Below are 72,089 nucleotides of genomic sequence, written 5' to 3' on the forward strand. Positions count from 1 at the left end.
ACCTGTGGCCGCTGCGGGGCGATCATAATGGAAAATACTAAGCAACTCGTCAGAGCGTTTTTCACGCCTTTGTGCTTTGTTGCGTCGCGCACGCACTCGGTCAGTAAATGCTTCGTGGAACTAGAATGGGACCAGAAAACATCTTTCGTGTCTGTCAGTCACCTAAAGATCAAGAATAATGAAATCAGTCATCCAAATCCACTTTATTTCCAACCTACAAGTTGCAGATCTCCCAAGGAAAAAACTGTGCAGATAGCTTGACTGGACAATGGGAGCCTACAGGCAGCATCTCGCAGTGGATTTCACAGCACAATCAAAAATCGATATGGACATGAGAGCAAAAGCAGTGCTTACACTTCCTAAAGAATTATACACATATTAGATATCAGAAATGAATATGAACATCGCAGTAATATTTATTGCCTCATCATAAAATTATAATTAAGATTTATTTAGTCATAGTCATAGCTGGGCAGTCATAGTTAGTCTATGATCATGACTATCACTGAATAACCATTATGATGAGCAATCTATGACAATGATTATGACTAACCATGGCTACAACTACCCTGAGTATAAAAACCCATGCTATGACTATGCCTAACCACGATGCAACCAACGAGTACTAAGACTATAACTCTGATGACGACTAATTATTACTATGACTAGCTTCGAGTATGACAACGACTATCCGTGACTATGACTATGGCGACCTATGATTATTAATAGCTTTGACTATGAATGACAGTGGTGTCATAATTATGTTTAGTCATGGTTATATAGTCTTAGTTCGTCACTGTCGTAGACATGGTTAGTCATAATTTGCTCATGACCATGACTACGACTGATTAATCATTACTATTACTGTGACTAATTATGACCACGACTGTGGATAATCACAATTACCTATAAATAGAACTACCTATAACTATTCATGGCTATGATCATGAATAATCATGACTTTGGCTAACCTTGACAGTGACTGGTTGTGACTATGTCACGAATATAACTAACCATGCCACGATTATAAATACGACTGTTAATATGACTGTGACTAGCCATTATCATAGTCATATTCATCGCTAATCACATTTATGGTTAGTCATATTCATAATCATAGCACGGTTAATCAAGTCAAAGTTCGTGATAGTCATTGCGATTCAGTCTTAGTTGGTCAGTCATGGTTAGTCATAGCCATGATTAGACACATCCATAGCATGGTTGGTCATTATCATTGTTATGATTAGTCATACACATAGTAATGGCTTGTTGGTCACAGTCGGGATCAGAGGCTAATTTTGACGATGACTACTCATGACTATGACGTACCATGACAATCGATAACTAAACTAATTATTCTATAATCATTATTATTTATTATATGTCATTGATTTCCACTGACTGATCTCATTATCGATGTCTGGATGAATGACAGGTCCGAAGGATGTTTTCTGGAAACACATTCGGATAGCGCTTTCTTGTCACACAAAGCATGAGGCAGTAAATGCCATCGCTATAAAAGATAGAAGTATTGACCTTGTGTGAACGCGATGCAATAACCTATGACACTCTACTGCAGCAGCAGTAGAATGTCACTGGTTTAGAGCAGAAAGTGGATCAGATGTCTTCTCCATCACCTCTGTAACCGGAAAATTTTATCAGAGGAATCGATAATGGCAGAAATATCTTTTGAAAACATTCGTCCTCTCCATATCAGCGAGCAGGATGCAGTTTATAAGTACTGTTCGACTTTCGAATTTTAGATAATCTACCTCCACAAGGCAAGCACAGGGATGGAGAGCACCGTAGAAGACAATTCAATGCTGACCCCCCCCCCCCCTTTTGAAGTCACTGTGCATGTACTTGGTGTTTCCAATCTGATTGTTTATACAAAGGGGCTATCTGTGGAGCGCTGCGACGATGTGGCGGGGCGTTCCCTATAACACTGCACCTTACTGATAATAGACAGCATGTCTGAAAGCGACCGGTTGGAGTGCTCATAAGGTCATTCGTTTAGGGATGGTCGGCCATCATTACATTTTCAGCGGGTAGAGCATGAATGGGCGTCGTGAACAAGTTTAGAAAGGAAGCAGCGGCCTCGATTTGTTAGCAGTTGACGTGGTTCGCCATGAGGAAGAACTTAATGAAGGAAGTGGCGTCGAAAGTGCAGTTGGTAGAAGGGATTGCTCGAGTAATAGCATATCGCGTAATTTGCTGTGACAGCAATCCACCTGTTCCAGGAAGTTCGTGCAACGAAAGCCCCAAGCAGGTTAAGAACAAAGCGGAAACGCTCGTCATTTGGAATTTAGATGCGTTGAAAGTGACCAGGTGGTAGACTTTTTCTTCATGGGGTTTGTCTATTGTCCCAGGAATATAAAGGAATGCTTTCAGGAAGAAAGGAGGACGAAGCAGTTAATAAATGGTAGAAAAACGATCAACCGTTCTAATGAAGTCAACAAGGGAGCAATGATGTCGCCTTTCGCCCACGATGCATATGAGGACTGGATGTTCGGCAGCAGACCCGCCGCTGTCACATACCAAATTTTCGTTGATCAAGCGCCCGGCAAACTCCCAATAACTGGTGATTATCTGCCTCAGTGCTCTATGCTTTGCAGACAGTACACCCCGTTCGAGGAATAAATGTTGGAAATGAGATGGGGGCTTCTTCCATCTCTGGCACAGCTCGCATGCCGCAACGTGGCGTCGAACACAGCGATAAAGACAAATAGGCTATAAAAACACCGGACATGCCATCGTGCCATACGTGCGTGGCAATTCGAGTTCCTTCGCCGTTAAGCATCACAAAGTTTGGCAAGAAGAGCGGGCAAGATGTCTGCGAAATCTGGGCTCATATTGTATCGGTATAATGTATCGTGACGTAGCACAAATATACTGACGGAAGGATAGGAATTGTGTTGTGCGGCTGATCGATAATGGGTCCCAGGGAAAGATCAGAAATCTGTTCGGCGCCGATGCGGAGAAAGTCAAAAGATGCATTGCCATATGAATATGAAGTACATCTCGAACTTTTTTTTCTCCACATTTTACCGCTAAGGTTTTGGCAGTGTCTTCAGAAATAGGCACATTTAATTCACGCTGACAGATACTGGACGCAACGACCACTCATTGCTGCAGCAGACGGCGCTCGAAACAGTAGCCGCTTTCCACAAGGGATGTCTAACAGGGCAACATTTTGTTCCAATAACGTGACTGAGCACCGTCTGTTCACATAAGCCTTTCCGTGCCGTTTCATCCACAGCCACGTTGTGTCCTGCTGTCGAACAGATAGCTTTATTGCATATCACTGTTCATTTTTAATTTCCTTTGGCGCAGGAATATTTTTACGGTAAAAGCCTTTCATTTTAGGCTCATGGTGACGTTCATGTCCGTCCGCTGGATGTGCCTCACGGGTACACCCGCTAGAAGAAAGTATCATCACCTATCTCACTCTCCCTCGCATTCCCAACCGAGCGCGCTAACCACTACTCCACGCCGGCCTCGTGAGAAACCGATCGAAGTTCTCCTTGTCTATCGTGAGAATAACAGTAGCAATTAAAATGGCGCTGCAGTTAAAGATATTGATAATGATGGTGGTAGCGATGATAATGATACTTCAGTGATTTATAATGATGATGGTAGTAGCGATGACAATCACGGTGCAGTTATTAAAGGGCGTCCTGCAATATGGCTCTTTCAACATTTCCGCTCTTCAGCATACTTAAGCGCAGTCCTGTGATTAATGCAGATTGATCCACTGATTTATTAATTAACTATTTATATTAATTGAAAAACTATGTATGAAGAAATATGCTATGCAAATAACCTCCAAGGTGTCAACAGAACAGGCAGCGTTGAGAGCACCTCACGGCTATGTAATCGTTTCTGCGTCTTTGAAGCGTCTGATTTTCAGCGAATAACCCACACGTCGGCCCTTTTCGGAGTAACATACAAATTAAAAGAAAGGCAAAACAAAGGCGAACTAACGATACTTCCAGTCGGCCTAGGAATAGAAGTCAGGTGAACGCAGCGACCAGGGAAAGCAATCACGACCGCTGCCACTGCTGGTATGCAAGACTGCGCTCGATGCGGCGCGTGCGACCTTGCGGTCACATCTGCGGTGATCTCAGCGAGCGCAGCGCCAGGCGTCGCGGGAACGAATAGCTGCGACACCGACGGCAAATGACGCGGCACAAATCTGGCCTGACAGCGCAATTTCCGAAACGCCCGTCACGCTTACCGGCGCCGCAAACATGCCTGACACTTTCTCGAGGTCGGCCCTGGCAACGGGTGATTTTAGCGCGTGTCGAGCGCCTCCACCGTCGTTCCATTGTACGCGAAACTCATCGCAGCCCCAATCAATAGAAAATAAAGGGTTGGCTCAGTCGGTGGACTTAAACAAAACATGAAGTGCACACTGTCATGATAACATAAAACGATAGCCAATTTGAGGTAACACTAGACCGGTTCAACCTCACTATATTGGCAATATAGCAACCGTTTAACACATCCGTTCGCAGTGGGACCGACCGACCGACCGACCGACCGACCGACCGACCGACCGACCGACCGACCGACCGACCGACCGACCGACCGACCGACCGACCGACCGACCGACCGACCGACCGACCGACCGACCGACCGACCGACCGACCGACCGACCGACCGACCGACCGACCGACCGACCGACCGACCGACCGACCGACCGACCGACCGACCGACCGACCGACCGACCGACCGACCGACCGACCGACCGACCGACCGACCGACCGACCGACCGACCGACCGACCGACCGACCGACCGACCGACGGACGGACGGACGGACGGACGGACGGACGGACGGACGGACGGACGGACGGACGGACGGACAGACAGACAGACAGACAGACAGACAGACAGACAGACAGACAGACAGACAGACAGACAGACAGACAGACAGACAGACAGACAGACAGACAGACAGACAGACAGACAGGCAGGCAGACAGACAGACAGACAGGCAGACAGACAGACAGACAGACAGACAGACAGGCAGAGAAACATAAGGGCGACAGAGATAGTAATTATTTGTTCATTTGCTGGTAATAATTCATTTGGATCAGCGATGCACCGTTCTAGGAAAGCAAAACATATATGCTTATACTAAACGCACATATCCCTCATAGCGGTAGCTCGTCGTTTCCATTTGGTCCTAATATTACCAAAATAAATCACAGCTCAGAGCATGTAGACCACAAATAATGGAAGCCGTCGGCACAAAGGCACAAGTGGTGCTTCTGAGTGTGTGTACCCATATGTCCCACATGTACATTCATTTTTACGATGCCATTAGGAGGCGGTGAATTGCAAACATCTTACGTTTCCGGAAGGAAACGTGTCACACACATGCATATACATAAAAGTAACTTTCTCGCCTAGAGCAAAACAAATGCGACAAGCTTGTTAGGATGTCGACCCACTCAAGCTCGCAGTGTCAGGCAGGGAAACCTGCCGCTCTGGGTCCAGCCGGGTCATTATTGCAATTGGCATGTTCAACTATTCACAGTAACTTAGATCCGACATCTACGCTCTATGTCCTTCGCTTCTTATTCTTCCTTGCACCTGTATTAGTCACTGAGTAATGCATTAAATTCCAAGCATGACGCTGCTAGTTATCAAATTGTCTTTAGTTTGGAATATGTATGAATTATATCTCATAGCCGCATGCAGTCAACCCTGATAGAATAATACCAAAGCAAATTCGTCACTTCGATGCAACGCCTCACCGGCTAGTGCCAAACTGCTACGAGACAGAAATCCTCTAATGCTCGTAAAATATGCATTTGTATCCCTTCCGCGCACAGTTCCTGGACTATGAGCGCTTAAAGCTTATATAAAGTTCGAGCTTCATGCCCAGTGCATTCCCAAGAAAGTACGGTGAAGGCTAGTATGAGTGTATAGCCTCTGTTCAGTAGTAGTACGTGCTATGGGGTGGTGTGTCCGTGGTTCCAGTCAAACCTACCGCTACCATGTTCCGCTTTGAAATTCCGAGGGGCTCAGCGACAACTAGTTTTTCTATTGCTGCTGACGTGTGAGCGAGAGAGCAAGGCAAGAGTGGAGTGAAATCGACGGGTCACAAGAACACGCACGCACACACAAACACGCGCGACCGCCCTCACCTCCCTGGGCTCCACAGAACAGAGTGAACAGGCTTCCACACTGGCAGCAAGAAGCGGGGTCATGCACCCCCGTCGCGGCGGACCGTACGAGCCCCCTGTTTCCGGCCGCCATTGGGATTCCCCGGGGACAGTGCCTGCGCGTGGCCAACGGAATGGAATTAGCCGCTCTGCAATTAGCCTCGCCTGTGTTCGCGAGCTTGTTTCCTAGACAAGCTCCTCTTTAGTGCAAACTAAAATTTGTAGGCGATTTGTGTGTAATTCGCATGACAACAGCACTTACGGCATGCTTCGCGTGACGCTAATACCGAGCTGTTTCTGGCTTGTTTGGGGCAATTTAAAAAGCGCCTATACGCACATCAGGAAAACAAAAGAGATCACTAATTACGTAAACTCATCCGGCTAATCGAGGTTGCTTTTAAGCAAAACTCCTGGTCACGAACTGAAACGGGTGGCATCCGAATGTCTAGTCAAAATTCCAAAATTATATTGCACTGTTCGAGTGACTAGTGTTTTATTCCTGGGTGAGTGGATGTGCTGTTATGTATACACGAGATTGTTCCAGTCATCGTCCACTGTGTTTAATAAAGCAGGGCGTTGAGAGGAGGTGCCCCGTGCCGCGGGTGTGTTCTTTTTACCTGAAAAGGAGCGAACTGATCACGATCTAATAAGTAGCGAAAATGTGCCACTCATATATATATATATATATATATATATATATATATATATATATATATTGATACGTGGCAAGGTTATTTTCAAGAGACAACAGCTGATGACTTGCATGAATCACCAAACACCGCTACCGTTTCGTCTTCAGTCTCTGCTGTCGATCGTCGTCTTCTGCAATGGCATATATGTGGCACTGTATATATATATATATATATATATATATATATATATATATATATATATATATATATATATATATATATATATATATATATATAGATGGTAGGTGTGACCTATTTGGGGAAAAATAACTCAAGTCAACACGTCTAGATAAGGAGTCCTTCTTTCTTGAAGCGGACATCTAGAGACACTTTAGGGTCTATATCCTTACATCTTGCCACAAGTGCCGACCTGCAGTACCCTGTCGGCTTATTGCTCATCCATCAATGACAGCGGATTTGATTTCAGGAATCATAATGTGCCCAGGCGACAGGCTATCAAGTGTAAATGTCATCCAGAGCCTGCAGTTTGGCTTTTCACATTACCCTTGCGTTTTGAAATCACTGTCGAAGACTTGTTTCTCGAGTGGCCACAACTTTAGAGACACATGTCCCTGAAGCTCAGTCTATAAAAATTCCCACGTGCAGCAGTCTCCTCTTGAGAGCGCGAATGACAATTTACCCATATAGCACAAGGTGAAGCATTTAGCAGCTGTGAACATCAGAGTGTATCAAATAAATGGACGGCAAACTAGACTAATAACAAGGAATGGAAATAAAAGGAAAAGATTTCTTCTCGTTGAGTCCCAGGATTCTACGAGGGAGCTTTGGTGAGCACCTAACTGAGGCGCTCTGCATTATCTTACGCACTTCTGACATTTACGGGAAAATACTCGTAGGGCCAAAATTGACATAAAAAAGCATTTACAACGTCCTCGTAAAATGCACCTCACTCATGAAAGCTCGCAAAGAAAGCATTTACGCAGAGTGACCTCCGGAAAAGCAATCACGTTAAAATACAATCGCCACGTGGAGCTTCATCCACGAATGAAAAACTGAACACGCGTGTCTTGCGGCATGACTGTCGAGGAAGACGTATACACTCGGAAACGCTTAATATAGCTGCAAGGCAGGCACCTCCTCTACGCTGGAGCAAACGTCCTGCGGAATTTTCGAGCATGCCGGTAAGAGGGGCGGACACACGGGCCCCGCTGCGACAGCGGAATTAGCCGAGCGCCTCTCCACGACTCGCTGAAACGCAAACGAAGAACGAGCTTCAGCGCGCGAAGCACGCACGTGCTATTTTCCTCTACGAGCGTAGAGAGAAATGCGGCCGCTGCGAGATGTACGGCTCGACCGTTTTCGTTGACACTGCACTTAGCAAATGATCGCAGACGTCATTCGATTTTCAGTCAAGCTCGGCTCCTTTCGACACTCAGCCGTGCGCCAAGAAGCTCTAAAAGCTTCTTTCCGGACGTTCGGGCTCATCTGAATCATCACGCGTTCATTAGTAAAGAAATAAAAAGTACGCAAAAGAGGAATTATTCAATATTCTGAGTTCTTTGCCTGCGGAACACTGTGACGTTGCTGTGGTCTATTGATGAACCACCCTCGCCTGGCCGCGGTTTGCAGCTATGCTTGTTCAGCTGTGTCAGGTCTTTTTGTTGCTTTTTCGGATATTATATTCGCCACAGTAACGAAGGCGCGTGTATTTGTAGTGATGCAACTTCAATCTTTTTCCAGCGAAGCGGGAAAGTTAAGATTTATACATAGTGGGACCTTCATTACGGAAAGAAAAGTAAATAACGATGTCCAGTAGACAAATAAGACTAAACCTATTTTTGGCATGAATAAATAAATTGCCGTAGGTAAAATGCTCCAAAACGGGGAAAAAGCTCGAAGACATATTGTTCCGTCGACTTTAACTTTCCTCCTATGCTGGCTGCTTAGACCAAGATCACCAAAGCTAGTCCTCTCGTTCGCACTGTCAGCCAAGCCTGTGGCGTTCGTTTTTCCCCTCTGGTCTGAAGCATAGCAATGGAGAAATACTTGATGTTCAGATTATACCTTCTAATTTAAACGATCGAATTTTGTACGCTAATGCTAGCGCCTCTCTTCAATTATTTCGATAAGGTCTATCCCGAGATTGAAGACGTGAAGCCGTCGGCACAAGCTGCTAGCTTCAGCAGCCCATATCAGATTGAAATCGAACTCTCCGGGACCTTTGGATCCAGAGTAAAACATGCTACTCCTAGGTTACGCAGATACGCATGCGTTCGTGAGGCTTGATTAAAGTGGGGCTTTATGTATGTGGGGTGGGCTTTTATATAATGCGGTAGATTACGACTGTATGTTAATGAGTATGTGTGACCCGAGAGGGAAGCGAAAAATGAAATCATAGTGAATGAACTCCGAATTTGCATAACCACGCTCAATCGATGATCATTTTTGCTTAGCTTCTTCGTAAAAGAGGGAAGTTCAGCATCATATGGAATCGCAGTATTGCGGTCACACTTTGTTTTGCAACAGAACGAATTCACTCTGGCGTCGCCATCTTGCGGACTAGTCCAGGGAAGATGGTCCTTTGCTGCTTACAGACGCTAGCCTATTCGCCTTGACGACCCGCCGACCTCGCATCTGCTGCTGAAACGAAGGACGCTATGAAAAAAAAAAAAGAAGGAAGATAATAATAACGTCGTCCTGGCAGGCACCGCGCATTTTGAAATGTTGATGGGATCTAGCAGCATGTTTTCTGTTTCCGTCGCACCATTTCGCAGTGCGCTGTTGGATAACCTCAACTGAAAGGAAGAGTTTGCCACCGCGCCTTGTCTACCGCCGAGCACGCGTGACTTCATCACGGCGACGCATTAGGTGTGCACGGTGAGAGCGACTCCACTGCAGCACCCGCTCGTACAGGTAAGCGCGACCGGCGGGAATGCGCAATTTCTCTTGGTAACGAAACAAGGCTGCTCCTGCCTTCCAACGAATATTACGTGCTATTTCGCGCGTGGTCATAGCTTTTCCTTTCCTGAGTGCTCGTTTCTTTCATCTGGTTCCTTTCCCGTTTTTCCTTTAACTCGTACAGGACTCCCTAGAAGGGCCCCTCCACGAGCACGTAGAATTCTAGTCTGCATCCAGCTTCGCATCCTCGCCTGCACACTTAATAAAATATGCAAATTACCTCCAAACGCGCGTCGTGTCTCTTGTAACTCTTCCTGCTCTTCGAGCTGGAAGGCCTCTTCCGCCCGTGCTCTACGCATTTCTATTCACCGCTGCCCTCCTCCTCCTGTCTGTCTCTCTTTTTGTATATTTTATAGCTTTCTTTCTTTCCGTTTTTCTTGTTTCTTTCTTCTCATTTTATTCTGCTCCGTGTCGGTGGATCGTTGCTCCTCGAAAAGGAGCCACTAAGCAGCAAGCGCAAATTGAGTTCTGCCTCGTCTCGCTGCCGGCGCTTCGCTTCGGCGTGCCGCTCTCGCTCGCAGAGCGCACTGCGCTAGCTCGAAGGGACTATCAGTCTTGTCACTCCTGTTATGCGAATTCCGGACCAAAAGAGAAGCTTACGCCTGGTCTTATAGCTCCGATGTAAACAGGGTGCTGAAGAAGTTTACATCGTTACCTTTTCTCCGCTGCACTGATGCGCTCCGCGACGGCCCACTGAGTGACGTCAACTCTTTGTTATATCTGATGTCCCTCTTGCCGCGCAGCACTCGGTTGATAATGGTGGTGCGCGGCAATTCTAGTTTGTGCTAGCAGGTCTTGACGTAAAGAGTTACTTCAGTGGGCCTTGTCGGGTTTAGCGGCGCGCATCGTTACTTTTGTCTTTACGGAAAACAATATTGATGCGATAGTATTGAAAGATACTGTTACAGGTAAGTGCTGTGTTCAGCTTGAATAATTCTCCAGAACAATTTGTTACGCTTTCCGGGATGATTTCTTGAGATCCGATGAACCAGATAAAACTAAGCTGCTCTTTATTTGCTCCGCCGCCCATAAGGAGTGCAGGTGCTTACAGATGTGTCCGTGACACATACTTTAATAGTGTAAATCAAACCAGTTCGTTACACACTCCTGCCACTCTAAACCAAAAGGCCGACATATCTGTGCCTTCCATTTCCTTCAAGCATGTGCGTTTGTTGTGCGTCTCATCAAATAGCAAAGCACAGTGAATTCATAGCCGTAGCCAAACTTTCGTTTACGCCCTCATTTCTCCCCGTCAGACAGGCTAATCGATTTTATTTATTTTCCTGTCATCTTTCTAAAACAAACTAGCGCGCGCATTTCAAATTCAGGTCACTTGCTAATGCTTTGCATGTTTTTTTTCTAAGCAAATATTACTTCGCGACGTCAGCTTTTCAGATGTGCTATTGACTTCTCACAATCCGATGCTTCAAACGATTCGTTTCCGCTTCCTTTAGTCTACAAGTTGCTTTTCATTCTCAGAAAATACACGCCTTGTAAGTTGTATGCATAAAATGCCCGAACAAATCTCGCTCGCTAACTCGCTGCCAAATTTCTCCCGATTGGCCATTGTCCCGCCCTTCCCTTTGTCCACGATAAAAGCAGCCTAGAAAATATGCCCCCACTGTACGTCTTTCCAATTCCTCTCTTTTATTTAACCAATCATTCTTGAGCACTTGCTCAAAGATTTCTTTTGCATCTAATTTTTCTCCGGCAACCCTGTCGTTCACGCGCTATGTGAACGCACTCCTACCGCTTGCTTGTGCTTTTTTGATAAGCAAAAATAAAAACAAATCGTCGATGTCTCTCTTTACCCGGCACATTTCGTACTGGTACCAGTGTACACCTGACGCGAATAACGCTTTCGCTCACGTTATGATTTTTTTTCTCCCCTTCAGTCCCCGGCCAAAGAAAAGAAGCACTTGGCGGTCCGCAGGTGTCATCTGTGCATGAAATATGCAAATGCAATCGTCTCCTTGGCAACCGCGCGATGGCAACATTGCGCACCGGAACGAGTCTTCCTACACCTGCGCCCTTCGTGTCTTAAAGCAAAACTCATTTTCCGGGATAGTGCTTCTTATTTGCGGTGTTTTTCTACTTTCCTTGTTTTCCTTTCGCCCATTCGCACTGGATGTCTCTGAACAGAAACTTCAGAGGCAAAACAAGAGCTCGGGGTTTATTTCAACAACACTGTTGAAATAAACCCCGGAAGACGGGAAGAGAATGCCTTAAGAAATCAATGAAGTCATCGTGTTTTCTTTCATTTCGTCGTTCCTCACCCTTGATAACTTTACATATACGGCTTAAATTTATGCAGGGACCCCCATTGAGTGAAATTTGTTTTCCTATTTTGCACGTTGAAGTTTATTCAAAAATGTGATGGCATGGTGCTGAAGCTCCTCCTGAGCTTCGGAGGAGTATGAGTCGTCCAGCAAAGGGATCACTTTACGGTGCGTGCTGGTTTCATACGGATCTGAAAGATACGAGAGTAAACAATTAAAATAGTGGTCTGTCTCATTTATTCTTTCATTGAGAGTGTTTTCTGGAAGGTCGTTAATTAAAGCAGGTAAACTTAAAATGAAATGCTCAATTCGATTTAGACGCATTTCATTTAGCAAGGTGTGACAATGCAAGCCACCTGGTTTAGGTGGAAATGAAAAAGTTACGGGAAGAAGTCACGAAAATAACTACTTTGTAAGTGTAAGGGGGTAGGAAGGGAAGAAGCGGAAGGCATACGAATAAGCGCATGCCAGCGGAGGTGAGCGGCTTCAGTGAGGTCACGAAATGTCGCTATTCTTTGAGCATAGAAAATCCAGGCCCAGAATTTACCTCCTAGTAAACCCCCATTCACCCATATCCTCACGTTCGAAATTTCCAGGTACGTTCTTCTGCCACTAGAACACCTGTCTGAAGTTTGTTGATACGTTTTTCCTTCTTTTTTTTTTTTTTTTTTTTGCAAACGATATTACTGCGATCCGGGTTTCTCTCGGCTTACGTGAGGTGCGCTGTATGCTTGCTGTCATTGCCACCATAAGTGCTTTCTTTTTTCCAGCTTCTCTTTTCCGCGTGTATCGCTCTTTTTCTTCCTTCAATTGCATCTGCACCATCTTATAATTATAATGTGCACCATATTAAACTTTCCTTTATATGTACCGTGCTATTTTGTTGTTTAGAATTTTCTAAGTTCTCAAACAGCAATTGTCAAGTAAAATTGAGAACTCAGAACGAACTTATTCCTCTTCTTTGCCTGATTTCGAGAACTGCTCGCGTGAATGAACGTGTGCTCGAGGCTCCTGATCTGGCACTGACTGCAGTAAACGGCAGCGCGGAGCCAGCTTGCTTGCTCCGCTTTTTCTAGTGGGCTGACAAGGAGAACTGGCCACTCAAATGGAAGACACTGGAGTGGCTTTTGGGCGCACCAGCAGGATGACCGGAGGAGGCGCGAGCCGCGTTCTCCTTCGGGCCGCTCGAGATGGATCTCTGGTGCCCGTCCTCTCGGTGGCGCTCATACTGACCATCTTGGTCGCCATGGCCGTCATGTTCCAGGTGGGTGCTTCAACCCGTTCTTAGCGCACTCCTGTCGATCGCTACGAGGCTCATCAGAAGGAAACATTACATAAATATAAGGCAGTAGCGCTAACTCGGGAAACCTGGTGCAAGCCTAATGTCTGTGAGCACAATTATGTGCCCTTTACTCATGAAACAGAAGAAAAAAGTCGTCAGAAGGAAATCCTCCTGTTGCTGTGTTCGTCTCGTCAAAAGCTTCAGGAATGAGTCTATACATTGGAGGGGCTTCACTTAAATTCCGCCTTTAAGGGTGTAAGTCAACAGCGTTGATGGCTACTGCTTGCGGCTTCCTTTGTCAATCCTCGTGCATGTATATGCCCTCTGCTAGTCGCTTAATCCCCGATTCCTTACATTGTACTCCCATTATCTCACACACACTTATCAACATGCATTCGCAAGATACCTTATTATGTGCAGGACGAACAGATACATATATTAGGCCTCACAAGCCTTATGAAAGTTCTTACGTGACCGAAGTACAGCAAAAAGGCTCCAGTTGGTTCTGCTCATATCCCAACCGCTCATGCCATAGACCTACTCGATTTTGCAGCTGCCGCCATCGATCTCATGTGATCTCGTTATGACACACAACGCAACGGCTAACCACTGGCCTGGCATGCGACCTCCCAACTACGGTGTGGCCGACAACGCCGACGTCGTATTGTGTGGGGAAGCGCGAGGCCTTTACCGCAATAGCGTTCAATTTTTCTGCGGGGCTTCTGAAATGAAAGGGGTATGCGTAGTGGATGGAGTCGGCCATGAAATCAATCCAGCGTTCGAAGACGGACCCGAAGTGTGTGGAAGATAGTGGGAGGGAATGGTTTGGCACTCAGCCATGAGCGGGAAGTGTGCCACAGAATGTTCCACTGTGTTTTCAGAAGTCTGAAAGATAAAACTAACTTAATAAGAATAATGTTAGCTGAGAGACTAGCGGCATCTACCGACAAGCGGACGAAATGACAACGAGGATGACGTATCGGCAAGAGGCGAGAAGAGACGGAGGAGAGCGTTCGTGATGGACGGACGTAACGTCGGAAGTTCCATTATGTAACATTCTAATCCAGTTTAATCTTTATTAAATTTCGTTTCTTTGAGAACATCGATCGTGTCATCATGAGCTGCGAAGGCTGACAATAATCAATCTGTAACTTGGATAAGCTACTGTTGAGATAAAACTAGATAGCAAAAGTTGAGAAATAATCTCTTTAGGTGTAAACCACTTCAACGCATGCTGCCTGCAGGTGTACCTCGTCAAGAAAATAACCACGAAGAGCGTTGACGGCAACTGGAAGTTCCTAAAGTGGCGCAGCGCCGAGCAAACCTATGCCGACGGGCGCAATGTGCATGCCAGGGAGCCCATGTCTCACTCGGAGAGCGACCCGCTGGAAGTTGATTTCGAAGACCGGCCGCCAGATTTTCCCGGCAAGCCAAGGTGGGTAGTTCAGACACAAAGCAAATCGCGGTGGTCCGCAACTGAAATTTTCCCATTACTATGATCCCGTGTTCACAATTAATTCTGAAAGATTTCTAGCGCCCCATTACGAGAAAAACCGGCGACATGTACATAAATGCTACGACAATTCACAAGCATGGCTGGAGGTGCTTGGCTGGTGGCATGGATAGCAGTCTCGAATGTTGCATACCTCTGTGCGTCTGCCCGGTCCTCCTTATGACCATGCATGGGGCCAGGGTCATTAGGCAGGTGACGCGACAGAACACCAATTGATCGGCTGTTTTTGTGACGTCACGAGACCGCATGCTGCGGCCTAATTTTACGAAGCTGTTAAGTTAGACAGCATATTTGAAGCCATGCAGGCACGTTAATGCGGCTTCGTTAAAGCGGGGCTTCATAAATGTGACCTCTGCCAACTTGATCGGAATACGTCGCTGTCATCCTCATCAGCATGCGTCTGACAGGCGATAGTTGGCATGTGAATTGGATTGGCCGGGCACTTATTGGTCAGCATTCGAAGGAGGCAGCGTTCATCCGACGTGTTTTGATATCGTCTCTGGCACAGATTTAGGATTACGCCACGACGCCGGTGTACAGTGCCACAACGTATGCACGAGATCATATATAATCTGTAGTGACGAAACGTAATGTTTTCGCATTCTCACACGTCAGCAGTTTTAAGAGTATCTGTGGATTTGTTTTCTTCACAAGCCAGCGTCTACTGATCGATACACAAAAAAGACGGATTCTGACCTCATTTACAGAGGCTACGCTAAATGAGCGAAGAATTATGTATGAGGCATATACGCGCTCTAAATCTCCCATACGTCAGTTTATTTTCAAAACTCAGTTCATATGTTTCAACGATTATAAAAATTTACGGCAAACGCCACATGTTTTGCTATTTACCATTTTGGCACTTCGGACTCCATTTTCCATATATCCACATTTCCATTAGATGCAATAAAAGTAAGAACTGGGCCTATCCTTCTCATAAACCGAAAGAGAAGTAAGCTGGGTCATTTATTGCATCCTAGCACAAAATTAACAGCACAAAACACAGGTCTAGGAAGAGGCTTGAAAAAAAACTTGGGGTGGTCTGCCATTAGTATTTTTTCCCTTGCAAAATAAACTAGAAAGGCCCTGCCAAATGGCGAGCCGAGACAATCCACCACTGAAACAGCGTTAAAAAGACATAAAAAGTGTTTCACGAATGGAAAATAAAAGGTCTGCAAACGACTATTACCTTGTGTATCGTCATACGTAGGGCAGACTAGGCGTTGTTTAAGTGACAGGCTGAGGAAACCGTGCCCAGCGGCTCGAGGAACGGCGTGCGCAACTTTGCGAAGAGGCGAGTGTGCGCGACGGCGCCCGCCATCATCGGTAAGCTTCAAGACCGCGGCGGCACCATCCGCATCAAGTGGTTCCCGGCGCATGCGGACGAATCCTCACAGAATCAGAACGAGACAGCCCATTCGGCGGCGCCAGCGCTTATCTTCCGCGCCCCCGAGAGTGACCGTTCCGAGTAGTGGTTCAAAACAAAGGACCGAATGACCAGTTTCTAGGAAGTTACTAAGTGTTACCGCCTAGCTCGACGTATAACGCCGCCTCCTCACCCGGCACTCAATCGGGAGGAAGCGGGCATCCCGGGGCAAATACAGACCGGGTCACTCCTCGCCCTGGCGGTGCTACACGTCCTTCACCCAGACATTTACACGAGTGATGTGTGCAGTGTATGTGAAGTGGGTCCGGCGGACCAATGGCACATCATGTGGGACTGTTCAAGGTTCGCGCCTGAAGCTACATCCAAGACATTGTCGCCCGAAGTTCAAAGTGCTGTGCAAAGTATAGACAAGGACATCCAACTTTGGGCCGTCCAGCCGGCCCGAAAAGTGGGGGCCTCACGACCCACCACGAACGGGCCGGAATGAGGTAACGCGGAGTAGGGCATAACCCTGGCTCACAATTGGCCAGCGTCAAGACGCAATTAACCATCGCTTGCCGCCATTTCATCAAAGTTACACATACTAATATCATAACCAACTTATCGAAGGCGGCACGAGGAGAAACATACATGATCATGTGGCTACCTGTCAGTGCAATGCAAACTCTGATCAGATCAAGACTTTCAAAGCATACCAACACCAGTCAGTGCGCGAATTACTTTAGGCGCATAGCGTTCACCGCAGAGGAACGAACTACTTAGCTCTCTTTCACTAAATCTGAAAAGAAAATGATTAATTTTTTGACAGCTAGGAAACGAGAAAACAGAGCTGTGTGGCGCTTCCTCGACCTGTGTTTTGCGCTGATAATTGTGTGTGTTGGCATAAAGATAGTAATTTTTGCAATTGTTTATTGTTAGCATCCACTACGAGAGGAAGGCATCTCTTTTTTCCTCAAGTTTCGTCTCTCGCGCAAAAATCATCGCCACGCCATCGCAACATATATTGTAAGCTATTCACTCCTTGTAACCCTCCGCTACGCTCGACGACATCGTTTTCCTTTCTTTATAACTTTTTTCGTCACCCCGAAGTCACCTCCACGACGTGCATATGTCATAGGTAGAGTGTACGGAGACCGCTATCAAGTCGAAGTGCATGTTTATAAGCAAGCGCGCACTTCATGTTCGCAGGCATTCGATGTTGGCCAACGACTTCTACTTGAACGAGCCCAAGAGCTTCTGCGTCTTCAATGCCAAGAACTCGGGCCTGTCACGTCACGGCGTCGTGTACAACCTGAGCAGCTTCCCCTACCACCTGTGCACCCACGCCGTGTACTGGAGTGCCAGCGTCGACGGCGCCAATCGGATTCAGGCCGCAAACTTGGAGGTCGACCTATTGCAGGTGAGTGCGTGGACGTTGCAAGTTTTCATTACAGCACTAATAATTGGCCCAATATTGGTACAATTTTGACAATGTGTGGTCCACCGTAGGGCCAATTATTGCCAGCATTAGGCCAATACAAGGCCAATTGTTTGTGTCGCCTGGGAACAGTTGGGGCAGCGACTAAACTTCAAATGCAGTGCTTTAAAGCTCGACATTTGAAGAAGACATGTTTATTCCCGTTGTTACTGGCCGTACCTCCACAGCAAGGTGGTCTACAATGATTACGATAACGTATACTGCGTGCATACCTGAAAGACGTAGATTGTGAACATGTTACCTAACAGTGTAAAGCCTGCAGCGTCCGCGTAATTAAAATCTTAGCTTGAGGAAACAGCTGAAAGCTCGGCTAGTCGTGCATTTAGACTTCATTACACCATAAACTGGAGAATTCACTCTAGTAGGGAAGACTGAAATAGCTACGAGTGATCTGTGTGTACTCTACGTGCGCCTGGCCTGGTGAAATCCAAAACTTAAGCTACAATACTGAGCTTCCAATACATCATGAGGTGAAAAACTCACTCTTCTACCAGAGAGAAACAGGAGTTACTATTGTCTGCAACTTGTTTCCTGACTGCGGCAAAAAGCCCCTTTAAAATATTTTTTTTTTACTGTACTAACGTCTAACTAATGACGCTATCATCGTTGGTCTGTGTGTAAATTTCATATTTAATTCTAGTTTCTTAGCATTTTACTGTTTTCTACAACCATGCCATCCCATTCCACCCGAGCTTACTTTTAGGAAAAAGTGCAATAATGAACTTAACAAGTGCTTTTAGTCTCCTGAAAGAAGCAGACTATCTAAACAAACTGCACACCTGTTTTCACTTTTCCAACAATAACGTATTTTAACCTTGCTCTTGGCGCATAATAGCCTTAGCTGCTTGTGCTCAATAATAATAATAATAATAATAATAATAATAATAATAATAATAATAATAATAATAATAATAATAATAATAATAATAATAATAATAATAATAATAATAGTAATAATAATAATAATAATAATAATAATAATAATAATAATAATAATAATAATAATAATAATAATAATAATAATAATAATAATAATAATACTTTATTCACTTCAAAAAAACAATACAGGACGCGGACGCGCCAAAGCCGCAATTGGGCTTGTAGGGCGCCGTCCGGCAGCAGCAACAACCTCTGTTACCAAATCACAGAATTAATATTTTTTTTTTGTGGACGAAAACAGCATGAACTAGAGCTGCTCAAGCTCGGCAATAGCATAAAACCCAACACCGCACAAAGCAACACAATACACACTTCTAGCATCTATAAGTTTACAGTTGTTACCTTCCTTACTGTATGCTCCAAACTAAGGTCTGTCTGGCATTTTGAATAAGTAAATAGCATAATAGGTAGCAGCAGGTGGCAGCGGTGGCGTAGACGTATAACATCTGCCCGCATGCAAGAGGACCGCGGTTCGAATCCCGGTGCCTCGCAATTCTCCACCGGATTGCGAAACAAATTCGCGTGTCGATGGAATTGCATAAACAAATTTGGGGTGCGACCTGATGCCTGTGAACACCTCCGGCAACGCACTCCCAGGATTTGGCCACGTTGGTGCAGTAATGGGCCGAAACCTCACATAACTAGTCCTATAAAACCCCGGCCCTCAGTCATCAGCGGCTGCGCAGCAGCTCAATACAGCGGTGGTCAGACCTGTGACGCAGCGATGGATGCTAAGAATTTCAGGCTCCGCTGGACAGGCCACCATAGTAAACTGACCCTGGCAACGTTTAATGCTAGAACCCTAGCTAGTGAGGCTAGTTGAATAGTGCTGTTAGAGGAACTAGAGGGTATGAAATGGGATATCACAGGAATTAGTAAGGTTAGGAGGCCGAATGAGACATACACTGTACTGAAGGGTGGGCACTTGCTGTGTTATCGAGGTTTACTGAAGAGGCGATAACTGGCAGTAGGTTTCCTTTTCATTAAAGATATAGCTGGTAATATGCAGGAATTTTATAGCATTAATGAAAGGGTGGCAGGCATCGTAATATAGCTTAACGAGGGACATAAACTGAAGGTTCTACAGGCCTACGCACCAACATGTAGTCGTGATGACCAGGTAGTTCAAAGCTTCTACGAAGATGTAGAATAGGCAGCGCGGAAAGGGATGACACAGTATGCTGTACTGATGGGCCTTCATTACCAAGGTAGGGAAAAAGCAGGCAGCAGACCAGGCAGTGGGTTACTATGGCATTGGATCTGGGAATAGCAGGGGGGAGTTACTAGTTGATTTTCCAGAGCGCAATAAATTCTGAATCATGAATACCTTGAATGAATGCGCTAAGGAAGAAGGCGGGGAACGTCATCAGAATATGTTCAACATAGTCAACATAATCAAAGTATCCGAGGAGCTCTTTACAGTTCTTTACACTAACCAAAGTAGTGAGGACAATAATTTGATTGGCAATAAGAAAAAACTGTCAGACCAATGACAGTTCTTTACACTAACCAAAGTAGTGAGGACAATAATTTGATTGGCAATAAGAAAAAACTGTCAGACCAATGACGAAGGACAAGGTTAAGAAAATTTTAGAAACTATGAAAAGGAGGAAAGTAGCTGGAGAGGATAAGTAACTGTAAATTTCTTGAAGGGGGAGATATCGTGCTAGGAAAACTGGCCACCCTCTATACGCAATGTCTGGTGTCACCGACGGTACCAGAACCATGGAAGAACTCAAACATGGTTTTAATTCACAAGAAATGGGTGTTAAGAACTTGAAAATTCCAAACCGATCAGCTTATATTCTCTTGCGTGTAAGCTACTTACTAAGATAATCGTTAATAGATTATAAAGAAAGGTGTTAGGCAAGGAGACACGATCTCCCCAGTACTATTCAGAGGAAGTATTCAGAGACTTGAAATGGGAGCAGTTAGGGATAATGGTAGCTGGAGAATACCTCAGTAATCTACGATTCGAAGATGACATTGACTTGCTAAGTAACTCAAGGGAAGAACTGCAAAGAATGGTAGATGACCTGGACAGGAAAATCAGGAAGGGAGGCTTGCAAATCCTTATGTTAAAACAGCGCTAGAAACACGGACAGATAGAAAGACAAACACACATTGCGCTTAACTGTCAACTGAACCGTACTGTTTTAACATAATACCCACCTAACTCGCCCAACAAGCCACTTGAAATTAAATATTTAGAAGACTAAGATAATGTTCAACAGCCTTGGGAAAGAACAGCACTTTACGCTAGCTAGCGAAGCACTGGATGCTGTGGGCGAATAAGTTTACCTAGGATAGGTAGTAACCGCATATACAGATCGTGAAAGGGAAATAACAAGGAGAATACGTTTGGGAATAATCGCATTTGGCAAGGACTCTTAGATTATGAATAACAGCTTACCGGTATCACTCAAGAGCAACCTATACAAAAGTTACATCTTACCTGTACGCACCTATGGTACTGAAATGTGGAGTAACGAAAAGGGTTATACTTAAGTTGAGGGCAACGCAGAGGTCTATGGAACGAAAAAAGGTTGGGGTAACGTTAAGAGATAAGAAGCGTGCGTGCAGAGTGGGTTAGAGAAATAACTCAAGTTAAGGACATTCTAGGAGAAATCATGAAGAAGAAATGGGCATGGGCAGGACACGTAGTGCAAAAAGAGGATAACCAATGGTAGCTCAAGGTAAACTGGATTCCAAGGGAACGAAAGCGTAGCAAGGGGCGGCAGAAAGTAAGGTGGGCGGATTAGGTTAAGAAGTTCGCAGGGGTCAAGTGAATGCGGCTAGCACGGGACCGGATTATTGGGAGGAATATGGGATAGGCATTCCCCTGCAGTGGGTATAGTCCGGCTGATGATGATAATGATAGATACAGTGCACGAGGCACAGATATGCGCAAATTCCGGGTAGGCATCTGCAGCGTTAAAAACTGGCGAATTCCACGCGACAGGCATGCGAGTGTCCTGAAAAGAGATCAAAAAAATTAAAAATAATGCAATACATACCTGATAGTTAGGGATAATTTGTTTTGATAGCTTGCGACCAAACGCTCAACTTTCGAAAAATTAAAGCAATGTGAAACCTTCAAGGAGAAATGGGAAAGCTTGAGTGCTTTTGCTGCTGCAGCTGCGACATTAGGCGCATCCTCAGGTTCTAATTCTTATTTTGTTCTTTCTTATTTTTCATTTTTCTTTATTACTGATTTTGCTTAATGCTCTCATTTGTTTATTTCCCTCAATGCCCTCCAGCGTCCCTACGCTAGACCAGTAGAATTATGGGAAGGTTAGAAAGAATTCGGCGGAGAGTAGTGGTTTACTTCGTTCGGCTGGAAAAAAGAATGATGTACTGGCGTGGAAACGATTTCTTTAACTGTCACGACAAGAGAGCATGCTTTGTCGACAGATAATGATGACCAGCATTGATAACACGCTCTGATGACGTCGCGCATGAGCCAAGAAATGATTTCACATCATGTGCATCATGGGGAGCCTGAGAGACAGCGCTTTCAATTTGCTCGCTGAATTTACTTCAGAGGCTGAAATAAAGTAAAGCCAAGAACTAGCTCATGACTTGCACCAAATTCGTTACAACTAATGTAGAAGCAAAAGCGAAGGAAAAGTCGCTCATGAAAAAATACACTTAAGTTATGTGCGCGCTTTGTTTATTTTGACATTTCGTGGGCAAGATTTAGCGTTTGTAACTTCTTTTTTCTTTTCTTTTTTTCAGTTGTCACTAATATCTGATGATGGCCAGGATCTAAAGTCAATTCCACAGCCACATTTTACCAATTGTGTACTTTTATTCGCACACATAGATATGCACATCCGAATTCAGGAATGCATTTACGTTTATCCAAATACATTTGTGCGTTTCACTTCATCTTCATTTTCCCAAAAAGCGCAGTTCTGTCCAAAACAATGCTATGATATCTACTGACTATTAAAGCACTAAGCGGTAAAGAAGAAATTTGGCATAGGCAAAAACCAGATGTATGCGATAAGGGACAAGGCGGGCAACGTCATCACTAATATGGAAAAGATAGTCAAAGTAGCCGAGGAGTTCTATACAGATCTCTACAGTAGCCAAAATAGTCAGGACAGTAATGAGATTGGCGGTAGGGAAAAACAGTCAGACGTTCCACCAGTGACGAAGGACGAGGTCAAGAAAGCACTAGAAACTATGAAAAGGGGGAAATCAGCTGGAGAGGATCAGATAACTACAGATTTGCTGAAGGACGGGGGGGATATCGTGCTAGAAAAACTGGCCACCCTGTATACGCAGTGCCTGGTGTCATCGACGGTACCGGAACCATGGAAGAATGCAAACATTATCCTCATTCACAAGAAAGGGGACTCTAAGGACCTTAAAAATTACAGACCAATCAGCTTACTGTCTGTTACGTATAAGGTATTTACTAAGGTAATCGCTAATAGAATCAGGACAACCTTAGACTGCAATCAAGCAAAGGATCAAGCAGGGTTTCGGAAACGGTACTCTACTATCGATCATATCCATACCATCAATCAGGTAATAGAAAAATGCTCGGAATATAACCAGCCCTTATACATAGCGTTCATTGATTACGAAAAAGCATTTGACTCAGTTGAAACCTCGGCGGTGATGCAGACATTGCGAAATCAGGGGGTAGACGAGCCGTACGTGAAAGTGCTGGAAGATATATATAGTGGCTGCACAGCAACCATAGTTCTGCATAAAGAAAGTAACAAAATTCCCATAAAGAAAGGTGTTAGGCAAGGAGACACAATCTCTCCAGTACTGTTCACAGCTTGTTTAGAGGAAGTATTCAGAGACTTGGAATGGGAGCAGTTAGGGATAAGGGTAGATGGAGAATACCTCAGTAATCTGCGATTTGCTGATGACATTGCCTTGCTAAGCAACTCGGGGGATGAACTGCAAATAATGATTGATGACCTAGACAGTAAAAGTAGAAAGGTAGGCTTGAAAATCAATATGCAGAAGACTAAGGTAATGTTCAACAGCCTCGGGAAGGAACAGCAGTTTACATTAGGTAGCGAAATACTGGAAGTAGTAGGCGAATATATCTACTTAGGACAGGTAGTAACTGCAGATCCGGACCACGAAAAGGCAATAACAAGAAGAATACGATTGGGATGGAGCGCATTTGGCAAGCACTCGCAGACTATGGCTAGCAGCTTACCAGTATCGCTCAAGAGGAAAGTATACAACATTTGCATCTTCCCTGTACTCACCAATGGGGCTGAAACGTGGAGGCTAACCAAGAGAGTTCTACTTAAGTTGAGGACAACCCAGAGGGCTATGGAACGAAAAACGGTAGGGGTAACATTAAGAGATAGGAAGCGTGCAGTGTGGGTCAGAGAAATAACTCAAGTTACCGACATTCTAGTGCAAATTAAGAAGCAATGGACATGGGCAGAACATGTAGTGCGAAGAGAGGATAACCGATGGTCGCTGAGGGTAACAAACTGGATTCCAAGGGAAGGAAAGCGTAGCAGGGGGCGGAAGAAAGTTAGGTGGGCGGATGAGATTAAGAAGTTCGCAGGGTTCAAATGGATGCAGCTAGAACAGAACCGGGTTAAGTGGAGAAATATGGGAGAGGCTTTCGCCCTGCAGTGGATATAATAAGGCTGATGATGATGATGATGATGATGATGATGATGATGATGATGATGATGATGATGATGATGATGATGATGATGATGATGATGAAAGCACTAAGCTAAAAGCCATCACGCATCGCTGCCATGTCACTGCAAGTGAGGAAGCAATATTCTTACCTGTTATTTCACCCCTTCAATTCCTTGTATGCTTAGTTTTCAGGTGACATTTTCTAGTAAAACATGTGGACCCTAGGAAACAACGGTTGCTTATTTAGAAAATATTGCTTTTCCTTAGAGTAGACTAAATGAGGAGAGGCATAAAACGTCGGCGGATACACTTAATACTTCATACGTGTGGGATTGTGAAACCATTGCTCCATGCGGCCGGGAAGTATTTCGACGTTCGTTGAAAATTATCGCCGTATTTATTGGGTATCAAACTGGCTATTAGTACCTTCTCTCTGCAAACCAAAGGGGGGTCACCGAGTTTGCATGGCGTAGTAGCAAACTGTAGTTGAAACCTTAAGAGTTGCTGAACTTCTATTCTTATTCCTCACATTGCTATGAGTCCTCGCCGCGATCTTCTTTTTCTTGTTGGTAAGACGTGCTACTCATGTTTTCTAGTTTCTGCAAAATCAGCGATGACGTGTGTAGTCCGGTCTCATGACGTCGCAGAAACCACTGAATAGTCTGTGCCCTACTGCTGATGTCACCTGCCAAGCTCACGGTTTTTTTTTTCTTTTTTTTTTTAAAGACAGACAGGCAAAAGCTTAATGAGACAGTAGCAATGCCTTCGAATTAGGATAACGATGTCCTTTGAGAATATGAAATAAAAGAAATGAGGTCAAAGTAATTCTTGAAAATGCCTAAACAGTAAAATGATTAAGCTAACAGAGCTTCACTGCCAAGCATAGAATACTCGTTTCTGCAGTCACGAAGAAAACCCGGTACAAGATACGAGCAGGGAATTCAGTTCAGTTCAGTTCAGTCGTTCAGTTGTGTCCGACTCTTCGTGACCCTATGGACCATGTCGCGCCACGCTTTCCGGTCTCTCACTATCTTCCTAACATCACATAACTTCATCTGCAGTGCCTCGAGGATGCCATCTAACCATCGCGTTCGCTGCCTACCCCTTCTCCGGTGACCTTCAACCTTTCTCAACATCAAATCTTTCTCCAGCGACTCCTCTCTTCTCATCAGATGACCAAAGTATCTGAGCTTTAACTTTAGAATTTGACCCTCCAATGAGCCGTCAGGGTTTATGGTCGACAATATCGACTGATTTGATCTTCTGGCAGTCCAAGGAACTCTCAAGAGTCTTCGCCAGCACCACAATTCAAACGCGTCAATTCTTCGGCGGTCAGCCTTTTTAACAGTCCAACTCTCGCATCCATACATCACAACTGGAAAGACCATAGCACGACTTATACGGATCTTGGTTGGCAGACTAATGTCTCTGCTCTTTACTAGGTGGTCAAGGCTAACCATTGCTCTCTTTCCCAGAAGCAGGCGTCTCCTAATTTCATGGCTGCAATCTCCTTCCGAGGTTATCTTGGAGCCCAAGAAGAGAAAATCTGTCACAGCTTCCACTTCTTGTTCATTGATGCTCCAGGACTTGATAGGGCAAGTCCTGGAGCAGGGAATACGAAATAATAAAAATACGAAATGCGATTATATATATAAACAACCAATACTGTATAAATAATACACAGCATTCCAAAAAAACAGCCGTAAAATCACTTTGTCTGCCCAAATTGTTTCACTTTCAGAATAGCTTACTTTAGAAAGGAAACGCAAAGCGACAACTGAGCAGCCACTACTGAGCAGTCTTTAGCTACGATCTTCAAAACAACTACTTCGCACTACTCCAACGCGTAATTCAAGCCAAAATATACCTGTATTATGAATGTAACAATGAACTTTGCTGGCCATAGAGCAATAAGTTTGGAAATAACCACAGCGACATGATCGTTAGGATGACCTGCGATTCTATATGCTAAGCTTTCTGTAAAAGATGTCTGCGAAGCTCTTTGAACATTACGATTCATCATAATGAAGCTTCAATGAAGCGTGTTCATGTGCATCAGATAGACGACACCATTACTCCAGTTTCTAGAATCGGTCAAAATTGTACCTTGAAATCTGTGTGTTTACTATCTCAAAAAGTACTGTAATTCGAGAAATAAAAGTAAGCCTAATAGGTCTGGCGCCAGTACGTAATACGAGATTCAGCGACACGGGGTGAGCCAGTTACAACTCTGGCTATAAAATAAGATCCACTTCACTGCTAACCTCCAGATAGTTCCCATCACTGCCAGACACTGGTTCCGACAATTACTAATGCTACAACTACTACTGCTTCTGCGAATCCCAACAAGAAGGAATTGAACGCTTAACATCTGTAACGGTGAAATGATACAATCTCCGGCTCAACGTCCCCCCAGTCTTCACATAACTTCCTGATCCATGGAGACCCCGTACTTCCCTTTCCACGGTAATAACCTCCCGGATATTTCCCGTGATCGCCTTCCTCCGGTTTGGAAAAGCTATTGCTAATAATAATAATATTATTACTTCCACCACTACTAATACCACTACCACTGCTGCTATACTACCCCTACCACCAACACCACTACAACTACTAATAGTGGTGGTATTGCCTCTTATAACACTACTAACACTATTACTGCCACTATTACCTACCTTCACAACCACAACCACAACCCCCCCTACTACTACTAGCATTACTTCTCTATACCACTACCACTGCTGTTCCACCCCTCACACTATTAATGCTGCTAATACTACTGCCGTTGTTGCTACTACTTTCAGTACTTGTACTATTATTACTACTATTACTACAACTACTACTGTTATCAGTACACCGCACTAAACCTACGGGTCCGGGGCTCATCAGCTGCGCTGTAAAGCATGTAACGATTTCTCCCAGCAGCACTATATTGACTGTGAGCGCTCATGTACCTGTTTTCGGCACTTCAAAGATCTTCTATCGGATGTGCATGCATTTTGTTGCAGAACGCCTTTGCCAAGTTCCCGGGGCTCAAGTCCGGCAACCCGTTTCTGCGCGTTTTCATCGGCGTCGATGATGATGCGAGCCTGCAGCGCATTTCGCACGACGCAGAGTCCGTGGTCAACTTCACGCTTATGACGTTGCGCTGGGTGATCGAAAGACACTACGACGGCATTTTCCTGCGCTGGTCGCCTCCGCTTAAAGAAGGATCCTCGCAGTTCCCGGCCCTTGTCTCACACATGGTCAAGACCTTGAAGAGGGTCCGGGGCCTCTCCGTGGGCGTAGTGGTCCCACTAACCTCCAGCGGCAGAGATTTCTATGCCGATATGGGACACCTAATCAACGTGCTCGAGCCGTACTCGATGCTCGTCGATCCTTTCACGACTAGTTCCGAAAGTGGGGGCACCAGCTCCTACTTCCGGAGTTTCTTTCCTTACACGCTGGATAGCATTGCCAAGTACCGCGACTTCTTCGGCCGCACAGTGGAGACGGATCGAAGCAAACACAGCTACATCTGCTACCCTGTGTCGATCGCCGGCTACTCCTTGGCGCTCGAAGATTTTTCGGCCGGTCCTGGCGCGTCGCGGGGTCGGAGATCAATGCTCCCAAGCTCTGCTGGCCTCCAGCTCAAGTCCGGCTTGGTCGTGACCCCGTACGACGCGACATGCGGCAACGGCACTGATTCAAGGTAACTGTATGCTTTAATAGCATGATAGAAATGTATACGAGAGGTACTTATGACGCAGTGCCTCCTACTTTTTATACCTCGGTCCGTAAACTCTGCCTCTTATCCCAATTTTCTGTAATGTATCTTGCGCAGAAATAACGAGCGTTTTGTTTCGAGCGTGTTCGACTAATTCATGGTTTTATTAATAAGGCATCAAGTTCTACTCTTTCACTTCACAAAAAGTATAAAATCCGTCCTGCCTATACTACTGCGGCTACCCTTCATCTCAAGGAATACAAAGAAACGCTTCAAAGGAACGCAGCCTTTTGTTCCTAAGAAGCAGGCGAATTGAGTATGGCAATCACAAAGCTATGTATACAAGCTTATAAGCTATCCTTTGTTCATTGCGGTTACAAAAATGTTATATTTTCGGTCCTGTATAATGTGCGCAGTAATAACCGTCAAAAGTTGACGTAACTCGCGTTATTAAATTAGAAGCGAGCGTAATTGCATTTCATCGACGTGTTTGCGGCCTAATTTTCTAGATTGAGCATACGACTCAAGTTTGTCGTGCTGTCGGCGCGGAGGTCCCAGTGGGTCGCGTACCAGGACAAGAGCAGTCTGGAGCAGCTCCTGGAAGCAATGCGGCAGGTGACCGGCGGCTCTCCTTGCATGGGCGTCTGGGACCCGGAGTGGGACGACATCGCAGGTCACTGCAGCATGCAGGGTGCCAAGACGGAGCCGTACCCTCTAACCAGGACGATCTTCATGGGCAGAGTTCGAACGCACCACGTACCTTCCAGAGGCTCACACCTGGCGACCAACACATCTAACTCAAACAGAATATTTTCCTTAACGCTTTCATAACAAAGCGCATGTAGTAAAATCGGTCGCAACAACGTCCTCGCTTAACCTGTCAAGTTCGTATAAACAAATTTTGATAAAGATGGCGCAATAATGATAACATCAAGATGGTGATTTCGATATGTTCATATGTAATAAGTACCTTGATCAGTAGAATAATTAAGCTCTCACTAGAAAGCTAGTGTTATGATTTCATTGTTGAAATTTTACTGAGGCGCCATATCTCCACTAGCTGTACACAGGGTCTTTGAAGCGAACCGCTGCTACTGTTATTTCATAACATTCACTGCGTGTTCGCAATTGCGGGCCCTTCTACGTCCACACACTCTTACGAGAACCAGCCTCGAGCTGGCAACCTCTCGACGCCATGGAGCCAAAAACTGGTTTACGCAGGTCTTACATCTTTGCTTTCTTGTCACAACATACCTTGACACCCAATATAAAATTCATTTTATCTAACTTGGCTCTGCGTTCAGCTCCTGTCAGTTATACGTATTTGGTAACCTTTTTTCTCTCCTATAGATTACTCGCGTTGTAATTACTTGGTCCTGACGTCCTCGCTCACAATATCCCCAATGTTTGAGCTGGACCTCTTCTTTGAAGGACTTCTTTTTTTATTCAGACAATACGCTAAAAAGGATCTCTGCACCGATTATGCATATTTATCAATGGAATGTATTCGTTTTGCGCTCGCATAAAAGCTTGTGCCGCTATTGTTGCGTGTTTCTAGATCATGAACTTTTTGGTTATATAATGTTGGACTCCGGTCGCCTACACGCGTTTGCCTTTTACTTCGCTAGTGACGTGCTGATTTCTACCGCACGCACTTCGGCGCCACTGAACTGTCTACTGCTGAACAGTGGATATTATCTTAGAGAAATGAATAGAGCTCGTGCACGTTTGCGTAGCTGTTTGCAATACCCACCATAAAGTAACAAGAGCCCATGTTTTATTTATTTATTTTTTTTACAGAACATGAAAACTTAGCGCGCTTCAGAGCCATCTGCTGGCAAAGCAGATAATAAGTCGGTTTTATATAGATGGCTAACTGAGAATAACTTAAGCAGGATCTATGCTTTTTGCTGTCGCATTATCTTGTAAGCCCAAGTGCACAGGCCTTTCAGTGCGTCAATATATCACTGTACCCCTAAAAGAAGCAGCAGCATAGGGCTGCAAACGGCTGAAAATATTCTTGGTCTCTCATAGTGTGATTGCAACTCTAGATCCATTTTTCCCAGTGAAGTTCTTCCGAATCATGAATTGCTTGGTGTTCTTCATTCAAGGGCCCGTCAGTTCTGCGAATGAGTCCAAGTTCTACTTTTGGTTCTTTTTTACATAGTATTCACTTCATTATATTACAGCCCATTATCTTCACAGGTTAACTTTGAGGTTTTGTGTAAATGTTTTTTAACTGTAAACGCGGTACTGCACTAACGTCTTGAATTGTCTGAAAAGATTTGGAGAGAAGAATTGTTTATTACAGCACCTCCAAATGCAACCTAAAACAAGAACCACGAAAGGAGGAGTTGTAAGTCATTTGCTAGGCAGTATTTCTTTTAAAGAAACAATTCAGGATTAAGCCATTCCACTACCCTTTTCTGTCAGCTACTAAAAGACGATTGAACAACATCCCCTCTGTTCTACTTCAGAATGTGATTACATATGGAGAAAAATTTAAAATTGTTTCGTAGCCAGCTATACTGCTTCTTCACTGCCGCGTATTTTTGCATAAAAATCTGCGCCCCAAAAGAAATAAAATTCCGAGAGAACTGCAGAATCTGCAGTGGAAAAATGCGAAAGCCTGTGCGTTGCTGCTGCACATGGTACATCGCGGCGGCCCTTGCAGATATTTTGCAAGCGAGGCCGGGGCTCATGCCGCGAATTGGAAATTTCTTTTTGTTACAATACATTATATATATACATTACATTAATGTAACGTACTCGTAATCTCGTCATATCGGCTTATTTATGCAGCAGGCATGAAGACATATATAGTTCCATTAAAGCTGTCATGCAGCAGAGCATTCTGATGATATGCAAATGCCATCAAGAGACATCGCGTTCAAGAACCTTACAAGAACTTGTAGACGGGCTAGATGATTTTCAGCTTCAGCGCCTGGTTTCCAGTCCCTGTCCCGTGTCCTTCCTTTTCTCTCGTGTGCGTGTGTATTTTTTGCGCTAAGAATGCCGTCTGAAGCTCAAGAACATTAATGTTTCACCATGTCCGAGATATGAAATAATAAAATTAAGAGCTGGATTCGATGCCACTGTATCCCACAATAAGCAATAGATTATAGGACCGATAAAAATTCAACTGTCACTTGCTTTTATCCACAAATTTGCAAAATAGCGAGTTTACTCCACTTTAATCTATGATCAGCTCTGCCCACAAGCAGAAAAAGGCTTTTTATAAGCATTGGACTGTTTTGAATATTGCATGAAAAGGGACTAAATTCAGCAAAGAATGAATCTAATTTCTGACCCCTTTTTTAAGGGGAAAGCCTAAGCAATAAAATAAAAACAAGCGCCCAATTTTATATAATGTTTTTATTCTACATAATGTAACACGAATAGGACCTGATATTTATGAATATTTCGTTAGTCTTATGCAGTTTAAATGCAAATAGAAGAAGGTGATATTCTTTAATTCGAATCAAGGTAATTCGTTTTTTATATTGTATTTTGGCGAATTACGAAGTAATATCGATAACTAATAGACATGTAGAGTGCTACAACTTTTTTGCAGCAAAAAGAACAAGGCCTGCGTAATACCGAGAAAAAGCTTCTATGGCAACAAGTTATTGGATGGTACGATAATATAAGGCTATATATTGATAATTTCCGGTACAAGCTCTCAGTTTTACATTAATTTGTATATATTTCAACAACATAATGTAACACATTTCTAGCCCCTGATGATTCTGAGGAATGAGAGCCCTTCAGGAAGATTTTATAAAACCCGAAGATGATCTTTTTTTTATTATTATTATTGGGATCAGTCGTCCGTTTTTTGCTGTTTTCGAAACTTGGCCCAAATCGACGCGTTGTGGAGAAAACATCTGACAATCCAGGGCCTCATATTTTGTCTGAAATTAAAAAGTATAATTGCTTCCGTAATAAAACAAAATGTTCTAGTGAAAACAACCCAGTTCGTGCCAGAACGCAAGGTTTTAAATCGACTTGTTTGCAGCGCGCTGCTCCTGTGGCAAAGTTTGCGATTTGTTTAGTAAAGCAAGTGCGGCCAAAAAAAAATGCTCCCAACTCCTCTTAGAGTAAAATGGGTATAGATTTACTGAGTAAAATATAATGCACGGCAAAATTTTAGCACGCAAGCAACAGGGCTCCAAAGTTTTGCAACGTTTTAAAATGGCAAAAACGGAATTTCCTACCTCTAGTGATATACGCTATTTTTCCCCGAGGTAAATACTGCATATGTTGCAAAACTAAGGTTCATTCCTTTGTATCGAGACATTTACCCACTACATATAAAAATTCAAAACAAAAATGGTCTTGTGACCTCGATTACCATTATCACCTGACCACAGATGATTCTGAGGTAATGAGAGCCCTTCAGGAAGATTTTATAAAACCCGAAGATGATCTTTTTCTTTATTATTATTAAGATCAGTCGTCTGTTTTTTGCTGTTTTCGAAACTTGGCCCAAATCGACGCGTTGTGGAGAAAACACCTGATAATCCAGGGCCTCATATTTTGTCTGAAATTAAAAAGTATAATTGCTTCCGTAATAAAACAAAATGTTCTAGTGAAAACAACCGAGTTCGTGCCAGAACGCAAGATTTTAAATCGACTTGTTTGCAGCGCGCTGCTCCTGTAGCAAAGTTTGCGATTTGTTTAGTAAAGCAAGTGCGGCAAAAAAAAATGCTCCCAACTCCTCTTAGAGTAAAAGGGGTATAGATTTACTGAGTAAAATATAATATAATATATATATATATATATATATATATATATATATATATATATATATATATATATATATATATATATATATATATATATATATATATACGTCCGCCACTTTGGTTGAGGGTGGCGCTGGTGAACACTCTCAAAGTTCGTATACAGACAACATTAATACCCAAGAAAGTAGCATGGGGGACAGCGGCCGATGTAGCTCAGTTGGCAGAGCACTGGACGCGATATTCGGAGGTCATGGGTTCGGATCCCACCATCGGCACGTTGTTTTTTCTTCTACTTCGTGTTTAATTATCTTTCCCCTGAACAGATTACATTACTAATTTATGTTATTATCGAAGTAAAAAATTAAAAAAAAAAAGACAAAGTACAGTCCCCAATGCTTTCCTTGGCCTCGCCGACTGTTGGCTTCTTTCCTTCATATATATATATATATATATATATATATATATATATATATATATATATATATATATATATATATACTATTCAATAGAATACGAGTGCGATTAGGCACATTGCCGTTCCCCAAAACCTGCAGCAACGGAAGTGCCGGATGCGTGACTCAAGAGAACATCGAGCATAAAGCGCAGTGCAGAAACTGAAATGCAGTATTAATAAAATAGTTGTCTGTATCAAAAATAACTTATTGTAAAGAGCTTAAAACATTGTTGGCGTCCATCGCGCCATTTTGTGCTACGTTAAATGAGTAAACTTAAATATCGGAGCAGCGTAATTTTGTTTAAAAAGTGTGAAGCGTGGTAAACGGCAGCTGTTTCTGAGAGGTGTCTTTGAGTGCAACCTAAAGGTAGCATATACTCACTGAAGGCAGGAATTGATTACGGTGAATGCAATTGTATATTGTAACCGTTGTCATACCGTCACATCCTGACTGTTTTCGCGGCTGGTTTTGCTGCTATTAAGAATAAAAACATCGCAGTATGCAACCTAAAGGGGAACATACCCCACAAAGAGCGACAAGTAATGCGTTGTTTAAATGCGCTATTATTCGTTTTGATTCAACGTACTATTCCAAAGGTAAAGTGAAGCGCAAACGAAAGACGATCCACAAAGAAGAGGCAAACACAAGGACAGGCGGGGCAAACACAAGGACAAGCGCTTGTCCTTGTATTTGCCTCTTCTTTGAGGATCGTCTTTCGTTTGCGCTTCAATTTACCTTAGAAATAATGCACATACTAGCCCCAACCAAAATTTTATCAACGTACTATAGATGGCGCGACGGACGCAACTGGAATGTTCAAAGTATTACTGCAAGCAATTTCAATCCAAAACACATAGCTTTATTGGCTTCTTTTTTGTTGTGTTATATTTTTTAGTGACGCACCGGGCACTTCCGTTGTGCAGTTTTCGGGGAATGGCAATACGCCGCGATTAGGCCAGTTTTCTGTCCATACTGGAAGGTATGCAGGTACTTGTGAGATTTTATTTCTTTGTAATGTTTCACGCATTTTTATAGTCCTCAGTTGACCGATTCTCCTAGAATGTCCAACTAGCGATAGTCACCAGGTTAGGCGCAATTCCGATCTTTCAGGGGTGGGCCCCCGCAACTTTACGACTATTTAGAATTTTAAAAGTCACTTAGTACCACTTAATGATGGACACCACACCCAAAGGGTATATTTTCGTAATTTATATGATTGCTTCATTGTGTTTGAAAAAAAGTACTAGAAAACATGCAACGATGCGGATTCACTCATATGCTTCGGCATTCAAATATGCTGTGCTAATCCACTAAGCCATAGAAACCTCGCGCTTGTTAGGAGGAAAAAATGAGAAAAGCAGTCAGCGAAGCCATGGAAAGCCTATCGTTGTTCAACAGTTTCTGGCTGACGGGAGCAGATGAGTGACAATTTAGCACAAACACTTCTTCAGCTAGCAGGTAAGATTGATTCGCGGAGTTTATATGAAAATAATTAGGAGCAACGATACTTAAGCTCCTAATTTCGTGCTTACCTACTTTAAATATTTATTCTCTTTTCTTCTAGGTAGGGTGGTTGACCTGCTGCCCTGAACCATTCATAGTTCGGAAACATGCTTTATGTGCTTTGTAATATTTCCATAATAGCTCCTCCAGGCACATGGCCTTTTTTTTTTCACATCCGCGGATACATTCCTGGCCCCCTGGTGCTGTCCCTTACTGAAAATACACCTATACTTTATTACATCTCTCAGAAAAACAATCAATGTAGCAATAGCTCAAGAGAACGCAAGGTCACAAGCAAATAACTCAAAATCATTTAACAGTAGTGAGGTGATCGCCCGCAAATAAAATTTTTCGGCACTGGCCATGCTATGCGACATGTATCGTTCTGCGAACAGGCGTTCAAGCGAACGAGTAAAAGAAAGGAAGAAGCGCCAGCAAGCACGGGGCCTCGAGCTTGCCACGAGAGCACCCAGAGAAGAAGAAGCCGCCCAGGAGGACGGCCGCAAGTACGGCCAGCTCTCCACGACGCGTTCTGGAACCTGAGACGAATTCCGTCGACCAGCGGCAGCCTGGAGACTCCGAGAGGTCCTCGCCGCCAATGGAGGCGCCAGTCGCGGCGGCGCTGCCCCCACACCGCGTTGTACAGCGCGCGGCGCCCCGACCGCCCCCGGCGCCCGGTGAAGAGGCGGACGCACTCACCTCCACCGTCTGCGTTGCGCTCACCCTCGTAGTAATGTTCGCCCTGATGGTGACGCTTCAAATCTACCTCGTGGAATCTTCCACTATCCAGGACTTACTCGGCTTTAATATGAGCTTCAACCCCGATACACTGTTCGTTTCCAATGCCACGCGCCAGCCACGACCACCTGCCAGCGCCACCACAACGAGGAGGGCATCCGTCTCTTCAACGCGCCGTGAAGCGACGCAGCGAACTACTGCTCGTCGGGCCGCGCAGTTCGGCGACTTACCCACGCATGGAATCGTCCGTCCCGTGCCCTCGGAGCCGGTCGAAGCCCCCACCTCCCCCACGGCAGCTACGGTGTCGTACACCCTCGGGTCAGACGTGATGTACCACCGATACAGATCCATCTGTGTCTACAAAGCCCGCCGGAACTCTCGGACCCGCGCAGGTCGGAACTTTGGCATCGATATCTTCCCCTACCACCTGTGCACAGATGCCGTGTACTGCTGCGCTGGCATAAACGCGTCAGACGCCACCATCAAACCGGGTGACGCGACGGTTGACATATTCCGGCGCGGCTGGCACAAGTTTAGCCAGCTGAAGATCAAGAACGGATTCCTGCGCGCCTGGCTTGCGGTGGGCGGAAGTGCCGGTGATACCGGGAATGATCGGGCCGCCTTCACAACAATCACGCGCGAAGAGTCGCTGGCCTCGCTCTTCGTGGCCAACTGTGTCGACTGGCTCCAGTCACACAACTTCGACGGGCTGTTTCTCTACTGGAAGTACCCCGAGGTTCACGAGATGAACGGGCTTATCGACCTCGTGCGCATTATGCGAGCTGCCTTCCGGCGCCTGGACCACTACGTGGGTGTAGTCGTGCCACTAGACCACCGGTTCCGCGAGCGCTTCGACATGCGTGACTTGGTAGATCTCATGGACGACTACAGTATCCTGCTCGACCCCACTGAGCCCGCTCCACCCACCTACGGCCGTACGGCGCTCAAGTGGACGCAAGACGCCATCGAGCGCTACGCGGAAGCCTTCCGTGAGACGCAATACACAGTCCGTGGCCACCGCCGCAGCGGCCGTTTCCAACTCTGCTACCCTCTTGACATCGCGGCCACATCGTACACGTTGTACGCGACCGACACCGAAGATAACACGACCGACGAGGGTGTCGACGCGTCGGGTCCGGGTCAAGAAGGGCGTAGCACGCGTTCAGCGGGCAGATTGGCATTCGACGAGGTCTGCCTTCGCAGCCGCTGGGACACGACTCAGGATCGGCCGTACTGTCAGGTGTCCTTGTACGGAAACCAGTGGATATCCCATCCGACACTGCGCTCGCTCGAGGCGTTTGTGCGAGCCCTCATGAAGGTGACCGGCGGCACGCGATGTCTGGGCGTCTGGGATCCTTGGTGGGACGACTTTGCTGGACATTGTGGTAACGGGACTTATCCTCTGGCCCAGACTATCTTCAATACAGAGCGCGCCATTGGGAAAGCAACAAGACCACCTCATGCAAGGGGCAAGATTGAGCGCTCTTGACCCCTTTATGCCTGCTTTAGGGATGCCCACGTTATTTCACTGCTCCATGCTTCTAGTATCATCCTGTTTACTCGACAGTTAGTGCTTATATCGTTTCATACACTAGTCTCATTTTCCTTATAATGTATCGTTTCGTGTTTCTTTTCAAGCTTGTATTTACTGCCGTAGTAGTTAACGAGGTTACATGTCATTCAAAAATGAACGGATACCTTCAATACCGCCTCCTGTTCACGAATGTTGTCTGCAGAATAGCTCTAACCAGCGCCTTAAATACCACGCCGGGCGCTAGTTGTGTTAGAGGACTGGTAACAGTTGAGTGCTTTGACATTACTAACTACCAGTTAAAAATGATACGTCAGATTTGCAACTTCGCACTGAATCATCTGTGTCTGCATTTTTCCCACAGTCACATCATATGCCGTGGCGTATCTGAGTGACGGTCTTATGTGCAATTAGCTTTTTTTTTTTCTCTCGGCGTCAAGCAAGTATGACAAACGACGCGTGGCACAACGTAGCAATATTGTGTTCAAAATAAAATTACGAAAGCGCTTCCACCTGCCTGCATCCAATGAAAAGGCCACCCGGGTAGCTAGGATTTTCAAAAGCACATCTTTTGAGTAATAGGAGTATTCAAGGGCGCCTTTTACGGCCTCTTTCACCACTTCTTGCACGCTTGCCTGGTCACTACAGAACACTGCTATATCGTATGCATATGCCAACACACGTACTTCTGTAACCTTTAACATTTTGCCTTGTGAGCAATCTTAGACAAAATGCCTCCAAGTATAGAGCAAAAAGAAGTGGAGAAAGAGGACAACCTTGTCTCACCGACGACAGCACTGGAATACTAGCACTCAGGTGCTTATTTATAATGAACCTGAATGTACAGCCACTATACACTATTTTCACTCAGTCAGTGATGACACGTTCTACATTTACATGTTCTGAAAGCATGAATAAGATTTCATGTGCAACTCTATCGAACGCCCTATGCAGGTCTAATTGCATCATGTCGACACGACCGTGCGTTGCATCGCAACATTCAAGAACACTTCTAGCTACGTGAACGTTAGTAAAAATCATTCTTTTATACCACAGGTCTGATGTGGGCCAACAAGGGTTTTAATTCTACTTTGTAGTCATCTACCTAACACTTTCATATAGATTTTGTAATCAACATTAGTTAAACTTAATGGTTTGGTTTGGTAAAACTTTAGGGGTCCTGGAGGACACTCGGCTAGGCGCCAGGTGCAGAGGGCAGCTCCCACGTCGGCACAGAAAGTCCGAAGCTCTCCGCCGCCGCGCGGGCCTCCTGGACAGCCCGAAGCTGATCATGTAGTGAAGCACTTTTTAAAACTTTGTCCCAACGTTCCTTGTTCTTGGCGTAGGCGTCGCTCGATGCACAACCACACTACATATGGTTTAAGTCTACACGGTCACTGCACCGTTCACACACAAGTTGTCCGTCGTAGTCTAGGTCGATGTGCTTCATGCGCCAGGGGTTGGGGTATGAGTTCGTTTGGAGCAAGCGTAACGTGACTGATTGGCTGCGGGTTAATTTCTTATCCGTGAGGGGAAATGCTCGTCTGCCTAGATAAAAGTGCTTAGTGAGCTCGTTGTACGTGAATAATTGATCTCTGTACTCGATATGTGGAGTAGCAGGGGAAACCGGAGAGATGCGGTCGATGAGTCCTCGCGCCGCCTCGTGTGCGATCTCATTGAGATTCCGCAGGCCACCCCCTAAGCTGCCCATGTGTGCCGGGAACCATACGATGGAGTGATCGGTGATGTTACTTCCGCCTAAGATCCGTAGCGTCGTCTTGTCTATCCCGCCCTTGGCGAAAGCTCGAGTGGCTGCTCTAGAGTCGCTGTATACAGTTGTGAAGTCCGAGTCTTTTAGAGCTAGTGCTATCGCTGCTTGTTCAGCTAAGCTACCTCTGGCTTCTTGGTGTAAAGTGTGAGTGAGTTGCGCGTACGCCCGTGTCCGTCGACTACTGCTACCGAGTAGGCATGCTTTCCCGGTATGTACGCTGCATCCACGAAAGCTGTCTGGTCGGGGAACTGTGCCGCGTCCGCAGCGAGGGCTTTGGCGCGGGCGAGCCTTCTTCCTTGATTGTGGATCGGGTGTACGTTTCTTGGGAAGAGGGACACTTTGATTGCTTCTCGCACGACTTTAGGTAACTGCAGGACGTTGTCCTTTTCTACTATGGTGTTCAGGCCGAGCTTAACGAGAATCTCGCTGCCCGCTTTGGTGCTTGATAGGCGTGCAATCTGTGCCGTGTGCTGTGCCTCGATGATTTCGGCAAGGGTATTGTGCACTCCTAGCTGTAAGAGTAGGTCAGTGGAGGCATTATCGGGAAGCCCCAACGCTGTCTCGAAAGCTCGGCGTATGTGTACCTCAAGCCTTCTCTGATGTTCCTTTTTCCAGTTGAGCATTGCAGCCACGTATGTGATGTGACAGAGTACAAAAGCATGGACCATTTGAATAGCGTTGTCCTCGCTCAGTCCCCTGTTCCTATTCATGATGCGCCGAAACATCCGGATCGCGTTTGCAATCTTGATCGTGATGCTGTCAAGCATCGCCCAGTTGGACCCGTTGCTTTGGATGATTAATCCTAGAATTCGTATTTTATCGACCGTAGGTATGCGATTTCCATCCCTGTCTTGGTCTTGGGGGGTGGTAGATGAGTGGCTCGGATTTTCTAGAAGAGCAGCGAAGTCCCATTGGGGCAAGATGGGCCTCGGTAACCGTGATGGCTTCTTGCATGCGCGCTTCCAATTCCGCATCGTTGCCACCGGTGCTCCAGATGGTAACATCGTCTGCGTATATGGTGTGCTCCACATCAGCAATTTCACCCAATGCGCGAGAAAGCTTTGTCATCGCCAAGTTAAATAAGAATGGTGAATGTACTGAGCCTTGTGGTGTTCCCTTATTGCCCAGATTAAAGCTCTCCGAGACGTGTTCGCCTATCCGGATAGTGAGCGGTAAGATTCTACTGACTGTAACTTCGTCGGGGCATCCGCTTTAGGGATTAATACCACGTGGGATATTCGGAAAGAAGAAGGCATTAAACTTCTTTCATAACACACAGCTATCACTTCTTGCAGCACTATTACCATTTCCGAATTACAAGCCCGTCCAAGGCCATCCGGCCCAGGCGGCTTGTTTATATTCAGCTCTTGTATTGCAGCTTCGATTTCTGCAGCGGTTATGTCGTCTTCAAGTGAGCTCGCCAGTTCATCCTCAACTCTAGGCAATAATGGCAAGAATTCTGTTTTGTACTTGCTAATATTAGGTATTTTGAGGCTGAACAAACCTCGATAACACTCCACAAGCACTAGTTCAATCCTCGCATGTTCAGAAGTTACTTCATGGTGGCAACAAATTTCCTTTATCTGTTTTGAAACTGCGTACCGCTTTGCATCGCTAACCGCCCTTTTTGTGGGAGTTTCCCCAAGCCAATATCTTTCACTGCCAGCCCTTATCACTGCCCCGCGATACATTGTTTCATCTATAAGTTCCAGTTTAGTTTAAGTCTCTTTTATTTCTTGTCTGTACAAACCAGGCTTGACACCTTCCATACTGAGGATAAAATCAAGCTTTGTCTGCAGTTTTCTTCTTTTCTTGTTTTTTTTTTTTTTTACGCTTTAAAGCACATGCCCTTTCTATGGCAGCCATTTTAACATCGCATTTAAATTGTTCCCATGCTTGTATAAGGTCTGAATCTTTTCCTAACAAATGTTTGATTAGGTCTTTTAGTTTGTTGGCAAACTCCTCATCCTGCAATAATCTGCCATTAAATTTCCACAATTCCCAGCTAAACTTGACCGCCTTTTTCTTCTCCCCAAGAGTGACAATGACTAATGAATAAACACTGAAGCTCACATGTATAAAAAAAATATCAGAGGCGTGACGCAGTTTGGTACTGGGTTTCCTTGTGTTCCCAGTATCAAACTGCCCCACGCCTTGATTATTTTTCTTTATTGCATGGGACAACTTCCATAAAATAAAGAAAAACTCCATTTACCTAGACTTGTTCATGTCTGAGGGTAACGGGTTGCTTAATAGAAGCCCGCCATATCCCTAGCCCAGCATTGCGCCACATCAAAACATCAAAATTCTGGGAGAGACACACACATCTAGGTACGGCAGTCAGCTTGGAGGTTCTTCGCGTGCAGCGCCAAAGCACACTTCTGGCCAAAGCACACTGCTCCCGAAACACGAATTTGGACAATCTTAGTGGCACCAGCATGCCTGTCCATCATACGATTTTTCCAAAGACTGAACAGTCCCATCAATAGACCATATTAAGGCACAACAAAGATTTTGTCAAGAGGCAAACATCTATTAGTATATCGTGTAATTTCAATGTCCTCATTAAGAGTTCTTTGTAGTATGTCCCAAAAGAACAAAGCATCACGGAACAGAATAAGGCAATGATCAATTGTCTCAGGCACGTTACAGAGATGGCAATTCACCATCCAGGGCCCAAACATCTCCTTATCATGAAGAAATGTCTTGACAGGCAACGTCGCTGTGTGTAGTTTGAAAAAGAACGTTTTTGCAGCTCCCTAAATGAACATTCGCCTAACACGGTTTAGAACAGTGGCGTCCAAAAACCCCAGATAAGGCTGCCGATTCAACAGTGCAGGGAACTAAGACTAAGTGAGAACCAGGTAATCTATAAAGAAACGCACAGAGAGAAAATAGAAAATGTCAGCAACCTCTTTAAGGAATCCCCATAAGGGCCTCTCACGCGCCTGCCCAGTCCGTGTGAATACGTAAGGCAAATAGGTTAGGTTTGTAGGGTTTAACGTCCCAAAGCGGCTCAGGCTATGAGAGACGCCGCAATGGAGGACTCCGGATGATTCGACCACCTGGGGTTCTTTAACGTGCACTGTCATCGCACAGCACACGGACGCCACTCCGTTTCGCCTCCATTGAAACGCAGCCGCCGAGGCCGGGATTCGATCCCGCTTCCTTGGGCACAGTACTAAGGCAAATAAGGCAAATAAGACTCAGACATCTAATGCATCTAATGAGCACAGCAACAAGAAGCAGGTGGTGTGCCGATTTAAAAACAAAAAACAAAAACGGGAAAAAAGTTGATGCACAAACAAGTGGACAAGGCCCACTCCACCACACTATAAGGGAAGGAACATGTCACAACGCATGAGCTCTCATTGAGAGCGCCCCACAAATGTTGCAAATATTCTCTTCCTCCTCGCACAATGCAGGACTTCAAGGACATGCGCAAGCTTTTCATACAAAAATATGTTACAGACCTGTGCCCTAGCAAACACTGAGAGTTCCCTACCCATCCAAGCCTGTGTTTGTCGCCGCGTAGGTACGATTTGTTAATCCTAGTAGGCTGCACTGTTGCGAACTTGGTGCAGCGGAACACCTAGGTACTGAAGAGGACTACAATCCGAGCATATGCCTCCAAACTGTCTTGGCCCCAATGGCCCAACCAAAAGACTTTAGATTTGTCTAAATTAAGAACCGCGCCTGATACATCGCAGAATTGTTCAGTCAAGTGTAAAGCCTCAAATACACTCTTTTTGTCAGAACAAAAGAGGGCGATATCATCAGCGTATGCTAAAATTTTTACTTCATGTTTAGCCAGAGAGAAACTACGGACAGCTGCACCGTTAATTATGCTGAGACAAAGTGGCTCCAGATAAAAGGCAAACAACATTTCATTTCATTTCATTTCATTTATTAACCTTAAAGGCCCCTTTCGGGGTATTACATAAGGGGTGGGGTAGACAATCATAAAATATTGCACTTTTTTTTTTTTTTACAGATTTTCACGTGATAAACACATTTCAATGTTGGCACTGAAGGATGATGGACAGGTGATGGTAACGACGGAGTGGGATAGGCCGTTCCAGTCTGACGCGGCTCGTGGAAAGAAGGAAGACGAAAAGGTTACGGTACGGGCGCGTGGACGAGCGACTTGAAGTGAGTGGCCGGTGCGATGGGAAATGCGTGGCGGAGGTGCGCAGATGTATGGTTCTTGGCGGAGTGAGCTGTAGTAGAATTTGTGGAAAAGGGATAGGGTGGCGATGCGGCGACGGAAAGAAAGACTTCGTATGTTAGACTGCGATTTCAAGGATGATACACTGACTTCGTATGAATACTGCGAGTGAATGAAACGAGCTGCGCGATTTTGGATGGCTTCAAGTGCATCGATGAGGTATCCTTGATGGGGGCTCCAAATGGGGGACGCGTATTCAAGTTTAGGTCTTACCAGTGTGTTGTAGGCGAGTAATCTTACATCTGTAGGTGCATGACGTAAATGGCGCTTGAGGAATCCTAAGGTTTTATTCGCATATGATATTATGTTAGTAACGTGTTCGCGCCAAGATAAGTCATGACTCAATATGACACCCAGGTATTTATATGAGTGGATGAGCTCTATTGAAGTATTAGCAAGCCTGTAAGAGAAAGAAAAGGGTTGATGTTTGCGGTGAAACGAAATGAGTTTCACCGCAATGGAGAAGTGGACATCCTTGACGAACCGATGATTCCAACGGTATTGATTTTGTTAGCTCTTGATTATCCATTAGTTTTGCATACGACTTTATATAGCACAGCCTTATGCCTTTGAGCAAGACTCATCAATGTCTGCATACTCCAAGACCGCGAACAAGAAATTGTGCCGAACTTTTTCAAATGCCTTTGCCAGGTCAATTGGAATCAGAACTACTTGGCCCGTCCCATTTGATACTGTCTCCATTACAAAATGTGCATAATGGATCTGTGTTTGTATACTGCGCTCTCTAATACCACATATCTAATGCAAACCTAAGTTCATAATGACCAGCTGCAGACGAAAACGAAGAAACTTGGCAAACATTTTGTACTCAAAATTACTGAGGGAAATTGGACGATATCCTTCAATAGTTCTCAACCGATTAGTATCTTTGTTTTTCAGGATTAATATTGTGTGGCCGGAATAAAAATTGGGAGGCAGAAAACCCACATCATAAGATTCTTGGAAAACTTCCATCAAAACAGGCGCTAGGCAAGGCGAAAATGTTTTATGGAATTTTCTATTAATACCATTTGGGCCAGAAATGGCTGATTTAATTTCGTCCAAAGTGATGATTCCCTCCACTACAGCACACCTCTCATAGTCTAGTCGAGAAACGTTTTCAAGTAAGGAATTATAATCGGAACCCTCATTTGGATCTTCCCAACTGCCGAACAGCTTTCGATAATAGTCACAGAAAGCAGCAAGAATACCAGGAGCATCGCTGTATGTGCAATCACCATACTGAATTTCCAATATGTTATTCGCAAGGCCCCGCCGGGGTGGTGCAGTGGTAAGACGCCCGACTACTGTGCCGGAGTTCCCGGGTTCGAACCCGACCGCGGCGGCTGCGTTTCGATGGAGGCGAAACGAAGAGGCGTCGTGTGCTGTGCGATGTCAGCGCACGTTAAAGATCCCCAGGTGGTCGAAATTACTCCGTAGCCCTCCACTACGGCTCCTCTTTCTCTCTTTCCACTTTCATTCCCACCTTCCTCCCTTCCCTTACGGCGCGGTTCGGGTGTCCACAGAGCAAGTGTGACAGTTACTGCGCCTTTCCCTTCCTGTGAACCAATTTAATTTAATTTAATTCGCAAGAGCATTCTCTCTTTCATCACTTAGGGCCCGACGTGAAGGTTTCTTGTCAAGAAGCGTTCGAATCATAGATCTTGTCAAGGCCCCCTTGTCTCTTTCTGTCGCAAATTGTTCTGCCTTTACGGTATTAATTTCTTAGACATAGACACCCGGGGCAACCCTATCTAGCTCATGTAGCTCAGTTAGAGTGCGCCCATGCTCACGACGATGGTCTCTCTTCAGGAACGCGATTTCTGTAGAGGCTTCAATTGTCAAGGTTTTGGCCTCCTGTTTGAACAAGTCCCATTTTTAAAAACTAAGGTACAGCAGGCTGAAAGATTTCATTTGAGAGCAGACAGTTATTCATCTTCCACAGCTCCCATTCAGGGTGAATAAGTATGTGCCGACGTACCTCCCTATCTACCCTACCTCCCTAGAACATAAAGTGGTCACTGAAGAAGATGAGCCGCACCCAGTAACCAAACACATTTGCTAACGTGCCTCCAGAAACGTAACTTCTATCAAGGTGGACAATAGAGGAAAACTTAAAATGAGTGAAATGAATACTATCGCCTTTTTCCTTTCCTTCATCCACAGATTATATCCACAAGCCAAATCGTTAAGTAATGCAGCACTAGGGTCATATCTCTTACATAACATTGATCGGTCATCATCCCTGCAAGCAGAACTAAAATCTCCCAACAATATAATTTTGCGATCTGTGCTCAAATGATTAACTAATGACAGAAGAAAACAGGCTTTTATATTGATGCTTTACGGGGCCGTAAACACAAATAAATCGCCACTGCACACCTCAAATCATGAGGTCGCAGCATATAAGTCGCCCCTCGTCATCTATCGCCACGCTTCAGATCATGAAACTGTCTTCATAATTCTCCTTGTCTACCGTGAGGATGATAGCGGGATTCCGGACGTGACAGATACTGCGCTTTTCCTTTCCTGTAAACGAACTATAGAACGCCGGCGAAGTTTGATGCGTTCAATGGAATGCTGGTTGTGTTGTTGTTGTTGTGGCTGTAGGATAAAGGAAAAGAAAATGCAAGGGCCAGCTACTGGCTCTGTAGCTGAGCCACCTCCGCTGAACTGATTTATTTGAACTGATTTATTTGTAGGAAGGGAAAGGCGCAGTAACTGTCTCACTTGTTTTCTGTGGACACCGCAACTGCGCTGTAAGGGAAGGGAGGAAGGTGGGAGTGAAAGTGGAAAGAGAGAAAGAGGAGCCGTAGTGGAGGGCTACGGAGTAATTTCGACCACCTGGGGATCTTTAACGTGCGCTGACATCGTACAGCACACGACGCCTCTTCGTTTCGCCTCCATCGAAACGCAGCCGCCGAGGTCGGGTTCGAACCCGGGAACTCCGGCACAGTAGTCGGGCGTCTTACCACTGCACCACCCCGGCGGGGCAGCCACCTCCGCTGCCTCGTGCGGACAGACGAAAGTAGAGGAGAGAGAAAAGAAGAGGGAGAAAAAGACGCGCGCCCAAATAGCCGTCATCCACAGGTGCAATGACGGCCTACAACAGATAAATATTCTGTGGCCGGCTAGCCCCCGCCACAAGCGGCGTTGACCTACCGTCCCAGCCCCGTAGAGCCAGCAACAGCCACCTCCTGGTTGTGTTCGACAAGGGGCGCGCGATGTACCGTCACGACAGGTAATGACGTCACTAGGCGATTCACGCATATACGAAGCTGACCCCGCAACAAAAGGGAACACGGTGTACACAGATGCCGCGCTTTATCCATATAAATTAACGTGGACAGATAAACAATTACAAGAGTTTAAAGCTGCTGAACCAAATATTGAGCGAATGCATTACTTGCGGGTGACTGAGTTGTTCTTCTTCTACTCTTTTTTTCTTCTTCAGCCCACATATAAAGCCCCACTTTAACTAAGCCGTATGAATGTGCCTTAGTGGCCTGGGGGTAACGTGAATGCCAGGGTCCTAGCCCACTAATTCGGACATAACCGTCCCATGTGAAACGAGAGACTCATGTTGGCAGCTCCTGCCAACTGAGCCGCGCCTGCGACCGAGCCACGCCGACCACTTGAGTTTGGAGCCCCTCTCGCTTTTGTGTCACGTGGGATGTGACGTCACAGCGTCACATAGGTAAGACGTGACTACCGCCGCGCTACGCCGACCGCTTGAGTGGGTAACCCAGCTCTCACCCTAGTGTCACATGGGGTGTGACGTCACAGCATCACGTGGGTAAGATGTGGCTACAGCCGCGCTACGCTGAAGGCTCGAAACCTAGAGTAGTATTGCTTTCGCAATAAAAACTAGTTGTGGTTCAACTCTGGTTAACCCTAGCTGAATTGCGATATCAACAGCGGAAGCTTATTTTGCCTGTTAAATTATTTGCCTATCACGCCCTGTCAGTGTAAAGTGCTACATTATTGGGGGGAGCTTAATCTCATCGTATGACGTCAGTGCGTAAGCTACCAGCCCACATTTAAATGAGAGGGGTTCAATGCTGCTGAACCGAATGTGGAGTGAAAGCATTGCTGCCGGTGACCGGGCGTTCTTCTTCTTCTTCTTCTTCCTCCTCCTCATCTTTTTCTTCATCCTCTTTTTCTTTTCCTTCTTCATCATCCTCTTCTTCACCTTCTTCTCCTTCTTCTTCTCGGCTGTTCGAGTTCAAACGTGGCCCTTCCCGGGACGACGCGACGGGCCGAGATCTGGAGCAGTATTGCTATTGCTATGATAAAAATCCGTAGCGGCAGTTATAGGCTCGGACCTCAATGAAATCGCGAGCGCGTCTGCACGGTAACCGAAGGAGAAGAAACGGCTGTTTCTCTAGTGGCCGCGGAGGGCTACCGGGCAAACAAACCCTTCACAATTCTCAAACGTTAGAGAGGCATATCGTAACTTCACCAACAGCAGAATAGGCCGCAAAGCACTCCAAAGTTTCCTTTGCGCGGGCCTATCTAAAAAACCAATTACACACACCATTTTCTGGATACCGGGACAGACGGAGATTGAGGGTAACGAAAAGGCCGACGAAGTAGCTGGCGCGCACACGAACCGAGCGCTTTACAACGCGGACCCGGATATCTTCATGAGGGTAATCCCGACACATTCGACGAGACTAAAGTACTCTCCTCCCCAAAACGTCTTAAATTAATAGGAAGCAGTCTACTGTGGGAAACTGCAAACTGGAACGTTCCCTAATTTATACGTCTTAAGCGAAATGTTCCCGAACCAATACAGGGCCATTTGTCATGGAAAATTTTAAAAATCACACATGCCCTACATGCGGTGAAGTCTCGGAGATCCTGCACATGATACGGAACTGCAAACAGCAATTGGAGAAATATAAATCTCCAGCACTCAGCCAAGCGGCGTGAGAGTCGGAGCTGGCCCACACAGGTTTCTCTGAGCAGCGCAGCCTGCTCACAGGGCCCGGGAGGCAGCCCAAGCCAATGGTATACTGGACTAAGGAAATCGCCCACGCAATTTCGTTAACCAATTAAAGTTTACTATCTCTCTCTCTCCATGGTGTGGTGCTATATCCACCCTATATCGCATCACTTGGGAATACGATAGAAACACAGCTTTTCATAAACTAGAAAATCCGAGTGCGGAACAGTGGGGGAGTATGCAATCCAATCCTCCAAAGAGGACTGGTCATTCATGCCCATCGAGCAGCATACCTCAGGGATACCCTGGAATAGGGGCGCCGACCCTGTGAGACGAGGCCAAACCATCGACGAAAAAAAGAAAGTACAGCAATAAATACTTATTTCCTCCTATTCTATCCGCCGGGAGTCTGATCCAGGCGTCCGTGCGACGCCTTTCATTGCCGCTTCCTCGAACGCCGCACCACACAGCAAACAGAAGCAGGCCCAGATGTAAGAGGCGTTAGTACAGCAGGCATCAGCGGCGTTTAAAATTGATTTACAGGATAGAAAAGGCGCAGTATCTGTGGCAATTCTCCGTGGACACATGTACCACGCCGGAAAGAAAGGGAGGAAGGTGGGAGTGAAAGAAGAGAGGGATATACAGGTGCCGTAGAGGAGGATTTTGGATTGAAAAACATTTATTGTCAGCAATGAGCGATTTGTGGGCGCTACACTTAGATGGCCTCAAGACCGTTGCTCTCGGCGACCTTTTGAGCCCACTCAGTAGCCCGAACTTACGTTAACGGGTCTGAGCTGGCCAGTATAGCCTCCCACCGCTCAAAAGAAAGGACTAGTAGTAGGTCCGCTGGTGGCGGCGCTTTTTTGCAGCTCCATAATATGTGATCGTATCCTGCTATTTCGCCGCAGTGTTTACACTGCGGAGGACTACGATCCACCGCGCTATAATGGTTTCACCTCATCGCTCTTTAGCGGCCTAAAGGGCTCTTTAGAATTTTTATCTTTTTCATCCTGCTCAGATGACAACTGAACTTAGTTGGAAGATTATTTATATATGCCACATCAGAAACAATTGAACTTAAATAAACATCTCGATGAAAATTGTGATACATGCCCTACATGCCCCCTTAAAGAAGACTTTTCTCGCCTCCGACAGTTCAGCGAGAGTGCGCTTCGGTAACTGGGGTAATAACGTGTTAACACGCGCCGAGGTATTAGTAGAAGAAGAAAAAAGAAAGCGTCCCGGAGAGGACGCGTTGCAGTCTCCCAAGCCCCAGGACGAATCTGCAAAACGGAGACAGAGGTGCCCGTGACGGTCGCTCGGCCGAGCGGCCACCCCGATGTGGATCCTCAGGAGGCCAGAGCATCGGGAGGCCCTTGGCCGACGCAACTCGAAAATTCGACCTCAGTCATGTGCATCGTGATGACCCTCGTAGTAATGTTCGCCCTGGTCGTGCTGCTCCAGACGCGCATGATAGACAACGCGTCCTTCCGCGACCTCATGATCCTGCGCGGCGTCAGCGTGGGCCGCAAGCGCGCCGGGAAGTTCGACCTGCTAGAGCCGGAACCCTCGGCTCCCCTCGAGGAGAGCGTCCCGCGGCCCGTCCACGCCACCGCCGCTCCTGCTGCTGCTGCTGCCGCCACTGCCTTCGGACATGCCAGGAAGGCTGGCGCCCATCGGAAACCGCCTTCGGGGAGTTATCTGCCCAAGAGGGTCTTCGACAACGAAGAGGTAAGTGTGCCGTTGGTTCCTGGTTCTTTCACAAGCTCAAGGCTGGTCATACGAAAGCCAAATATATAGACGTTTCAGGAGATGAGATGTAAGAAAATTCCGAGCTTTTAACGCGGTGGGTGAAATGCTCACTTGCCAAATTAGCACTCCATACAGACCGTGGTGTCAACCGCTATGCTCTTAATCAGTTCGTATTAGATTCTGTTGTAATATTTCACCCTCATGCACATTTCTGTTTTGCACGAATTGTATAAATATATGACGCATTTGGTGTCATTAACAGGGCTAGTTGACTCAGGCAGAAATAATAAACGGTAACTGCGGAAGATTATAGCGATAAACTGGTCATGCTAGCGAGAAAAGTTTATTGAATGGTCAGCCAAAGTTCCATGAAAATCAATAAATCAAGCGACGACTTGCGTTCCTCATCTGCTTAGTGAGATCGAAGCGAAGCAGAAATACTGTTCTAAAAATGCGAATTAGGTAACGTTTTTCTATGATTAAAGGTGCAGCCAATAACCTGCACATGACGCTGTATTCCTGAAGCCAAGTTTAATTTTCAGGTAGTTGCCAAGGACACCGCCATTGAAATTGTTACCGAAGACCCCGATCTGATTTCCACGATGTTTCCTGAGACCCCTCTGGGCCGCACGGCACGTTCCATATGCATGGTCCATGGCACTCGAACTGGCAACAATCAACGGAGCCATCCTAGAACGTGTAACTCATCGGAACTACAGCCAAATGAGTTACCGACTCACCACTGCACCGATATCGTGTATTGCTGCTTCGGCTTGGACCAGTTCTTCAACGTGACCACGACGCCGGAGACGCTGCGCCTCGTGCTAAACCTGCCCCCGAGAACAGAGGTCACGCGCTTCTGGCTTGCCGTCGGTGACGGTGAAGAATCCAGCGGCAAGTTTTCTGTGGCATGCCGGGATGAAAAGTCGGGCCTTATGCTTGCCATGAACATCCTCAGTTGGCTCAAGACTCACGACTTCCATGGCGTCTTTGTATACTGGACCTACCCAACTATGCAAGAGACACAGCTGCACGTCCGGTTACTCAAGCTGATGAAAGACGTCTACAAGCTAACTGGCAAGCTCGTAGGCGCCGTCGTTCCGTACGAACAGGAGTTGCGAGAGCACTTTGACATGCCAGCTCTTGTGGCTCTCCTTGCCCCTTACAGCATTCTCGTGACGCCACCTCTGACGGCTGCTCATCAGCCATCATTTGCGAGAACTTTCGTGCCTTTTAAAGTGGACTTTTTGTACAGATATCCCCGCGTCCTTTGGGAGACCAAAGACAACATCCTTCGCAAGGATGGCAGGTACCACCTCTGCTACATGACATCGCTCGCCGGCTGGTCCTTCACCATGGCTCGTCCCACAAACGAGAGCGAGTCAGGGAGAATGGCTCTCGGTCCGGGAAGGCCTTTTCCAGGGTCGAGCCAAGCAGGACGCCTGGCGTTTGACGACGTGTGTAATTACACGTATGACGTTGAAGACAACACGAAGTACAGTGTGGTGGCCGTCAGTGGAAGTAACTTTGCGGCGTACACAAATCCCAAAATGTACCGGAAAGTGCTGCTTGCCCTTGCAAACGCTACTAAGCATGGCGGCTGCTTGGGCATCTGGGATATGTACTGGGACGATTACTGTGGCCTCTGCGGTTGGGGACGGTTTCCTTTCAGCGAAGTCCTTTACAGTATCCTCTTCGGGTCGGACAAGGGGAAATAAATCAGTACTTCTCCTTGCCATAGTGAAAACGCGATGTTGAGAAAGTTCAGAAACAAAGTTCATGGCTTACATAAGAGAACAAATTATGGGTGGAGGCATTAATTACAGCGCTAGTGTCATTGCTAGCGCATGCAAGAAAATACAGAATCCTTACGAGCTACACTATAGCCATTCGAGCGGATGCAGTTTAATACACAGCAGCACGCAGGCACTCAGAGTGACAGCTAAGCGACGCAAGGTAGAACATGATAAAAAGTTCGTTTCTTGTGGCTGCTGCAGTTAACTCGCCAAACAAAACCGCTTGCGTTGCTCTTGCGGATGTAGCTTAATATAACAAGTCCGGCACAGGAGCGCTCACGGAGCGGTACAGGTAAAGGCGCAAGGTAGAACGTGTCTGAAAGTTCGTTTCTTGTGGGTGCTCCAATTCACTCGTTCAAAGAAAACTGTTTTCCTTTAGCGTATGAAGCTTAAAATTCAAGCGTTTTTCACACGTCTTTAACGCCTGCGCTTCAAGTTAATATCCTTGCGCACAGAGGGGAAACAAGACGTAACCTAGAGCACTTTGTCGGGATTGTCGGGAAGCCTGCGCGTCTTGATTGCTCTCTGCGGGAGGGCGATGCCGACTTTCTTTCTGAACCACTTCATGAACCATGGTGTCTCGTCAGATTGGTCATGCTCGTCCGCCATGGTCCTCAGCAGCACACCACTGCCCATCGTGATTGGAGCCTTATTCGTGGCGATGTCATCGCTGGCATCTATTCTGGGAGGCAGCCTCGCAGCGAAGAATGCGAATTCGTCTTCCACACTGTCCGCAGCGGGCGACGCGGGCGCGACGTCACCTTCGTCGGTGTCATTGAGTCTGGAGCCGTTGCCGTGCCTGGGCCCTGCCGCCGGCTGCTTGGCCAGGCGCTGGTTTGCGGCCAACCGGGTGGCGGTCTCCTCGTTGTGCTTACGTAGCCACACGTGCATGACGAGAACAATGAGCGTGAACATGGTGGCCACGTAGAAGACCACCGCGGGGTTCTGGCCCACCGAGGCTCCCAGGGGCGTTCGGCCCCTAAGCACTCCCAGCATGGCGCCGCTGCGACCACAACAGATGCTACCGGATAGAGCGAACGCAGCCTCTGTTTCGTATCCTCAACTGCGCAAAAATTGAGTGTCGTGAAAACAAAATTGGCCCCCCGATAATGTGGATAAAGTGAAGTCACTTTTTATAACCTGCTCTTTTCACTGGCCTTTGATTTTGATATTTTTCTCTTTTCTTTTCGTTATTTTCTTCGCGGTTTTACGCCCCCTCAAAGGCAGCACACAGCGCGCAACGCACGCGCCTGCTGAAAAGCCACCAGCACGAAAGCACATTAACCGGAAGTGGCGTAATACGGTCAGGACATCATTCACGCATATAGACCAACACCGATCTGTAACGTAAGCACGATGCGGTGGCGCTTCTATCGCCAGCGTGGTCCAACTGGGGGTGAAAAATAGGCTTAGCGCCCATAGGAATACATGGAAGCGAAATATTCCAAAGCAGTTTTCTAATTTCACGGGTCATCTGTGATGTCGTTATTCGGTACAGAGCAACCATGAACATCCTAGAACAGATCACGAAAGTATCAAATCTCATTAACGAGGCGAAGTATTTTTAAAACACCGCGAAACGTATGCGGGTGCGAGTTGGAAGGGCGACCCATAGAAACACATGTAAACACAACTTACCGCAGCAATTTACTCGGTTCAGCAGCGTTGAGCCCTTCTCAGTTTTTGTTGAACGTCTTGTATCACGCCCTGACATCATGTTGCATAGCACACTACATTCTCTTGTAAGTACTGCAAGTCTGACGACTTGCGGGACAGTTCACAGCACGATAAACTGACCGCGCACAGTTGCAGACGGCAATGCGCCACCGGCGCTGTCGCTAGCAAACGCTCCGGAGCTGGAGGCGGCCGCGGTGGGTATCGCCAGATACGCTGTCGTCTGCTGCAATGCGCGAATCTCGTTCGGTTCATATTGTCGTATGGCGTTTGACAACTGATTTTTAAATGTAATTCTGTCTAGCACGTATCACTGGAGCGACAGTATTATCAAGCTTATTTAGCCTAAGCGGCAGCATATCAGACTGTAAGCAAAACTGCGCGATTCGCTACACCTGCAGCTTGCCTTTTGGCGGTGTCTGGATTCATAACACAGGTTATTCGGTGAGTTTTAAAAGTAGACTGCCTCCGTAATGACGCACCCTACTTTATCACACACTTCTTCAAAGCGCTGGTCAACGTTTAACGACCGGCCACCACTTCTGATGCTCTGTGAAATCAGAAAAATGTTCCGGTAAGTTGTGTTTACATGTATTGCTACGGGTCGCCCTCCCAACTTGCACCCCCATGCGTTTCGCGGTATTTTAAAAATACTTCGTCTCGTTAATGAGATTTCATACTTTCGTGATCTGTTCTAGAATGTTTATAGTTGCTTTGTACTGAATAACGACATCACAGGTGCCCTGTGAAATGAGAAAACTGCTTAGAAATATTTCGGTTCCATGTATTCCTATGGGAGCTAACCCTATTTTTCACCCCCAGTCGGCTGCGACGCCGCGAGCGCCCCTTTTGTTTGTAAACACGGTGTTGGTCTATACGAAGGTAACCCCGCCTGGCGTCCGATCTCAGAAATCTGTGCTGCGTCTTTGATTTGGCGTTATTTCCTCGAACGCTGCACCAAACAGCATACAGAAGACGCAGTAAAGCAGGAACAAGCGGCGTTTCAAATTGGTTTACAGGAATTAAAAGGCGCAGTATATGTCACAATTCCTCGCGCACACCTGGAACACGCTTTAAGGGAAGAGAGGAAGGTTGGAGTGAAAAATTCGAGGAATCTTAGATGTATCTTATAAGTACAATTTTGCCTTTCCTCTCCTATCTTTTGCTTCTCATCGTTTGCCTCTTATCGGCGTTCGTTGCAGTGCTACATATACTTGGTTTACAGGAAGGGAAGTCGTGGTATCTATCTCACTCTCAGGCAAGTGTGTTTGGACGGCGCACTATCGCTCCTTTCTCGTAGCGTTCCTTCGTGGATTGCAGATTGCAGGAACGCTACACAAAAAGTAATCGCGCGATATCTCGCGGAGGATGACAGATCTCGAGCAAACCTCTCGCGCACGGGGTTTCGTTTCATGAGCCTAGAAAGGCTTTCGCCCTAAAAAGCAAAAAGCACCTTCACCGGCTAAACATAATGGTGCTCGATCTTCCATGCTCATGTACCGTATACCGTATATAATGTAGACAGAAACCCAAAACGATTATTACGAATAGGTTGACAAGTAGCCAGCCTGCTGGGCAGAGGAACACGTATATTTTTTTTCGGTATTAACTCTCACCCGGCGGCTGCGTTTTGATGGAGGCGAAACGGTGTGGCTTCCGTGTGCTGTGCGATGTCAGTGCACGTTAAAAACCCCAAGTGGTCGAAATTTCCGGAGTCCTCCACTACGGCGTCTCTCATAGCCCGAGTCGCTTTGGGACGTTAAGTCCCACAAACCAAAGCAAACCTAACTCTCACCAGCTATGCACGGTATAGGTACATCTGGTTCATCCTGTATCTTGTACTTATTAGACGGCGAAAATCGTCACCGTACTATTTATCTCTCTTGTGCAAGCTCGCTGATATGATGCTTCTTTCTAGTGGTATAAAGGCATTGCCGGGACCAGCTAGATTATCAGGATACAACGCTCAGGATATCCACACGTGCCCAAGTGTACTTGTGATTGACTATTCTAAGAACATCCGGGCAATTCACACAGCAACCACCTCTGCATCACAGCGCCTAACCGTTACGAAGAGGAAGTCACATATCCAAATCCAATCTGAAATAGTTCTTGCAGTTCGTGCACGTCTGTTTCTCGTGTCCTCACTGACTAGTCTTTTAAAAGAACTAGTCGACTACTAGATTTAATATCACCGTTGCGTAAGCGTAGACGCGTACCAGTGCAACATCAAAAATGGCTGTCCTCGCCACTGCAAATGCCTGTTCCTTGGGCCGCGCAGAAGAACGCGGTGATAATCACCGACACCAAAACCTTATGGATATACTTGGCAAGCAAGAAAGAAAGAGGGACCGACATCATGAGCAATTCGCCTGAGCGGGGTGGCCGCGAGGAATCAAGTTCTCTGATGAGTTTTTTTTTCTCTTTTTTTTTTTTCCTTAGTGCCAAGGAAAAAGCATTGCGTTTTGTAGGGGATAACTAGACGCTAGCTTAGAAGCCAGATTGCTACTCGTCATTAAACCCAAACTTATACAGCGCAATCAACCTCGCCAATCGCCTATTTCGTGAAGATTTCACAAGAACACATGCGATTCTCAAAGGTTTATTTAATACAAATGCGATAGATAGATTCTCCTGCCCATGTCGTATGTTTTAAGCCAGAAAAAAAGTGAAGGTCCCATCTTGAGCTTGTATATTTTTTCGTTCATGCGCGCTACACATAATATGAAAGCGCAGCATATGTGAAATCTGTGTATTCACACGGGCCCCTGCCAGTTACAGCTATCTTGTCCAGAGTGAGTTCCTAATCTCATCCAACCACCTAACAAACTGGCGCCTTCTGCTAAGCTTGCCTCCTCTTGGAATCCAACTCGTTATCTTTCCCAGACCTCGCTTATCTTTCCTTCCCATTGCAAGCCCGTGCGATGCTTAGCTCTACTGGATTCATTTGGGAGCTTCGCGTTAGATTGAATTGGATAAACATTATCAATAAGATCATTAGGATGGAATCAGTGGCCCTCTAACAAAGGGCGACCTCACCCACCCTGTCGGCAAGTTCGGCTTGTGTGTTCTTGTCCGGCTCCCTTAGGAGCCTAAGCCAAGCCCCCGGTGAGGGTGTTGGTAGGAGGCTTCTGGTGGCGGATCTGCCTCACAGCCCCATAGGAAGTGTTCTTCCGTTTGCTTTGCGACCGCTATGTATGCAGTTGCGACGATTGGCTTTTTGGCAAGTTTCGATCGAAGAATGGGGGTCATGACTGCTCCAGTTCGGCCTCTACGTAGGTTTCTGGCCTGTTTTCTGCTAAATTCTGGATGAGGTAGAGACTAAAGGTTCCGCGCCTCACGAATATGATTGGTGTTTTCCTTGTAGACGTAATTTTCGTTTACAGGGGACTCCAAGAAACTCCCCGATCCCTGCCGGTTTGCTAGAGCTCGGGCATATTTGTTCGCCTTCTCGTTTCCCCTTACCCTTCGTAAGCAGAGCGACTATAATTTTTACTCGGCTTACTCACTGACAGTTTTTATAAGTACTTTTTTCTGCAGAGCAAATAAAACCTTTTTTGTAATTGTGGGTTGAGTTGCTAATTATTTTGCCTACACTACCATACCTAAGAGCTAATGCAATGGCTTCTTCTTCAGTCACTATTGCTGAGGAATCTGTCGCTACTGTAAAGTACCTGGGCTCAGCGTTAGCATCATGATGGTAAAGTATTTCTTCCTTAGCTTTGCCCGTGTCTACCTAGATGCAGCTAAGGTCGCTGTGTACTTACCTTCGATTTTTTAATATAGTTCGATCTCCTAGATGCATGTCTTTCCACTTTCATGTTTTGGGGAGGGATGGGATTTTGATATCCTGGACCTAGAACCTCATGCATTTCACAGATGGCGCTACGTACTCATGTGCCGCATGTTGTTTTATCTCGCGCTCTGCGGCAAACATTGTCGTCTCTACCATGGTGTCCAAGCACGAGAGCACTATACTATCACCGCAGCCGAAAACGCGTGGTGTAAAACTGTGCTGTTCAGTAAAGAGTCGTCTCCATCGATTTCCAACCGCAAAGCACACTCGCACTTAGAACTAAATATCGTCGTTTTCATGAAGTTCCACCTGCGCCTCGAAGTACATATGGCGCACCGCTATTCATCATCTGGCACCACCAAGTGGCCGAATGTCTTGGCACGTGGCTGAGCGCCGTCCTCGTCTCTCTCGAGATTCGCTTCCATAAAAGGGCCAGCTCGGTTGTTGTGCTGCTTGCTGTGTGTGTTGGTGACATTTGGTGGATTGTGCAGGGTAAACCCTATGTTCGTTGCCCCCGAAGACGTCAGTGACGCTGCTCATGGACGCGCGGACGCCATTCCCGTCCATAAAGCGAGCCACCGCCTCCGAGGCCTACAACTTGAGTTCGAACCACTGACCACACCGCACCGAGCCATGACATCGCCGACGGGCAGCCAGAGAAGTCAGCATTCGAGCAACGCCCCACCGTTCGTCCTTCTCGCAACTCGACCACCGCCATCATTTCACGGTGACTGGTTCAAGGATGTGGAAGACTAGTTGGCCAGTTTTGACCGTGTGGCCGAATTAAATCAATGGGACGACGAGCGGAAGCTAATGAATGTGTACTTCGCGCTGCAAGACTCGGCCATGTGTTGGTGACAATATGCGTCACCTCGCTACATGCAATTCAACGGGTCGTAACATGATTCTTAAACCAATTTAAGCCTACATACCAACCATTTGGTCGGTACAGCACTGCTAAATTAGTTTACGCCAATATTGAAATCAACAGTTCGTGACACCAGCAGTAAGTACCCTTATCAAACGCACAATATTGATCTCCGATATCATCAAACTACCCAATTTTTTCCTTCTCAATTTGCTCTAAAATTTAGTTAACTTGCTTTTGTTCCGTAAACTACTGTGCTTTTTTTTTTTCTTTATGCTACGACTATCTTTTTCGTTTACACAGCTATCTGCACTTTCCTCAATTTAATTGGACCTCTTTTCGTAACCCTCCACGTTTTTGGCCCATAGGTGAGTACTGGTAAGATGCAGCTATAAGATACTCTTTTCTTGAAGGATGCTGGTGAACTGCCATGAATGACCTGGGATCGCTGCCAAATGAGCTTAATCCCATTCTCATTCTAGTTATTTTGCTCTTGTGGTCCGGATCGATGGTCGCCACATGTCCTACACAGATGAATTCTTTGCCACTTCCAGTGTCTGGTTACCTATAATAAACTGCTGCTTTCTTCCGATGCTGCCGATCTGAACTTTGATTTTCTGCATATTCATATTTAAATCCACTCTCCTGTTTTACCTACCTAAGTTATTGATCATGCGTGTGGATTTGTTGCTCGAGTTACCTACCAAGGCAACGTCATGAGCAAATAGCATTTTCAAGGGAAATCCTTATATAACTCCTAACCCTCACCATTTCCCGTGCAAGTTTTTAGATACCTCCTCTAATGTGGTTTGTGGTTTGTGGTTTGTGGGGTTTAACGTCCCAAGCAACTCAGGCTATGAGAGACGCCGTAGTGGAAGACTCCGGAAATTTCGACCACCTGGGGTTCCTTGACGTGCACTGACATCGTTAAAGTAATGACACATTAAATAGATGTGGAGAAATTTTGCCTCCCTATCTGACGCCTTTCCTACAGTGATTTTGTTACGTTCTAGGAAATTGGGAATTTAAACAGAGCTTGATTTCTCCCCATTTCCTTCGTAACATCCCCTTCATTTTCATTTACGGAACACGTGAGCAAAATACTGCGTTTTTTCGTCTTACACAGTCTGCACCGCCCCCCCCCCCCCCCCTCCCCATGTCAAGTTTCTCTGTACAGAAGATAAAAACAAGGAAAAAAGTGACGAGACACGGGCAACAGAGAAGGAACTCGCTTTTTATCTTCTCTACACCAGCTACTGGCATGCTGGGATGAAAAGCGTGGTGACGGTGTGACGAAATGTATAATCAGTGTTTCAGAATTTAGGAAAAGAGTTTATGTATGCTGCTTATAACGAAAGAGATAAAGTAAATCTTAAGTTCATCGTTCTATAACTAGAGAGCTTGTGAGTAGGAGAGCTTAAAACCATTAGCCGTTGACGTTGTAGCAGTTGTTTCATGTCGTTTTGAATAGTCGTCTAGACACATGGGCATATGTAATTCTGAACATTGACAATATTGAGGGAAGTGAAGAATGCATGTTCCATAGACATGCTGTCACCAATTGTTTACACAGAAACGGTATCATTATGATAATCAATGTCTGGCACTTATCTCTCTACCTGGCTCTCTTACCCTTACTCAATAGCATCTTTTTTCGCTTGAGGTATTTTAATCTAAGGCAACAAACACTGCCTGTCATCCACGTTAAATTTTCGTCCAAGTTTTCTCCTTCATTTCTAGTAGCAGAGGGTATTCCAGTCGTAATCGAGAAACACTCTGTAAACACGAAATCCTCGTTTGATCCCTTAAAACATTGCAAGCAAAATAAGGCAGTCATCAAGCTTTCTGTTTTGACCTTCCGCTGTAAAGCTCCTCTGTAGTGAACTTTCAACTTGTCATGTGCAGCTCTTGCCGGCCACAATTCGTACCTTCTACGTTTGTGAGAAGCAAGGCAATCATTGACGAAGAGACGAAGAAGGCAACAGCTTAATCAGAGACTCAGGAAAAAATAGAGATAAACAAAGAGGCAAAAGCCTACGCTATGTCCTTGGCCCGATTGCATTGGAATTCGCTCTGCGATGGTGTTCAGGGGAAGATAGCTGTGTCAAAAACCTAAAAGCTCCTGCGTGTCCTAATCTACCTCACTAGCAATAAGTCAGCCGTTAAAGACAGGCTCACGAAGATTCCCCCCCCCCCCCCCCCCCGGGTGCGAAACAGAGCAGATGGAAATGCTCAAGATCAGGTACCTCTGCACGGAACATCTCGTGGAACAGCCGGAGTATTCTGGGCTTCCGAATCTTAAGCTCGACATCCCGATTACGAAAGAAGAAACAAAAGCAGAAATCGCGGCAATAAAAAATTATGCAGCCCCAGGTGCAGATAAAATAACAGCGAACCTTTTATTTAGTCTCAGCGATGACACCATCAACTCATTGGTGGAATACTTCAACGAGCAGCATTGGGCGACAGGAATGTTACCCAAATTCTGGAAGATAGCCGAGTTTCGGTTTATTACAAAACCGAACACACCTCTTAATCTGGGTAATCTGAGACCGATATCGGTCACCTTGTGCTTGGGGAAGCTCAAAACGAGGGTCATAAATACGAGACTGATTATATACTTAGAAGACAACAACTTCCTACCTAACACTCAATTCGGCTTCCGCCCTAACCTGTCGACGCACCGCATTGTCGTGTACCTGTACAAAGACCTCCTTGAGACACCTCCCAAGTCACAGACAAGGGCAATACTGGAACTTGATTTGAAAGGAGCGCTCGATAACGTTCTTTGTAAACATATCCTGCAAAGCCTGGCTAATACCAGTTCTACATGGCGCAAGTACCTACAACTATATCAAAAACTTCTTATCAGCCAGGCAATCCGCTATAAACTTCGGTGGAATAAAATCGTATTCCATCACTCTTGACCCGAGAGGAAACTCCGTAAGGAACGGCACTCCGTAAGCCCTCTTGTTCGGTTTGGATATAAAAGACATATCGGGCCTTCTGTCTGAAATACCGGGTATCAAAAGCTCAGTATAACTATCTAACTATCTGGTGCAACTTGGGGAACTCCGCCGAGATCTAGAACAGTCTGCAAGCAGCAGCAGGCACTGTGGACCGGTTCGCCAGGGAGAGAGGCTTCCAGTGCGTGCTGAAAACGCCCGAGTTGTTCATCCTGAAGAACCCGAGGACACCCCTAGGGCAGAACATCACGGTGTATCTAGACAACCACATAGTCCAAAAACTCATGGAGATCACGATCCTAGGCAGCATATACCCCGCAAGAGCGGTGAAACATCACCGCTCTGAAGAAACTTACTACATCTACCAAGAAAATTCTTCGGATGATACATCGTATCAGAAATAAGCACCATGGCATGAAGGGAAGGGACACACTATCTGATTAGTGCAAGCTTTCGTGATCTCGCGGGTAATGTGCGAGATGGCGTTCCTTAACCTTTTGTCACAAACACCCGTCTTTACGGTAAACAGAGGCGCGGGATCCCCTTTACAATTACCGTCTTCCCTCTATGAGGCTTGAGAACACAGTTAAATCTTAGGCCGGTCAGCCTGTGAAGTACATGTGTCTATGTGTGATTGAGGAGTAAGTTCAAGAAAGTGACTTTTGTTTTTACAAACAATGGGATGTTTATAGTTAATAGTCCAAATTACAATGCATAATAATAGAACACAAAAAAATGCCATGACATGATAATGATAAAAGACGACTCTGTAAATGACAAGAGGGAAAACCCGACAATGAACAAAACACTGCAATAAAAGAAGGCTATACAGATTACAAAGCAAGTATTCTAGCTATATTATATAGGGGCAAGCGTCACACAGAAGACAGACTAAAATACTAAGCCAGATCAAGGTTTTAACAAAAATGAAAACAGTTTTCAATTAACCGACAATATGTGGCAAAAAAAGAATTCTCACGGCTTTTTTGTTCGGTGAGGCGTCCTAGTCGCAGAGTTGATCAGTAGCGGCGGCAGTACAAGAACAGGAAGAAAGGATTAGTTGGTCACGGGCTCAGTGTAAAAACATTACACTTTCCCAGAGCGAGCGGCTGTGAGAGTTGCTCGAGATATTACATCTCCCTAGAGCGCACTGCCGCGTGCGGGCTGCGGCCTGCCTTTTTATACTCTCAGCTGGTTGCGCTGCAGCCCACCGTCAAGGACACTCGCAGGCCGGTCGCTGCCCCGGAGAGTCATGTCGAAGCATGTTCGGAGGAGCGGGGTGATCCTGTAAGTTTCACTCTTACAATTAATTGCTTATTACAATTAACTTATTTCGGTTCGACAGGTATTGGTAATTTCTTGGTAAAACTTGCATCTTTTGAACACCGCAATGCAATAGTAAACACTAGATGCATTGACTTGTGGTCTCTACCACATTTTGGAACAGACTACAAATTACAATCCTTGGCTCATAATCTTCCCGTTTCTCTCAGCAAATATAAAGACACTGTTGATTTTAGTCTTAAAGGTCCACGGAAACGGCGCCCAAGAAACCACTGATAAACGTGATCAGTGTGTAGAGCACATCCTTTTGAGCATTAACGCAAAGTATAACTCCTTGGAACAAAGCCAGCGATTTATTATTAATTTTTAAAAACAGCGTTTTTTGAAATTCGCGGGCAGAGGAAATGTCGCTTGGCGGTGTCGCATGGAACTATTTCCTAATCCCGTGACGTCACGGGTCGGTTGACTGGCAAGGCTTGCTAGAAGCTGCCATTCGCTGCGGTCACTGCAACCATGACGTCACGAATACACTTCCGGTAGCTGCGAAAGTCGTCTGCTCGTGCGCTGCTCGAACTCTGTGCGGGCTGTTACAGCTCGCCGCCCTTATCGGTTAGGCGGCCATTGCCCATTAAGTGCAACAACCGAAGCGACGCAGGGATCGGCAGAACGAAGCTGCATTTACAAATATCTTATTTATATAACGTGGTTTCAGGAGTATCGGAGTGTCGTCCGACGAGGCGTCAACAGCACGGTCAAGCACCGCACGATGGCAGCACCTCCTCGACCGCCGTAAACACCGCCGCTGTGGTGGCCCCTCCTCCCGCATACCGTTCGCGAACGACACGGCGGATCGTTAGCACCGATGTCCGAAATAAAGCGTGCTAAAATTTGTTGGCGTCTGGAATACTGAGCCGAATATCAAGTATGAAGCCCTCTTGAGGATCGCTGACCAGCAGCAAATTGCTGGTAAGAGCGATAGCCGTGAAACAAGCTAGTTTATGCTCAAGCCAGCTGCCGCTGGCGCATTTCGGCTGATCCGATCTGCTCGTACTAGCTCTGCGATTAATGCGTCGGCAGAGTTAATCCTATAATTATTTTACTATGGCAGGATAGGAATCACTATAAGGCAGTTTCATAAGTAGACGATTTACGACAGCGTTGATCATGTTCTAAAGCGTCGACCACCGCGGCTTCGAAGCGAAACAATAGGCCTAGCGACGACTAGGGACGGTCACGCACGGCGCCGGTGTTCGCCGCGCTCGCACGTTCCACCCCCGCGGTAATTGTGTAACGTACCTCAGCCTGCTCGCGGCATCCCGTGCTGCAAGCGTTGCAAACTCGTGTACTTTCATAGCTAAGGCCGCGTATTTTTTGGCGTTCTGCTCAGCAACAAGCCGTTCAAACGATACTGTAGGCAAGACAAGGCTTCAGTACGCAGTCGCTGCGCTATCGGCCGTAATCGAAGACGTCGGGCGGCATCATAGTCTATAAATCGATCTTTAAACGTGATACAGTGGGCAAATGAATAACTTTGTGAAGCAGACCCGCTCGTACGTTTCGCGCACTCGGGCGCCGACGAGTAGCTTCCGTCAACAGACGCCGTCATAACCTCGGTTAACGACGCAAACCGAGGTCGTCAAGCTCGGTTTGCGGTAACTGCGGTTAGTGGTGCAACCATGGTTTGGTCCGCCGTGTAACATAGGATAACCACGGGTTCGCGGTTACACTAACCGTCGCTGCGCGAACTGGCGAACTCCTCAGGCGTGTGCGAGCGAGGACGGGTTGGCGCGAGTACGCCAACCAGTGAGCGCGCGGCAACCGGAAGTTTGTCGAAGTGACGTATGTCTGGGCGGAGCTTTGAACTTGCTTGTATTCTTTGTTTTTTTATGGCTCCCTTCGGCGTACGAGTTGAGGGGGAAAATTGGAAGGGTCATTTTTAATCGCCGATATCTCTGGTGTTGCAGAAGATAGATCGAAAATTTTTGCGGGAGAATGATGGGTGGTTCAATAACTATCAGTGTTATGGCGTTGTTTACCCTTCTTGGTGACCCCTTTCTGGGGACCTTTAAGCAGTTGAGAACCTACTTCGTGCAAATATAATCTCTTCATACAAGTGTTCTTACTTTAAATATTATACTCACCATTACGAACTTTCTGCCTTATTGAGCTTTTTTCATTGATTTTATTATTGATCAACTTTTTGTTTTGTTTTCCTATCGTGCTGCAGTGACGTATACATTGTATAGAACTTTTGGATCTCATGGTCGTATTGTTAATGAACTTCTGGAATTTGCTGTTTGTTCCTGCTGTGTTGTGTGTGGGTTTCCTGGGTCTTTGTCAAGTTTTTTGTACAGTTTTAGCCCAGGCGACCATCCAATTGTTGGAAAATAAATTTTATTTGATTTGATTTCACTTGATATGGTGAGGCAGCTTGTGACACCTCTCCAGGTCGAAAATTGAATAGCTGGAGACACTGACCACGAAAGCCTACAAGATGGCGCTGGGGCGAATAAATTTTCCGAACATGTAAGCGCGAACATAGTAGAGGTCAAACTGCTATAATACAATAAAACGAGAAGCGATTTGTGATTATGCAGATTACACATAAAACCCCTCCAACATCACTACTCCACAATTACGTGCTTCAGTGTAGCTCTCACTCGGACCCTTTTGTCATGAGAGCACAAAATCACTAATATACAGGAATGTAAATCACATACACATAGAATGTTGCTTATCTGACTCTTCCTGTCATGGGTTCAACTCATAGGAATGTTATGCTGACAGAAATGCACAGCGCGAAAACCTGGCGAAGCGCAACACAGACTTTGTGGTCGTTTATAGGAATATGCAGCAGTAGTAGAGTTATTTACTTTTTTAAGATGGTACCTACATGAAGTGTGCTGAAAGAACCCGCTTGTTTGTGCTCGTTATGAGAAATCAGCAAAGCAACCCTGAGCATGCGTTAGCACGCGCGCATTCAGTGCCGCGCATGAAGTGTGTGTGAGTCGTATGTAAAATGAGTAGGCTTAATCTACGAAGTAACAGCATATATGACACTGTGACGGACGACGGCAGCAGCAGAAATCGAGGTTGACACGCTGCCGAACAACAGGCAGCAGCGCTGTACTAATGAAAGACTGGTTTTCTACCATCGATCGCATTTTTATCGTGTCGCGTGAGTTCCCTGGTCAAAACGTATGTTTACTTCATTTCTAGACTCAAATCCTTGTGTTCTCGCTACGTACAGAAAGGCACACGACGTTGTTTGCTGGAGGGAAAACTGCGACAGCTTCACTGAAGTAACGTGAAGTCGCCACCGAGATCATTTACGAAGCTGCTGACAAGACGGGCGTAAAGTAGCACGCGGTCTTCGTCCGGAACGGCGGGCCTTTTTTGAATATCCCGTATTGAAAACTCACTGTCAGTTTTGATAAAAATCCCGTATAATGTAGGTTTTTTTAACGGCTGCAGAAATACTGTAATTGTGGAAAAGTCCATAACAAAACACGCTCCATCCAGCAAGCACATCAAATGATAACAGCGGCAATCACTGAAGTGACCAGTCTACTGCAGGGATAATCGTACTCCGCATAATTTAACATCCAGTCAATTTGACAAGAAACACATCCTCACGCCTTACGCTCATAAACTTAGCATCAAAACAAACGGAAAGCAAGGTCAGGTATGCGCTTCGAAAATCAAGCCGGAAGAGCGGTTCCCATGGAAACAAGTCACTTCGAATCAACGAGGCCTATCTCTTTTCGAAACCGAGCGCGCAAGAAAGGGGACAAGGAAAACAATACGGCAAACGCCAGGCGTCACAGAACGAATACACCGAGGACGCGACCATCATCGTCAACGTGGCCAGAGACGAGAAACAGGCGGCGACGCGGGTGCATCCAAAACGAAGAAGTGATTGATGAATCTCGAAAAGTCACGCGCGGCCGCGCGCCTCAGGCCTCAAGAGCGCGCGAACGAAATAAGTCTTCACACACCACCCAACCCGCGCGCGGCCGACAGCCCCGGCACACGCTCGCACCTCTTTTATAAACAACTAGCACGCTCGTCCGTTCGCATCGCCAGAGAAGAAACTAAAGCACAACAAGCGTTAACACGCAGCGCTGGCAAGAGCGGTGAATTGGCCAGATGAAACAAGATGCAGCAGTCGTTCCAACACACACACCGGATCTGAAGCCCCCCCCTTTTTTTTTTTTTTGGAGTCGAGGCGTCGTTTTGAGAAAAGAAGACACAAGACATGTTTAAAGATATGCAGTGGAGGGAGAGTCTCCCTTCGTCGAGCCAACGACTTCGATGCTAAGAGTCGCGAGTCGAGAGCAAAGCGTAGCTGCACCCGCGTCGCACCCAAGTGTTTTTCCCCTGCGAGACTCGGGGACCAGCATGATGTCGAGCCAGTCATCGAGGCCGCCTGCCGTACTTTACGCTGTGTGATTCTCTAACGGAGCTACAATGGAAAGACTGAACATAGAAAATAATTCTACTATGCACTGAATATTATAATGAATCGCGCGTAATATTCGCCCAGAGTAGGGAGTCGACGGCAAGAGATTTAAAAAATTACAAGGGTTCCACGCTGCTGAACCAAATATTGAGCGAAAGCATTACCTGCGGGTGACCGAGCGTTCTTCTTCTTCTCTTTTCCTTCTTCCTCAGCCCACATATAAAGCCCCGTTGTAACCAACCCACATGAACGTGCCTTAGTGGCCTATAGGGGTAACGTGAATGACAAGGTCCTAGCAGGCTGATTCTGACGTAACCGTCCCATGTGGAACGACAGACCCAAGTTGGCAGCTCTTGCCAGCCCACACCCTAGTTTGACATGGGGTATGAGGTCATAGCGTCACGTGGGCAAAACGTGGCTACCGCCGCACTACGCTAAAGGCTCGAAAACTAAAGTACTATTGGTTCCGCAATAAAATAAAAAGCATTCGCTGGTTTAGCATAGTTAGCATGCGCATAGAATAGCATAGCATGCCTTTTGTGGCTTTCGGATTGGGGTTCAAGTCACCCAAACGGATGACCAGCCACATTATATGAAGTACAAACAGTCAGGGGTATCAAGTCGCCACTTTACGAAGGCGTACCAACGCGCCTACATCGCCTAGGAGCAATGTGTCTCATCCGAGATCCAAGGCTCCCGGCGGGTTGAATTCTCAAGGCAACAGTACTTACTGCCTATGTTGCCAGTTTTAGCAATTCAGCCGTGTCGTGCATCCTCATGACATCACACAAACCGTCGGCCAATCAGTGCCCAGTTATGTCGCCTGCCAAGTACTACCTACAAGAGACTTGCTCGTGAGAAAAACCAAAATTAGAAAATGAGGGTCCACGTGCTGACGCAATAAATCCTGGTGGGTGATCATACGTCATGATGTAACAAATCCGCGTTGCTATTGAAACGTTGGTCCTCTCGCGTGAAGATAACAGTTGGGTGGCTAGATTTTTTTTTTTGCTCTTTCTCAGGCATGGATGTGAATAGTGGCTGAAACATCTGGGGGATCAAGACTTCGCCAGCCGAGACTTGACACGGCGTCGCTGTTGTTGAAATACCACTCTTACTGCTCATTTAGCAATAAAGACGATGTTTGAATGACACTCAGTGTTCTATGTTCGCTTTTCGAACAACCAGAACCAAACCTTTTGAACCTAAAATGGAGGACGGACGAGACTACTTCGATGCTCTTTTTATACCTAAGCAAGAGAGAGCTATGGAGCTATAGTATAGTTCCTCAAATCGTAAGGTTTTTGTCACTGATCAATAAAACGCACGCTAGGGTAGCTTAATCACTAAAGTGCCTCGAACATTGCATAGGAATGCTGGAGACCCCGTTAAGGTTATAAAAGGCGGCCTGTATTTTGACACGGTGTTTTAGTGACCCACCACGTGATACGGAGCTTCCTTTTGTCCAAAACAACTCGCAGTCAGGAAACCGAACGAATTCCATAAGAGCAATATAACACAGATTACAAAAACATATTATTAGTAATGCCATAAACTTGCACTGTGAATGAATGAAGCAGGTAAAAACGCGTTACTAGAGGATAGTGGACCTCGCGAGGTCATAAAATCTAAGAAATAATGTGTTCCCGTTGATATATGTATGCTATAATATTCAGCTGCTACACAAAGCCGCACACGACGCTCGGGTATGCCAGAAACCCCGAATTCCTAACCAAAAACCACGCCGAGAGCAAGGACAGGTTTTCGTCTCTTTCTATAGCACTTTCTGCGGCTTTTCTACAAGCACGAAACAACTATTCCGAAATGGGAGCAAGCCGAGGGGAGTCCGCGATAGCCACATAATGAAAAAAAAAAAAAAAACTGGAGTGACTGCAGCGCCCAGCTGACTATGTGTTCTTTGTCGTACTTTATATGCCTGCGTCGTTTACGCTCAGGCCTTGGCAAGGGCAGACCACTTACATCTAATTACGCCGTTCTCACGGCTCCCGGCACAATCCCATTTCAATGCTTTCGTAGAACCTGCGAAGTTCACCGGCACACCTATCAGTTTCTAATTTTCCGCACCGTTTCGGAGCGCGATAATCTCTCCCGGCCTCTTACCGCCACCTCGCCTTTGCGTTTCCGGTGAGGCTGGATGCTAGCACCTTGTACACCCGAAGAAGCGGTAACAAAAGCAGCACCAAGGATCGGAGAGCGCTGTAATGCTGAGGAGAAAGAGGCATGGCAAAAATTCACCCAGTGTTCGTCGCTGCGGTCCCCAGCCGCGAGTGTAATAAATCATTCGCAACGTTTTTCGTCGGTTCGTCGCGCCTTGTTTCCAGATCTCGCCCCGTATAGTATATACCGCCGCTTTCTCTTTCTATCTATCTCTCTTTCTCTCTCTTCGTTTCTCCTTAACGCCCTTCTGCATACCTTTTCCCCGGTCCTCCACCTCCTCGGCTTCTTCTGTACCAGCGCTTCCTCCATCGGCCGCGGTGCCCGAGTAAACGGTTTCCTCCCAGAAAACAGCGGACGTGACGCCGCATCCTCAACGTTTATTTCCCGTCCAAGCGACTCCCCTTCGGGCGCGACGGCCGCGACGTGTTCAGAAAGACGCCTTCTTAGCGACGCGACGCAGCCGCTGGCGGTCGTTTCCAGTTCGGTCCCGTCAAGGGAGTGAGTGCGTTGCGAGGAGGCGGAAGCCTTCGGAACCGACACGGCGTCACTACTGCCGATCTCATACCGCTGGAACGATGCGAGCTGCGAGAGAATGCGCGATAAAATACCAACACGAGCGGGAAGCAATGCGCAATCTTGATTTTGACGGCTCGAGTAGAATTCTCCCGGTAGAATGAAGTGCAATTTCCCGATGGCCTTTTTTTCCTCTGTTCTAGAAAGTGAGGAATAGAAATCTACTTTCTATTCGAATTGCACTAGGCCCACTGGTATAATTTCTTGAAAGCTTTTCTGCTTGTCAGGCTCAAGTGCCAGTTCCAGATAAGAGCGCACTCTTTTGAGAAACTCAGCCTCATTTTGTATAGAATGGGCAACATTTTGACGTACCGTGAGTGCGGTTACCAATAAGGACGCCTAGTCAAGTTTCACAAAGCGATTGTTTGGCGAGGCCGCATTGGAGTTCTTTATTTCCTGCCGTCCATCATTAGGCAGGACACTGCTGTCATATGCAAGGTCGAATCGAAATCTGACCATGCGGAAATTTACCACCTTCTTTGCAATATTGTTATAAAGGGAGAGGCTTAAGCATTTTACTTCTGTGAATTCCATTATGCATATATAATGTCTTCCTGGTTGATCTTCTTTAAAGGCAGCAGATAAACACAGCAGATTTGGCTTGCAAAATCCTACAGTGCTGAATTGTCAATTTTTTTTTTTTTTTCATACTGCGTGGCACTGCAAGCTCTTCATACAGGTATTCCTTTCAAAAGAGTCCCCATCTTTGTGTTCCTCGTAAATTGCCATAAAATCGATCGCATTCAAATTCAGCTTCACTGCCAGCTTCAGCAGCTGCGTCATCATTGAATGCAACGACGGTTAAAATGAAAAAGAATCGAAGCGCAACACAAAAATATTCCGAGAGCACCGTTCAATCTACACTGCAAAAACGTGAAAGCCTGAGCGTTCCTGATGCACAGGGTGCCTCATGTTTGTTCTCATTATTATCATCATCTAAATGAACCATCATTATCATCGCTACTGTAATCACTGTCATCATCACTAATTGAAACATCATTGTAATATCTACTACCATCCTCACGGTAGACAAGCAGAGTATGATATGCTTCTCACGATCCCAGGCGTGGCTAGTTGGTTAGAGCACTCAGCTGAAGATCCGAGGGATGGAGGTGCGATTCCTGGTGGAGACAGGATTTTTATTTTCCTTATGACGTCATTGATTGATAGTTATAGCATGACCGGACAAACATGACAGCATGCGCTTTTAACATGCTTTCGCATTAAAAGCATTACACACAAAGACATGTCGACAAACCCCCAGCGGTGGTACAGTGGTTAGCATGCCCGACTATACTATGCCGAACTTCCCAGGTTCGATCCCGATCACTGGAGGCTGCGTTTCGATGGAGGAAAAATGTAGTGTCGTCCGCGCTCTGTGCGATATCACTGCACGTTAAAGATCCCCAAGTGTTCGAAATTACTCCCAGAGCCTGTCATAGCCTGAGTGGCTTTGGGACTTTAAACCCTGCATATTACCACCACTTCGTCCATGTGTCCACTTGGGGCTGCGTGTGGCGCTTTTTGTCCTTATTTTCGCATCTTATTTGCACCAGAAATTGTCCATTGGCTCCTATTTTACTCTTAGTCAAAGGCAGTGCTGAGCGTTCCTCCGTAGCGGATAAATTTTAAACCTGAGTAAGTTTGGTTTTGGTTTGGTTCGTGGCGTTTAACGTCCCAAAGCCACTCAAGGCTATGAGAGACGCCGTAGTGGACTCCGTAAAGTTTGACCACCTGGCGTTCTTTAACGTGCACTGACATCGCACAGCACACGGGCGCCTTGCTTTTCGCCTCCAGCGAAAAGCGACCGCTGAGGCCGGGATTCAATCCCGCATCCTTGGGAACAGTAGTCGAGCGCCGTAATCACTGCGCCACCGCGGCGGGGTAACCCGGAGTCAGTTGCCTGCACTCTGTGCTGCTTTGCTTTTTCGATAACACAGTGCACTACAGCGCCGATACATAAAGTCGTACTGTGTTCTGCTATAGTATGGACAGTAAAAACAGTAGATAGTTTGTATTTCCTTTCTTTTCTTCATTGTTTTTTAGATTAACAGAAGCTTTGTGGCGGTAATGCCAACTTTCGAGCTGCTGAGTGCGGCGGTGGCCGGTAGCTCCTTCGTCAGCAATATCACTAACATAGTTATAGTTGACTCATGAACGCTGCTCAGCCACCAGCTCCTCTCTGCTAGGCAGTGCGAACGTTCTGGTGTCTTGCTAACTATCTCTTTTACATTATTTTATTTTAGGTGACGCGATGCCTCTGACGTCCCACTAAGCCTAATTTTTGGCGCCGTAACAAGTTTTACTTCCCCCGTTGAGTTCTACACAGTGCTGTCTTTTCTTAGAGACCTGATGCTTTTTAGTTCCACCGCACAGGTGCGCCATGATGGCTGCGACATTCCGCCTGTTGCGTCATCGCATTACACTTGAAGCTCGACTCAGAAATGGCTTCGTAAAATCACTCGGCGAGTCGGCGTAAGCGCGCGATATACTCCTGGCTCTGAGCAAGCTACTGTAATAGCTGCTTCAAGTCTTGCTTCCCATGGACAGAGGTAACCAACTTCATTATCACGACGACGCGCCGCCATTCTTCCCTAAGCATCTCAGGAACACAAACCATGCACTAGAAGCGAACCGGAGGAAGATCCTGAGAAGAGGCATGTATTCTTTCCCGTATTCGTAAAAGGGGGTTGCGAAACGACTCACCCTAAACGACAGAGACAAAATGGCGCGTAGAAGGGAGCGTTAGGCCCTATTCAAAGAACTGCGTGAACTGAGACGGCGAAGGCGCCGACGGAACTACGCCCCCT

General features: G+C 46.1%; 2 protein-coding genes and 1 pseudogene across 2 annotated transcripts; all 3 read left to right on the forward strand.

Moving 5' to 3' along the window:
- The first annotated feature begins 13,169 nt into the window (after positions 1 to 13,169).
- LOC146197894 (uncharacterized) lies at positions 13,170 to 35,257 on the forward strand (annotated as a pseudogene).
- A 55-nt stretch (positions 35,258 to 35,312) lies between these two features.
- On the forward strand, positions 35,313 to 36,941 carry LOC146197895 (chitinase-3-like protein 1). Its single transcript, XM_084595600.1, has one exon. It carries the CDS (start codon positions 35,313 to 35,315, stop codon positions 36,939 to 36,941), a length of 1,629 nt encoding a protein of 542 aa, XP_084451726.1.
- A 12,399-nt stretch (positions 36,942 to 49,340) lies between these two features.
- LOC146197896 (chitinase-3-like protein 1) lies at positions 49,341 to 51,400 on the forward strand. Its single transcript, XM_084592538.1, has 2 exons — positions 49,341 to 49,661; positions 50,225 to 51,400. The coding sequence occupies exons 1-2, from the start codon at positions 49,341 to 49,343 to the stop codon at positions 51,398 to 51,400; spliced, it is 1,497 nt and encodes a 498-aa protein (XP_084448664.1).
- The last annotated feature ends 20,689 nt before the right edge of the window (positions 51,401 to 72,089 follow it).

Source organism: Amblyomma maculatum, chromosome 2, assembly GCF_055883805.1.
Source record: "Amblyomma maculatum isolate TAMU_Amacu chromosome 2, ASM5588380v1, whole genome shotgun sequence".
NCBI lineage: Eukaryota > Metazoa > Arthropoda > Arachnida > Ixodida > Ixodidae > Amblyomma > Amblyomma maculatum.

Excerpts from the sequence above, each read along its gene's own strand:
- LOC146197895 (XM_084595600.1), top strand. The coding sequence starts at position 35,313 with ATGGAGGCGCCAGTCGCGGCGGCGCTGCCCCCACACCGCGTTGTACAG.
- LOC146197896 (XM_084592538.1), top strand. The coding sequence starts at position 49,341 with ATGTGCATCGTGATGACCCTCGTAGTAATGTTCGCCCTGGTCGTGCTG. Across the intron at positions 49,662-50,224 it reads GGGTCTTCGACAACGAAGAG|GTAGTTGCCAAGGACACCGC; the intron begins GTAAGTGTGCCG and ends TTTAATTTTCAG.